This window comes from Sitophilus oryzae, unplaced genomic scaffold (genome assembly GCF_002938485.1).
Source record: "Sitophilus oryzae breed Bouriz unplaced genomic scaffold, Soryzae_2.0 scaffold_1067_pilon_pilon, whole genome shotgun sequence".
NCBI classification, from domain to species: Eukaryota; Metazoa; Arthropoda; class Insecta; order Coleoptera; family Curculionidae; genus Sitophilus; species Sitophilus oryzae.
In genome coordinates, this window is record NW_022145690.1 from 730272 (window position 1) to 802360 (window position 72089).

Sequence of the window (72089 nt, forward strand, 5' to 3'; positions counted from 1 at the left end):
TCGCCATGCTCTTGATATATGCCAAATGCATGGTTCAATAATTGTATTGTAATTGCATGGTATTGGTAATTTCAAGAAGCATTTGGGATAAACGCTTTAGAATCGCTGGTTGCAAAGACTACAGCCTTATCTTGAAAGTATTGCGATTTGCATGACTTCATACCAAAATCTTCAAAGATCATTATCAAAACTCTGCGAATTTACGGCAGAAGCACTTCAACTTTTTTATGAAGTACTGCGAATTTGCGATAAAAGCACTTCGAATTTGTTATAAAACATTGCGAATTTGTGACAAAAGCACTTCGAATTTGTAAGAACATAGTGGAAATTTGCGACAAAATCATTGCGAATTTGTAACAAAGGCACTGTGGTTTTTGTAACTAAAGCCCTGGGAATTTGTAACAAAAATTCACCTTAACCCGAATCATACACGGTCGATTTTTCTTTCAAATATATTTGCAAATAAGTGTTATTTGAGTGTATGTGGCGATATTTATACCTAATTAAGTATACAACAATATCAGTTATTTGCAGCAAATATATTTGAATTAAAAATTTACCTTGTGTGGTTTGGGTTAGGGTAAATTTGAAAATAATACAAAATTTTGAAAATATTTTTATTGCTTATTTGGATGTATCTTTGTTTAACAAAAATAAAACTTTTTTTAAAGATAACTTATGCTAAAAATAAAAGAACATTTTAAGTTTGATATTTGAAATAAACTTCTTCTTCCTTCTTCATACTAGACGAATCGCCTGTTTGGTTTCGTCGTCTCTACCTGTTAGACTGAAAAGTTGTCGCTCCATCGTTTTCGTGCTAAGCTTCTGCGACCTAGCGGTGATTTGTCGCGTGCAACTCTCACTATCCTTCTGTTGTCCATTCTGCTGATATGCTCGTTCCATTCTTCCTTTCTGCTGAGTACCCACTCATTTACACTTTCCACCTTGCACGCTCTTCTTATGCTTTCATTTCTCTCCCTGTCCAGAAGCGTCTTTCCAGCTATTCTGCGTAGTACTCTCATTTCGGTTGTTTCTAGTAGTTGTTTAGTTTTCGCTGTATCAGGTCGAGTTTCGGCAGTGTATGTCATTATTGGTCGTACCGTTGCCTTGTAAATTCTCGCTTTAGTCTCCACCTCAATGTTTTTATTTCGCCATATTGTATCATTCAGGCATCCTGCTATTCTGGTTGCCTTCGTTGTCCGTTCTCGCAGCTCCGCTTCTACATCACCATATCCTGAGATGTCTATGCCTAAAATTAAACTTCATCTCTTGCTGAATAACATTGCCCTCGACTTCCAGTTTGCATCTTAGTGGTACTTTTGATGTCGTCATGCATTTAGTTTTCTGGGTCGATATTATCATATTAAGTGATTTGGCAGTGCAATTAAATCGATGTAATAAGCGCTGTAGATCGTTCTCATTTTCAGCTACCAATACGGCATCATCGGCATAGCATAGAATAGTAATTTCCCTTCAGTAAACGTACATTTCCTATTATTTCGTCCATAATGATGTTGAAAAGAAGAGGGCTCAGGGAGTCACCTTGTCGGATACCACAGCCTACATTTATTGGTTCGGTCAGGACCGCGTTAATTTTAGCTTGAATTTGGTTCGCTTCATATATGTTTTGTATGGTTTTAACGAGGTTGTGTGGGATTTGCCTATTGTAAAGAAGGCGTACAACGTCTCTTAGCTGCACACGGTCGAACGCTTTTTCTAAATCAATAAAACACATATACGCTGGTTTGTTATATTCGATTGATTTTTCTGTTATCTGTCTTATGACAAAAACCGCGTCTGTGCATGATCTGCCCGATCTGAAACCTTGCTGTTCATCTGCTAAGCATGTTAAGTCGTTTATTTTGGTTGTTATCACTTTTGTCGTAAGTTTTAGTGTGGTGCTTAGAAGATTTATGCCTCTATAGTTTGAGGGCAGCTTCTTATCTCCTCTTTTAAACATCAAGATAGTGGTGCTGGTTCGCCATTCATCGGGTATCCTGTGTTGGTAAAGAATTTTTTGAATCAGGGATGTTAGCTGCTGTATAGACTTTGGCCGCCATATTTAAGTAATTCGTTTGGGATATCATCTTGCCCTGGGCTCTTCCTATTCTTTAGCTTTCGAAGGGATGTAATTATATCGGCTGCCTCAATCTGTACGTTATCGTTGGTCATTATTTCGGGTGTATTTAGTTCAACCTCTATATCTTCTGATATGTATAGTTCTGACAAGTAATCAATCCAGGATTCCCTTGCTATGTGATTTGTTTCAACTAACTCGTTAATCTCTTTTCTTTGCGTTCCTATAAAGCGCCAAATTTGTTTTTGAAGTCCGTAGAAGTCACTCTCCATTCATTTAGAGAAAATTTCCCAATGTTGGTTGCGCCAAATTTGTTTGTCTTACTAGTGCTGTTGTCTCGTTTCGGATTCGTCTATATGTTTCGAATGATTCTCGTGTGCGTAATGTTCTGTAGTTGAGGTATGCTATTTTTTTCTCTCTACATTTTTCTTTAATTTCTGGACGGAACCACGGAGTTTTATTTATTTTGGTGCTATTATTTCTTTTTATAGACCGGGTGCCTAAAGCTTCACATGCGGCCTCTTTGATGTTGTTCTTTAGTTTCTCCCAGGAGGTATTTATGCTATCCTCTGCTTTTATTGAGTTTACTTGGATTTTGTCTGTCAGTCTTCCAGTTAGACTTCCAATAGCTTTGATTAATTCGATTTTGTCCCCTAGAACATTATTTATTAGAATGCTCACTTATACTTGTGAAAGGCACTTTGTTACATCAATTCCGTCAAAATTTTGCTCTGCAAGAAAACAAAGCATATTTTACCAACAAGACAATACATAATATGAACAAGAGCTGATAAAAAAAATTTGGCTCAATTGTAATGAAATATTTAGCATTTGCTACAAATGCCCGCGCATTTAACTTAAAAAGGACACGAAGGATTTCAGGTGAAAAAAGATGGACGTCCATCATCAACTTATTATCTGTCGTTCTTTCTGATGAAATCACGAATTTTCCAAGATGCTTTTATTATTTCGTTAAACAAATAAACTATAACCAACACAGTGCTATAATAATATTATTATACTGTGCTACCAAGGTGAATTTATGTAAAAATCATCTATAACCCAATCGTAGATCGCGGCTTTATATTGCATCATATTTTATTAACATTCTATGCTGTAATTGAATAGTCAAAAGTACCTACAACCAACAATGGGTGAAATATGAAAAAAGTAAATAGTAAATGCTTCTTTGTACTCTCTTTGTTTGTTGTTTATAAACTGTGTATGTGTTTATTTCCAGAAATTTAAGAAAAACCTTTTACCACGTTATCTTTGTTCATTCCACCCATTGTTTATTTGTTTTTAAATCCTCTTAGGAAATCATGCATAAACAACATCAAACAACGCCTTATTGTTTCTACGTACTTTGAAATGTTGATAGCAAATGTTTCAGGCGCCACTTGGCCAAAAATTCTTCCACGCTGCTCATATTCTCGACAAAACACGCACCACTTGCTGGTTGTTCAAAAGGACTGATGCCGATGATACTAATACTAACACGCACGTAGAATTTAGAATTTTTACTTACTCCAAAAAAAAAAAACACGCACGTAACAGGTTGATCGCGTCACGACGCAAATATAGGCAACAATGGCTACTTATGCCAAGAGCGCCGACTTGCTACTAAAAGCATTGCTTTCAGCTGAAAAGTTTGACATTGGAGATAAAAGCATATCATTCCAATAAATGGAGTAAGTTGAATCCACGCAAAATTTGGCCCAAATGCAATAATTTTCTGCTAAAATCCGATTTGCCAAAAAAGCATGGATTTTAATTTGAAACTCTTAAATTTGACGTGAAAGTAATTCATTTGCCTGAATGGCATAACAAGGCAAATGCATGATGAATTTACCCCAATTGCAGTGGTTTTGTATAGTACAAAAGCAGTGCTATTGAATTTAAGGAGTCTCCCTTGGCAAAAAAGCGAAAACGGCAAATGCGCGGAATCATTTGCCATTAAAGCATTAGTTTTTTCACTGAACTCGCATTTTCATTGGAGGACATCGTCATATTTATTTCAAACCAATAGTCAACGAAAATATTCATATAATTTAACAAAATTACTGGAAACCACCATAAATACGAATTATGGGTTAGGTTCAAAATGTTTTCTCTTCTTAAATAATTATTTGAACGTTAACATTATTAGGCATCTGCATAAAAGTGTGTATTTTGAAACAAAATTACTTACTTAATAAATTAAAAAAAAAATTATATTAAAACAGCATATCCTTCAAATCCTCCAATTTAATAGCTGTTAGTAAGAAGTCACTAGGTTCAGTTCACTAGGTTCTAACCAGTTTACTAGGAAATAGTCATCTTCAAAAAGAGTTATTTTTGGGCATAGTATAGAGATGTGTAGTTCGTGAACGAACTAGCTCCAATAAACTATTCCGACCCCGGAATGAAAGGAACTAGTTCCCGCTTTCTCAAAGAACTAGTTCCTCAGAACCTATTCCGGGATCGAGACTGTGACCGATATATAATAATATGCGATGGCGACGGATCGGCCAGCACGATCGTAGCCCGATGCTAGACAGGAGTGAGGAGTGCCAGCCGTATGTTATCGGATCAGGACCTACAGGAAGTAGAGGAACTAAGTTAAAGACTAGTTTAACGTACGAATCGGCCAGCCCGATCATAGCCCGATGCTAGGCAGGAGTGAGGAGTGCCAGCCATATGTTATCGGATCCGGACCTAAAGGAACTAAATAAAAGACTAGTTGACGTATGGGTCGGTCAGTGCGATTGTAGCCCGATGCTAGGCGGGAGTGGAGAGTGCTAGCCGTATGTTACCTGTCCCGGACCGGGAGGACTCAGAGGAACTAGAGGAACTAAATAAAAGACTAGTTCACGGGAATCTATTCAGTCGGCAGATCCGAGATATAAACAAGGCGACGACGATAGATTCGGCCTTGTCTATTGCCACAGCCGGCTTAATTACTACAGAAAATTGTCGTAGATACTGTTTTTGATTTTTAGTTTGTTCTTTGAATATTTTTATGGGAATGTTTTAGTTTAGATCCCTAAAATTAAGAAATAGTATCTTATAAAACATAGTAGATATTCTGAATTTTTAGACAAAAACAAAAAGCTTAAAGTGAGGAAAAATACAATTTTTCTTAAAGTTTTTGTATTATTTGCTCCGATTGATTTGTGATATAGTTTTTTAAACTCTGATTTGAGTTTCCTTTTTAATTTTTTTTATCTGCAATAAAACTTACCTATATGTTTTTAGCTACGCAATTACACGTCTCGTTATGTTTCGTACATTATAAAAATTATACAGATCATACTGTGAATAGTTCTGACTGACAACGAAACCCATTAGCAAGCAACGGGGATGTCAATGTTAGTCGGGAAAGTCGGGAACTATTGTGAACTAAAGGCCTAGTTCGAGGAACTATTCCTCTGAAGGAACTAGAACTAAGGAACTAGTTCCTCCCAAGGAACTAGAATTCCCACCTCTAGCGTAATATAGCCGCGCGCCTCCACTGCTTATTTCTCACTTTTTTAATCAAAAATATTCCAATTTTATAATTAACCTTTTTTGTTTTAACTCATTATATTATTATTTATTTCCTGCGAAAATAAGGTACAAGGGAAATTTTGACAGAATCGCCCTTGAATATTAAACAATGAGCAGCAACTAATAATAAGAACATTAGAGGTATAAATAGACTTTTAAACGAAACCTAATATGTTCTAAACCTGGATCTGAGCGTAAACACGCACGCTAATAGCTCAAACGAAAATAGCTTGACATAAAATACAGTAGGCCGGTTTTCGATAAACAACAACGATGCAAAAAGCGGGGCCGCCTCCCGATTTTCGAGCTTTTTGCGAAAAAGCCATCGCCAATCTCACCATCGAGGACGTAGACTCCTTCAAATCGGCCAAGGATGACATTTCCAGGATCAGGATCATGCAGGACATTGCCAAACTGGTGTCCATTGGCATTCCAGAGGATGCTGGAAAGGATTATATGGTTGCCGAGTCGAAAAAATCTGAAGGAAATCAATTGTTTGGCAGGAAAGATTATAAAAACGCGTTAAAGTGCTACAATGAAGGGATTATTAAGTGTCCTCAAGAAACTGGTAAGTGTTTTAAAGTGGTGTTTATCAAATTATAGCTAGGGACATAATTACATGTACTAAAAAATACAAGGTGTCTTGTTCAAAAATAGATCCGTTCAGATTTCTTGTTTTTGATCCATTAGGGAAATCCAAATAATATAGAGCATATTTTACATATTTTTCATATTAAACGTATTTTCAGATTTATTTTAAGATATTTGCATAATTCAAAAATATACCTATACAGGGCGAGTGTTAAATAAGTGCAAATATTTTCAGGGCTGGTAAATCTCGATAAAAAGAAACATATTTTCTCTTTACCGTTTTTCAAATAAGTCCAAAATAACCGAGTTATTTTACTTCAAAAATTTCAAAAAGAAAAATGATTTTTACTTAAATTTTGAGGACCACCGGATCTTTTCTGGGGTTTCTTTCTTGTAAATTTAATCTAATACCTATATTGCTATATTATCAAGAAATTATGTTTTTTAACTAAAAGAATTTTACACAGAATAAAAATAAAAATAAAAAATAGGGTGTTGCTTTAAAAAAAACATATGTTATACCCGCCACACTTCTTGGAAGAGCTCTGTAGACTCTATAATAATTTTAAAATGTGTATCAACCTTCCCTATAACTTTTATATTTAACATTTTTTGTAAACCTCGAAACAAATGAGGTAATAGACTTTATTCTATCGTTGACTCACCCTATACATATTTTGGGTAAAACATTTCCTCATGTATGTGCATATTTTACAAAAAAATTGGAAATGTTTGGGTTTCCCTATTTATAAATATAATTATTATGTTTTAGTTAAAGATAGAGAACTCCTGACCATTTTAGTATCAAACAGGAGCGCTACAAATTTCGAACTACAAAAATACCGACGTGTCCTGGATGACATCGACTACATAACGGAAATAGGGGATTACCCCAATCATCTTCACTACAAACTATGGCTGAGAAAAGCCCGATGCTATGACGAGCTCCAGAACAAGAAACTAGCCAATGAGGCTTACGACGAAGCTGAGAACAGCCTGAAAAACAGCAAGCTAGATGAAAAATCAGTCGAAGACAAAATGAAAGAAATAGAAAAGTTTAGGAAGCAAGGAAGTAGGTGTGTGAATCCCAAACAGAAGAAACAGTTGGAATTGGAACCTGTATTTTTCGAAGAAAGGTTCAGGGGTGGGGATGAATTTGTAGCTGCTATTCCGAAAATAGCTATACAACAGGACAGTTATCAGGGTCGGTATGCTATGGCGATTGAAGACATCCCAGCAGGTAATTTTCTTTTCAGCAGAGTTGTTCAGTTAAAGCAAAAAACATTGTTCAATAGTATTCTTTTTTATTCAACAAGAATGTTCTGTGAGTTAAGACACTTTCCTGATTTAAAAACAGTTTTAATATTAACTGTTTAACTATACGTCTAATCTTTTGAAATTAACTACCTCGACCTTATAGACCTATTGTGCTAGGGTTTGCGGAAACGGAGCTGTTTTTCGGGACCGGGAATTTCGGTACCGCGCCTCTTAGGTACTGGGATTTCCCGGTTTTTTCGGTACTTTCGGTGCTAATTTTTGTTCAATGTGGTGCAGTTAATCAATCAGAAAGCAAGGGATGGGTTTTTAAAGCAAAATGGATAAAAAGTTGAGATTTTTAATGATATCAAATTATTAAGTAATTAGTCATGAAAAAATTAACATGAATACAAGTAAAGAAAAATGTATAGGTAACTTAAATTTCACATCAAACAACATAAACCAACTTAACTGAGAGAACCAACTAATTTGAGACAAAAGCCCTAAAATATTGAATTAATAATGCCAATATCTATTAAAACATAACATAATAAATATTATAGGAACTTCAAAAGAGAAAAGAAGCAAGAACAATAAAAAATAGCATCATTACTTATTTAGAAGAGTTTGATTTCGACCCCTAGAAAATATCAAAAGTCCTTCGCACGTAACAAAAAATATGTTTTTAATTATTATTACAGAGTCCCGAAAGTACCGAAAGAACCGAGAATTAATAAATTTGAGTCCCGGTTCTTTGATGTCTCAAAAGACAAGTCCTCTTTCGGTACCGGGATTTCCCGGTTCTGAACCATTTATTTATTTATCGTATGGCTCACATACATGGAAGAAAATCAGACTCTTAAACATAGACATAAAATAAACTCAATATAAATGAAAACATTACAATGTAAATATAAAAAAACAAGTATATGATAAAAAGACAACATAAAACGAAAAAATATACGAACACTATATATTAACATCTAGATGGCCTATCCATTCTAAAGCTGCTGGAGAAGCCTCCAGAAAGTCCCTCCAATCTCCACCATAAACGCGTAGGTTTCACTCTCTAGTTATGTGATGGATGGTTTGGTGAGGGGATCCGCAATCACATTCTGGGGAAGGTATTTTACCCCATTTATAACGGAAATCCGCACATCTTCCATGACCAGAGCGTATCCTATTCAAAGTTGACCATTTTTCCGGTTTAGATCCGTACCGGGTGTCTGGCAATAGTTACTTTCGAACCAGGAGTATAGGTGCGCATCGGCCATTACCTGAAGCCACTGATGCTCGAGAATTATAGTTAGTAATGCTTTTTAGTTGTTCAGCTGTTCGCAAAGATGGGTTTCTCGACTTCAGTCTATTCGTAAAGCAGGAAGTGTTTCATGAACAGGGAGCGTTGGGGTAGCTATAATTTTATCAAATTCTCTAAGAGCCTCGTTTCTCCGTATATAGATTTGGAGGTAGGATGTTACTCAGAACTGGAAGCCAGTAATTAGGTGTGGATCTGATTGTCCCTGTAATCAGCCGCATGGTGTTGTTCAGCTACCTGTCTACGAGATTTATGTGGTGGCTGTTCAACTACACGGGTGCACAATACTCTGCCACGCTGAATACCAGGCCAAGGGCGGAGATCCGAAGTGTTGTTACTTTTGCAGCCCAAGAAGTATCACAAGGTTTTTGTATAATGTTGTTTCGTGTTCTGATTTTACCAGTGCACGGTCTAGAGTAATCCCCAGATATTTTGGATCTTTGTTATTACGCAGAGTGGTGTTTTATTTGCACCTGGTTGAAGTCTCCATTTTATGAAATAGGCATTCAAGGATTCGAGATCCTTTGTCAGCGTTTCTTGGTTTGGTTTGGTTTGGTTTGATATAGCGATTCATGCTCAGTTGCTATGGCTATATCGTCTGCGTAACAAAAATTTCTAGATTGCGTATCTGGTAGATCAGAGATGTATAAATCGAATAAGAGAGGTGCGAGAACGGAGCCTTGGGGTAACCCGTTGTTAAGTTTTTTAGATTTACTTGTGCCCTCTCCCAGAAATACTTGAATATGTCGGTTACTTAGCATGTTGTTGAGAACTCGAGCTATATCTAACCCTATATCTGAACCCTAATGTGGCTTTTCCCTATAACTTCTTATAACTCATCATACAGTCTCGGGATTTTAAGAAAAGCCAGACACGGTTTTAGAGAGGTTAGTTCTCCAATCTTCAATATCAGTCGTACCAAAGTTTATGGCACGAGTGGTTATCGTCTCGGTGCACTCAGTGATGAGGCTTTCTGATGCTTCCCCATTTTCCCCACAGAATCCGCATTCGTCGTTGTTTCTTATCTTCAGTCTACTGAGGTATTCATTGAGGAGATAGGGTCCTGTTAAAAGCCCCGTGCATGGTGTTGTTCAGCTGTCAGTAGATTGTTTTCACTCAAATCAAGGAATATCTTTGATTTTTCTCGGTCGTAAGTCCTGAAAAATTTCTTCGAGCGTCTTAGGCCGTTGGAGGATTCTCATTCGAATACTAGCAATAGTAGCACTCACTGTAGCTGGATGTTCTTGAGTTCCTCTTTAAGTTGATTTCCACTTGGGAAGCAGAACGTTTCTGGTCATTTCAGTTAGTTCCTTTTCTAGCTAGATCGTTCGCTTTTTCATTGACTTCTATCCTTTGGTGGAATGCAGTGGCGTAGCTAGGTAACCAAGGACCCTGGGGCAAATTATAAGATGGGGCCCCACTGCTATGTAAACTGATTAGGTTTTATCTAATAAAAATATGAAATATACAAATACTTTAAAAATGCTAAGCTACTTAAGCTCTTTTTCCACTGCAGGGCAGGTAATAAAAATATTAAACAGTAACAACATAAATTACAATTAATACTTGGTGCAGGTTTGGCTAATAAAACGAAATAGAGAAGATTCAAGGGTTTATTATATAAAGTTCGGGCCTACCAACTGACTAAATAACAATTACATTTACAATCTTTTCCTAGCTTTAATTTTCGCAAAAGTATCAATGACTCCGTTTATATCCAGGCTTGATGCGGTTTTGTTTTCAATTGCTATTAGCGATAAATGTCGGAGTCGAGTTTGGCCCATATTATTTCTTAAATATTTTTTGATTATTTTTAATTTGCTAAATGACCTTTCAGCTGCTGCAAAAGTGACAGGAATTAGTTAAGTTAGGCCGCATTCTAGGACTCCATATTTGCTCACTATTTCCTTACATAATTGGTGAACAGTCCATGCTTGAGTTAGTTGAGGTAAAGCTAGGTGGTAAATATTAGTAAATTGAAGTGAAAAACTCGGGCCTATTATATCTGAATATTTTCTTTGGAATTCGTCACACTTTTGTAATAAAGTTGCTTCATCAACATGTAATAAAAATGTTGGTGTAAGAAAATTTAATATATGACACACTGCACACATACCAATAAAACGTGTATCTAATTGAGATAGTACTGTATCTAGTATATTATTGAAAATCTCAATTTTAAATATTTTTTCTCGGTTTGGAAATCGGCGAACAGCAGCTAATCCATCAAAATGTTTTTTAACTTTTCTTTGCCTTTTTTCTTGAAAATGGGTATTAATACCATATTTTCTTGTAGTTTCACTGGCTTTGCACTTGAATAATTCGAAATCATTTCTATAAATTTACAACTTTGCTTTGGTCTCTGCTAAAACTTTACTCGCCTCGGCCTCGCCCAAATTGATGTCGCATTTTTGTAATGTTTTGGATGCATAATTGATGTCGTTCACATAAAACGCACATACCACTATCCGTCAAATTGACAACACTGCCAACCTACAGAAAAAATTTAGGGGAATTCCCTAGGCATAACTTTTGAATTTCTCTCAACTGAAATGTCATGATTAAAGTGGGGTTGCAACCTGTTATATTTATTTTGAAAATGGGAGAAATTTCCAAAAGTTCAGTTCGATCGAGATTTCTGGTAAGGATTCGAGGGCCCTCTGAGCTTGAGGGCCCCGGGGCACTACCCCGCCTAGCCCCTAGGTAGCTACGCCACTGGTGGAATGGCACCCAGAGTAGGAGGACTTAATTTTCTTTGCCTAATTTTTTCAGCTTCTGCAGATATTCTTTGACCAACTTCAAATTGATGGTTACTGAGTTGATAGCTTTTAATGCTGCTTTACTATTAACATGACCAAAATGTAGTATGAAATTTACTTTTACTTTAATTTTTATTTTTTTAATTTTTTTTTTAATTTGCTACTACAACCCAACCCAAAATTAAAGACAATTTCAGTTCAAAATGATAATTTATTTCATGATTCATCATTATCTACAACTTTCAAACTTTTCCACAACCATAAAAACCACGCTTAATAATAAAACTTTTTAATCATACTTTCACGCTATTATCTCATTTTAGGAACAACCCTGGTAGAAGAAACACCCTACTGCTCGGTAGTAGATTCAAATCACGCCTTAACCAATTGCCAGAACTGTTTAGCTTCCGTAGAATTGGCCATAGCCTGTCCCAATTGCTCAGATATCATTTTCTGTAGCACTCACTGTAGCCGGATGGCTACCAAGACTTTCCACGGTATCGAGTGTGGCTACCAAAAGGTTCTATTCAAAAACGGAGCATCGGTGAATTGTTTGATGGCCCTCAGGATTATTACTCAGAAACCTTTGAAGTTTTTCCTGGACAAAAGAAATAAGTTGAAGGATTACATGAAAGATTCCTGCAAAAAGAATGTTGTTAGGAAGAAAGTGTACAGGTAGGTTTATACAGGGTGCTTCAAGAAACATGTGCCATCTCTCGTGGAGAGTGTCTCCTCATGTAAAAATAAGATCTATTTTTCATATATCAACATAGTTCGATTATGCTTGGTTTCGTAGCTTAAATCAAGTTCTTAATTTTTTTTCGATTTATTATAATTTTTTTCCAAGTGCTTTTAGCGATTTGAATGATATTTTGATGGTAAAAGTGTTACATAGTTTAGTACTAAAAAAGTGTCAACACGTTCACCAAGGACGTGCATATGGTTTATCACGAGAATATTTTTCTAAAAAAAAACATTTGCGCCATTGACTTTTTTCTTTTGTTAGCAAAATAGTTAAGGCCGATTAAAACTTGTGTCTTGGCATTTTGTGGATTTCGATCTCCTTACTGAGATAAACACAATTTTATTAATCACAATTAATAAATTGAAATAAAATTAAAATTAATAAATTATTTATTTAATCTATTTTATTACTAAATTTTATTAAAACCTAAAAAGTCCTTTTTATTTACATATTTTCCCTGAAAAAAACTTTCCCAAACCAAACCAAACCATACCTAACCCAAGAACGGTAAGCTAATAGGATTGCTCATCCTCATAAGACGTACGTTCGCCTCTTCCCGCGCTTCAGCTGACAGTTGTGACGTCATTGTAGTCCTTGTCATGATAATGTGTATTATTAGTTGCCTATGGTAAACTTATAAAAATAACAGCTGAGAAATTTTGAGTTAATTATTTTGTCAATTTTAAAAGTGAAAAAGGTGTCTTCAAAGTTTTTAGAGCTATATAGTGTATAAATACGTCCATTTTGTGTTGTGGATTGTGACAAAGTGCTTACTAAGTGCCTACGATTTTTTTTATTAATTATTTTAAAGCAAAATATGCAAGTACTCTAAAAAGAATGCTTGCAAAAGGTGATGCTGGGAACTGCTGTTCTTAAAAATGCTTTATCCGAGTATTTAATACGATTTATACAGTTAATTTTCTATACTGCATACATATAAGGTGTTTAAATAAATAAACTAAATAATGAACGTTTTGCAACCGGCAACCAATAATGCACGTGTGTGTATTATTGGTTGCCGGATAAGAACTAATAACCATGACAAGGACTACAATGACGTCACAAAGCGACTAGTTTTCGCGTGCAGCTGGCGGACACTTTTGGCTGAATGAGCAGTCATATTAGGTTAACTGTTCTTGGGCCTAACCTAACTAAAATGTCCCGCCCCCATATAACCTTAATATCGCATTAAAGAATAGACACCGTAATGATTCATTCGAACGTTCGAGAACAATCAAGTTCCACTGGAATGGAGGAGTACGTACGAGAACATTCTAAACCTTCTCTATGCACCTAATGATCTAATGGATTATTCGAGAATTGTTTAGCTGTGGGTATATAATCCGACGCCTGGGGCCTGAGGAGGACAGAAGCAAACAGACGCGTACAGTTGCCGCGCTAAATTCAAAATAAATTCCTTCTAGATAAATAGTTATAAATAGTTTGTAAATAGTTCTTTAAGTCTTTTATCGTTATTGTTTTGTTACTTAGTGTAAAATAAATTGTGTTTAAATAAATTAGACTTTCTATCCACACGAAACCGACGAAAAACGTAACAATATTATTAAACTGACATAAAGTGTGATTTATTATAATTTTCGCCCAAGTGTTTTTAGCGATTCGAATGATATTTTGGGGGTAAACGTTACTACAAGTGTTACATAATATTTTAGTACTAAAAAAGTGTCAACAAGTTCACCAAGGACGTGCATATGGTTTATCACGAGAATATTTTTCTAAAAAAACATGTGCACCACTGACTTTTTTTCTTTTGTTAGCAAAATTATTAATGCCGATTAAAACTTGTGTCTTGACATTTTGTGAATTTCGATCTCCTTACTGAGATAAACGCAATTTTATTAATCACAATTAATAAATTGAGATAAAAATAAAATTAATAAGTTATTTATTGAATCTATTTTATTACTAAATTTTATTAACATTTATAACAGCGATGTTCAGTGCTACCTACAGCAAATTCAAGAAAAAAAATAATGGTATTTAAGATAATTACAAAAAACCTATTTTAGTTTATATTTTTTTATATATTTTATATATTTAGTTATTATTAAGTTTTAACAATCCTGTAACTTTAAAACTATGAAATTTCCGCATCCATGTTTATATAGTAAACTTATATGTGTCAAATGAATCGTCAAACAGAACTGTCACTTTAAATCCCCAATTTAGAGTCCTTGTTTATATAGTACCACGCATGAATGTTTGGATAGTGATTATCTCTTGATTCCTTAGTCTTCTTATTCAAAGCATTTATACAACAAAAACGTAAATTTTTACCGCAGACGTAGGTTTTTAAAGGCCCAGTCTAATCATCTGCCTGCGCTCCTCCTACTTATTCTAAAATGTTAGCGTGATTGACAAAGACGACACTATATCGCGTTTCTTTGATTGATTCGTTTTTGTGCGTCTGTCCATTGGTGTGCTTGCAGTGCGACCAATGGGGCATTCCATTTTATATTTATAACCAAATATATGTTTTGACAAAACTTTGACAGTTAAAACAACATATTACAACAGATTATATATTGATTATTATATGACTTGAAACACCACGGCACTGGAATTAAATTTTATGAATTTTTATGAATCACTCCCAAACATTCGTGGCGTTTACTATAGGAACTTTTTTTCATATTTTTTGATGAGGTAATCTTATTTAACACTTTGACCAGTTAATGACATTAATTTTTTTTATTAATTATTTTGTCTTGGATTAAGGCAAATTAATAAAATTATGTTTATTTCATCAAGGAGACAAAATATCGACAAAATATCAGACAAATTTTAACTGGCATTAAATCGCTTAGACAACTGTGCTAACAAGAATAACAAGACAGTGACGAACAGTTCTCTTTAGAAAAAATATTCCAGTGATAACCCATGCATATGCACGTCCCTGGTAAATTTGTCGATACTTTTAAACAATAAAAATATAAAAAATATGTCGCACTTATAGTAACGTTTTCCACAGTTTAAGGAATATTAAGTTGAAGGAATATAATTTCTTAAACTGTGCTTTTACCCTAAAAATTTCACTCGAATCGCTAAAAGCACTTTGAAGAAAATTATAATAAATCGAAAAAAAATGAAGACTTTAACTCCCTTGAGCTCAGCAGAATCAGACCTATATTTATATAAGGAATATATGTATGTATGTATGTATGTAATTGTCTTTATTTCCCACAAAAATAAATACAAGAGCAAGTAATTATATAATAAACACAATGATATGAACATAACAGAATAATACAAATTCAGTGGAAAATGGAGCCAAATTCAGAACATAAATTATTATGTTCTGCTCTTCCATTTAACTCCACATATATACTCTATATATATATATATATATATATATATATATATATATATATATATATATATATATATATATATATATATATATATATATATATATATATATATATATATATATATATATATATATATATATACCGTATATATCGAAAAAACGGCGTATACAGTTGGCTGGGAAATGAACATGTTGACATGTTTTTTGAAATACCCTGTAAATAAAAACTCAACAGAACGAAATTCATTCCATAGCTATCGCTGACGACGTTTTTCTCGATCATACGGTATATATATATATATATATATATATATATATATATATATATATATATATATATATATATATATATATATATATATATATATACATATATATAGCATATATACATATACATATATATATATATATATATATATATATATATATATATATATATATATATATATATATATATATATATATATATATATATATATATATATATATATATATATATATATATATATATATATATATATATATATATATATATATATATATATATATATATACAGATTATATATATATATATATACATATATATATATAGATATATATATATATATATATATATATATATATATATATATATATACAGATATATATAGATATATATATATATATATATATATATATATATATATATATATATATATATATATATATATATATATATATATATATATACTCTATATCTTATTTTTACGTGAGTAATCTCACATGTTGTCACATGTTTTTTGAAACACCCTGTAAAATAAAAAACTCAAAAAGAACAAAATTGTTTTCTTTCTAGGTCTGACGACTACGACAATCTATTCTTCCTCTGTCGTAATGAAACTTTACGAATAAAAGAAGAGTTAGTCCATTACGCGAGCATTGCAATTTCTTTAGTAAACATACTAAAACTAAGTGGTTATTTTGGTGACAAAAAACAGGATGTTCTCAGCGAGGACGAAATATTTATAGGGGCCCTGATTCTAAGACACCTGCAGATACTTCAGTTTAACGCGCACGAACTGTCAGAACTGCAAAACTGTAACGATGATGTCAATAATAATGACATATTTGTAACAGGTTACGAGAACGCAGCCATTGGAGCAGGAGTCTATCCTACTTTGGCCATGTTCAATCACTCTTGTGACCCTAGTGTTATCAGGTAAATAACTAAAGAAAAGCGGCTTTATAGTTAATAGTTAAGAGTCCATTTCAGTAGTCCGAAAAAGTAGCAAAATAAACGTTCGGCATTTAACGTTTTTTGTAAAACTGGCTCGGTATTTTTACATAAAGGAAGAAGGAAATTAAAGATAAATGATTATACTATATCCATATTGTAGCACACACACAACTTCTTTATTTTTAAGATTTTGATGGAGAGAGATTTCAAACATCAACAAAATATTCCTTAAAATTCCGTTACAATACGGAAATAGATTGAAGTATTGTGATTACAGTGATATATATTTTATATGGTTTTGTAACAAATTGCTCCCTATTTTATGACAAATGCTGAAGCTCTGCAAACCTCAATCAAGCCTTAATCAAAGCACGTGTGTTTGGAATTTTGGGTGTGGCTTAACAGGACAGGATCGGGCTAAGCCTTAGGCAGATTTCTGAAATATACTACTAATATATTTCCTTTGGCCACACACCCGTTTTACCCGCCCCTGAGAGCGACCCGAAAGTACTGCATAATAGACTCTTAAGATTTGTTAGCAAGAGCACAGATAACATAGTATATACAAGGTTTCAAAAAATAGTGTACCTAACTTTGGTCGATGATGGATTTGGAGTTCTTAAAAGTAACTAATATACAGGGTGGTCCGAACTGTATTCCGGAAACATTGTCAGCATATTCTGCAGATAAAAATAAGTAAAAAAGTTCGTATAAATGTATGTCCTAAAATGCTTAGTTTCGGAGATACAGGGTGTAGAAATTTTATTTTTATTTCGATTTTTTCCAAATAGTTTCTGAAGTAACGTCAATATTTGGATGAAAATTGGTGTCTGGAGGTTTGTTTTGGTTAGGTTAGGTTAGGTTAGGTTGTTGCTATTTTATCAATGAGACAAAAATCGACAAAAAATCAAGACGTAACTTTTAATTGGCATTAAATGACATACACATATGCTAACAAGAAAGAAAAGTACAGCTTTTTTTAGAATAATGTTCCAGAGGTAACCCATATGCAGAGCATACCTGCTTTCAAAAGGAGTAGGCACTAAAACTCGCAAAAGAAAAATTTTTATTTGACATAATTTACCTCTATACAAAAGTGCTTTATTGTTTGTCCGTTAGGCGGCATCAAACTTTAAGAAAATAAACACATTTTTTCAAATATTTTAAGAACCGTTATTCCGAATTAAATGAGATTTTGGGTGTCTATGCTAATGTACGTTTTGCTAAGTAGTTTAACATTTGACTTTTACCAAAATCAAGAAAAAGTACAGGGAGGATGAAAACTACCCCCACCCCCTACATAAATTTTAGTATAAATATTTTCCAACTCAACCGACTATAGATTTTTTTTGTAAAATGGTTCTTCTAGTATTTACTACATTTTTTGTCTCATTAAAATGCCACCGCGCATACTTTTTGAGGAAAATAAATATTTCCAAAGCTAACTTTTTTTTGTCACGTCAAGGTATAGAGGCCCATAAAATATGTTATGCCTTAATAATCCAGTTGGTAAAAATATATGTTAGTATCACAAATAATAGTTGACAGTAAGTTTCATAAAAAGCTTAAAAATATTAATACATTTTAAATTAATAAACGTTCGTGTTTATGTTTGATTGATGCCCTCTAACGGACGAAAGAAGCACTTTCGTATAAAGATATAATATATGCAATTGTGTCCACAGACTATTGGAACTCCCTGTATATTTTGTACGTCTGCTTTGGAAAATTAAATCTCAAAAATTATGCGTGGCGTTTTTTTACAAGAGACACAAAAAATGTGGTAAATACCATTTTACATAAGTACCATTTGTTAGAGAGACCATTTTACGAAAAGAAAATATGTCGTCGGTAGAGCTGGAAAATATTTTTACTAAAATATATGCAGGTCGCGGGTGCGTGGTTGCGGATAGTTTTCACCCTTCCTGTACATTTTCTTGATTTTTTTGAAAGCCGGATGTTAAAGCACTTAGCAAAACATAGAGACCGAAAAGTTTGATACCCTCTAGCGGACAAACGAAGCATTTTTGTATAAATGTAAATTATGCCCAATAAACATATTTTGATCCCAAAAATACGTAGTAGTTCTATGTCCACGGTATATTGAAACACCTTGAGTACTTACCACAGATACTATGTTATCTGGGGCGGTTCTCAAACTGTACCTATATACAGGGTTGTTCACCACATACGATACGAAGTATTGTAGCTAAACGATTAGATTTTTACAAATTGTAAGTTTTGGGTTCGTTGAAGGACTATTAGAGCTACAATTTAAAAATATTTTTACAAGATACAAAGTGTCCCGAATAAATAAAAAATATCGAAGTTGTATTTTTTTAAATGGAACACCCTGTATATTATTACATTTTTAGTTTTTACGATTAAAATAAAGGAAAAATTTGATTAAGGTTTATTACACTTAAACCTTACCGTTTTTGAAATATTTTCAATTTTGTGAAATTGCAGTAAAAATTTTAAGGCTTCATTTCTCCAAGGGTATCAAAGTTTTTAATACTAAATATTTTCTGAAGTATATTTATTGATCAGTAATTGTGTTGCAATAATAAAAATAATACTACCTCATACAGAGTGTCTAAAAATTTATTTTAAATAATTTCTAGCTTTAAACGGTAATAACTTGTTTAATTTAACTAGAACGCCCTATATATTTTAGGAGAATCAGATGTATAATTTAATTGTCTATCAAATTGTATCATACCACTTTTTACCTATCCCTTCAAGTTTTCACAGAAAATGCATTTTCTTATAATTTAGACCTCATTTATCGATATACCCATGGAATATTGACATTTTAGATTGTTTTTAAAACAACAAATGTACAAAATGTACAGGCTAGTAATATTATCGTTTTTAGCAAAACGATAATATTACTAGCCCATTTGTATAAAGAAAACTATTTAAATCTTTATAAAAGAGTATACCATTAATTAAATATACCACCATTATTTCCGCCCAAATAATAATTAATTACATACTTAATTGTGTTCGTTAATAAGTTATTCTAAATACATGTGGATTTGAATCAGAAATCAATATAATAATAAGTTATAAAAATGAACGTCTCTGTTATAAATAAGCATTTTTCAAAAAATGAAATATCATTTTTAAGGTGTTACTTTATACCACACTGTCTAATACATATCACATACAAAATTCAGTTTTATAGTATTTAGAGCAATTATTATTAATCAACGCAAACAGTAAATTAATGTAGTTTGAATACTGGAATCATATTAATTGGTCCTCTTTAACAAATATTTAAACAGTTTTTTTTTACTTTTTAATGAAATAAACGAACTATATTGACAATATTAGTATCTGCACTCTTTAAAAATTTGGTACATCTTTAAAAATAATCTAAAATGTCAGTATTCCATGGGTATATTGATAAATGAGTTCTAAATTACAAGAAAATACAGTTTCCACGGAAACTTGAAGAGATAGGTAAAACATGGTATAATACAATTTGATAGACAATTAAATTATGCATCTGATTCTCATAAAATATACAGAGGGTTCCATTTAAATTAAACAAGTTATTGCCGTTTAAAGCTAGTAATTATTTAAAATAAATTTTTAGACACTCTGTATAAGGTAGTATAATTTTTATTATTGCAACACAATAACTGATCAATAAATAAACTTCAGTAAATATTTAGTTTTAAAAACTTTGATACCCTTGTAGAAATGAAGCCTTAAAATTTTTAATGCTATTTCACAAAATTGAAAATATTTTAAAAACGGTAACGTTTAAGTGTAATAAACCTTAATCAGATTTACCTTTATTTTAATCGTAGAAACTAAAAATGTAATAATATACAGGGTGTGCCATTTAAAAAAATACAACTTTGATATTTTTTTATTTATTTGGGACACTATATATCTTGTAAAAATATTTTTAAATCTAATAGTCCTTCAACGAACCCAAAACTTACAATTTCTAAATATCTAATCGTTTAGCTACAATACTCCGTGTCGTATGTGGTGAACAACCCAGTATAAACATTATTTTTTTAATTTTCAAAGTTAAATAACTCGATTATTCTTAATTTATTTTAAAAATAATAAAATACAAAATATATTTCTTTTCCTGAAATCTACCATCCCTTAAAAGACTTACACTTATTTACTAAACACTCTGTATAACAGATGATATATTATGAAGATAATTATAATTCATAGTTTTCTTTCAGATATAATATAAGAAACAAAATGATTGTCAAGGCCATTAAACCCATCAAAGCTGACGACATCATCTACGAAAATTATGGCCCGCTGTACATGTCCGAACCACTGGAAAGTCGTCAGGCCAAACTCAAGGAAAACTACTACTTCGAGTGCCTTTGTCAACCCTGCATGGAAATGTGGCCTCTGTTCAAGGAAATGAACGAAGCTGTGCTTAGGATTCCGTGCATAACTGACGGTTGTCCGTTTACCTTTACTGTGGATCCTGCTGACGATCCTTTTCTGAACTGTCCCTACTGTCATAATACCACCGGTATATTTCCTAATTTGAAGGGTTTAATGGTAAGTAGAAAAATAAAATATTTTTGGCTGCTTTTAAGAGGATATCAGATCACTGTTATGGATGAAGTGTGCTACTCACTTTATGAGAATTTTTAACCACTGCACTGTGATTTATTCATACAGTGGCTCAAAACAAATAAAAATGCTTTGTGAAATACAATTTTTGCAGTACACATAATGTACCATTGCGATCAAAAAAAAGTAGTACAAGAATTAGTAGTCCCAGATAGAACTCCTGCTCTATAAGGATATCGAGAAGTGGATATCGTCGTCACTATGAAAACAATACAATTATGCCACCTAACTTTTTAGGCGTTACCATGAATTTGGGAATAATTGGTAGGTATACGTGGCGAAATAAAAGTATAAAAAATTTACCTACCTTCTAAAAATGGGCAATTTTTCAAGTTTTAAAAATATTTTATTATAGACCAGCAGATTAAATCATATTTTGCTGTATTCCTTTTTTATCGCAATGGTACCTAAATTCAACAATTTCCAAATTATGAAGTTTTGATTTTGAAATGTTAAACAAAAATTTTGTAATCTAACCTGGATTCTGCTTTGTTTCATAGCTACACGGTGTTAAAGTGTTAATAATCTTTCGATTTATTATAATTTTTTTTCAAGTACTTTAGTGATTCGAATGAAATTTTGAGGGTAAAAGTTACTATAAGTGCTACATATTTTAATTCTAAAAAAGTGTCAATAAATTCATCAGGGACGTGGATATTAGTGATGGGCAAAACTGTTATTTTTAGATAACAGTTGAAACTGTTATAGTTATTTATAAAAAAACAGCTTAAAATAACAGCTTAAAAATAACAGGTTTCTTTATTTTACTGCTAAATATCTGAAAGAGTATGAGACGGTCACCGCCAGGCTTATTAACGCAGTTGCAACTTGCAACAATGACGTGCTCGGTGGTAGTATTTCCAGGGTGTCAAAACATTTCTAAATATCGATTGTTATCTAAAATACCTCTCTAAAAACTGTGGTTGTTTACAAATAAGCGCTGTTTACAAATTGCGATATAAAAAAAGCCAAAATTCCGCCACTCGTCTATACCTACACATTGCGATCTACCTACGCCCTGCCCCTCGATCCGCGTAGATCCTGAATTGCGTAGCAGTGTACAGGGTGCATCTCACTCGACGGGCGAGAAGCTCTTAGTTATGATTTTACCATTTGCGGTCAAAAAATAGCAATATAAGAAAATGTGTAGTATATTCTTCATAAGTAAACCAACTACACACTAGAGTTCGAACTAATTTTACACGTAAACTAGCGTGTACCCGCGACTTCGTTCGCGTCGAATTAATAATTTCTAATTGTGATGATAAAGCAAAACAAGAATTTTCATTAACATACAAACTGGATAAAATTTTCTCACATTTGCCAAAAATAAGCTTTCTAACGTCGAGCAGTTTAAGCAGAATCGTGGTTAATCAATTACTCAACTTTTGGAACACCCTGTATGATTTTTTAAAAAATTCAAAATATGTAAAAAAATCAAAATAAATTATGCGTGTCCAGGCGTTTTCCCGAAATACTAACCGTTTTTAAATAACAAATATTGTAATATTTGAGGGGCGTTTTCACCCTGTTGGAATTTGAGATTCGAGAAACCCCTCCTTATCGAACCTCAACCCCACAGTCAATCCGTTTGCAAAAATCAGCTTTAAACGTCCAGCAGTTTAAGCAGAATAGTGATTACCAATGGTCATATTTTATGAAACACCCTGTATATATTTTTAAAAATCTTAAAATATGTAAAACAACATAATAAAATATACGTGTTTTAAGAGTTTTTCCGAAAAACTCACCGGTTTTTAAATAAAAAATATTCTAATATTTGAGAGTAGTTTCACCCCCTTAGAACTCGAGTTTTGAAAAATTCCTTCTTATCGAACCTCTACACACTAAAGTCAATCCGTTTTCCAAAAATCAGCTTTTTACGTCAAGGGCTTTAAGCAGGATCGTGATTAATCAATGACCAGACTTTTCAAAACACCCTGTATACATTTTTAAAAAATCTTAAAATATTATTCTGAAGATTTTTCAGAATAAATAAATACCTAAATATTGAAACTTAATAAGTAAGTACTGAACATACAGCGCCATAATATCTCGACCTCCGTCCGTTATGCTCGTAACAGGTTGAAACAGAATGTATCTAAAACAACTGATGCGTTATTCCCCAACCTGTTTCGAACCTCCATCGACAATCGACCGATGCAGCAGCGTTCCTTTCCCACACCTATTATCTCGTCCGCCGCCCTGTTATACTTGTAACAGGTTGAAAAACAACATATCTAAAATGACTGCTTCTCCAACCCGTTGCGAGCCTCCATCGACAATCGACCGATGCAGCAGCGTTCCTTTCCCACTCCTGTTATCTCCACCGCCAGGCGTTATGCCCTCAACTGTTTCAAAAAACCTGCTTCTTTTATATCCTATTATTTTTAAGCTGTTGTAAATACGACCATTGACGGTATCGACCGAAGCAGCTACGTTCGCCGTAGCGCTTTCCCCACTCCGTTGTCCGTTGTCTCGCCGCCTGTATCGATGGTTGACGAAATAACATGTTTTCAATCCATACTAGTTGTTTTTTGGAATTGCTTCGAGCAGCATAGAATTTCGTGGTGATGCAGAGCGCCGACTTCGTTTTTCGTTTCACGAGCGGCCGATCTCTACGTGTCGTTATTTTATATCTGTTATTTTTTAGAAGTAGTAACGGTTGCGTTATGTTATTTAAAAATAATAGTTATAAAATAACAGATAGTCAAATAACAACCCATCACTAGTGGATATGGGTTATCGCTGGAATATTTTTCAAAAAAAACATGTGCGTCACTGACTTTTTTTTTCTTTTGTTCGTGCACGTCCCTGGTGAATATGTCGACGCAATTTTAATTATACTTTTAATGATGATTTTAGAAACTAGAAGAAATCTTACCTGAAGCTGAACACTTGCTCAGTCTCCATCAATTCGACAACGCTTCAAAGAAATTCTTCGAAGCCCTGGAATTGCTCTACAAGTACTCCAGAGCACCCCATCCAGATTTCGTCAAAGTCCAGCAAAGGATACGCGTTTGCCTTCTCCATTTTGGAAATAAAGCTTACGATTATGAACCCAAATTATAATTTGTTATGAATTTATTGTTAAAACATTTGTTATACTGATAAAATAAAGAATATTATTAGAATTCTAACTTAGACTCTTGATGTTTTTTCACACATTACATATTATATACAGAGTGTTTCTTTCATCATATAAATGTTTATGACTATATTAGGTATATTAAAAAGTTGTCATAGTTTCTTCTACACCTGTTATTTTAACTTTTGTATTTGTCAGGACAGTCGTGTTTCTTAACCGGTGGTCGGCGGACCCCTGCGTGGGCCCGCGAGTAGGTGTATGGAGGTCCGCCGTCTTATCTAAGAACATTTGATTTTTTAAAATTTATTTGGAACTACTCAAAAATCATATTTTACCTGCTTTGCATGATGCCGCTAGGGAAAATCAGGAAGTTTGGTACCAAATGGATGGCTGCCCGGCACATAGTACCCTGGCTGTTCGGGAATATTTAGACAATAGTTTTAACGGAAACGTTATTGGCATAAATCATACAGTAAATTGGCCAGCAAGGTCTCCTGATATTTCGCCAAATGATTTCTTTCTCTGGGGCCATTTAAAAAACAGGATATACAAGGAAAAAAATATCCAAATCTAGACGAGTTAAAAAATGCTATTTCTGCCGAATGCAATAGAATTTCAGTTTACCAACTAGCGAATGTAAGAAGAGAATTTTATGATCGCCTGGGTTATTGTCTAGCAGTCGATGGAGGAATATTTGAACATCTTCTTAAATCCTAAAGTTCTAACAATTTAATAGTACCTAAATTAATAAGTTATTGAATATTGTAATAATACTATAATTAACCTTGTAATTGATTACTTTATTTTACTTTAACTCGTATTAATTTGTATTTATAAATACATCTTTAAGACTTCCGATGTAGGAATGAGTTTTCAATAATAATAAAGCACTAAATAGGTAAATTTCTGAAATGACAACTTCATTTGACAGTTATCTTTTACCTTGACTGGTGCTCATAAGTAAATACAGGGCCATAAGAAAGAAGAAATATTTAAAAAGAAATCGGCGATAACTCGTAAACGAGCTAATCAAAAATATCTAAATTTATTCTTTTGTATGGAGTATACAAATAGAATTATTCTCTAAAAAATAGAATTATTCTCTAAAAAATAGAATTATTCTCTAAAAAATAGAATTATTCTCTAAAAAATAGAATTATTCTCTAAAATAATTATAGGGAAGCTAATAATTGACCCCATTAAAATTTACATGGGATTTCCTATGCCCCGTCCGACGATGCAACACCCTGTATGTATCCGATGAACGGAGGCATGAAGTGAAAATGCAATAAATTTAAAAACTGCATAATTTTCTAACCAATCGAAACCTTTAAATTCAACCAATAAAATTAATATTGTATCATTGTTTCGTCGGACAACGGATGCATGAAAATCAAGCTTTAAAAATGACTAATTGTAATTTATAAGTAGATTTTTGTTTATTTTTTATGACAGCTGAGTTATTTTCTTTAAACCTCAACCAAAGACATCGACATTTTATACTTTATACCATGTTTATACTTACTATCAAAATCAGGTATATTACAGATACGGATTCCCAAAAAGAGTTAGGCTATCCAAATCAATCATTAATTGACAGTATTATTATACTTGACAGCTTATTTTACTTATTCGAGTGAAAAAAATCGTAATCTTTTACAACACTTATACAAAATGCCTCCAAAACAAAACCTGACACCAGAGGAGCGCAAAGAATTGAAACTGGCCAAAAAAGCGGAGAAAAAACTGAAGCAAATCGAGAAAAAGAAGCAACTGAAACGCGACCAGCTGGAAAGAGAACTGCAGTACGGATGGGTGACTTTGAGGAAACACGACCAGAATTGGAGGAGGATGCTGATGGACATCAAAGTGGTCGAAATGAGGAAGGACCTGGAATTTGCCTGGCACAATTTCGAGAGGGTGATAGACTGCAAGGACTTCACCATTTCTTTGTTGATGGATGAGCTGGACAAGGCGAATTGGCAGTATTTTTTTAACTTGAAAACGCACTCTGAACAAATCGATAATTTGATTCGGATGTTTGAGGATATGGTTCATGAACTGGACACTGATTTTAACAATCAGGTAAACTCATAAATTATTTCGAATTGTATATATATAGTTGGGGAGCACAACGTATAAAAATAGCTTCCCGTGGGAAACTTCATGAAGGGAAGATGCCAGTGGACTTGTTTTATCAGAAAAATTATGTATTCCATTAATTTTTATGGTGACACCGTCACAGATGTTGCGTTTGTTTGGAGTGCGTTAAACAAAATGGCCGCCATAGCAATATAGACAATGTGCGCTATCGTCGCCGCTATTTAACCGATTTCAATTTTTTTTAGCTTGTTAGAAAGGTAATGTAAAGAGGAAAACAATTAATTCTTGAAAGTATTGCAAAAAATAATATTCTGGTTGCTGGTTGGATTTAAAGTGAAAAAATTGAAAAATATTGTGTTATATTATTTTTACCAAAATAAAATATGATCTACGTTATATGAGTTCATGTATTTAAAAAAAATTAAGAGATACATTTGCACATATATATTAATAAAATTACAAATCGGCATCATCACTATCAACTTCATCACTACCTTCGTCGGCAAAATCAGGCGGATGCAAATTATCACAAGCTGATTGGTCCGCATTACAACTACACATTTCTGTGCAAGGCATATTGTTTGCTAAACATTTACATGGTGGTGAACATCGATTTTTGAGACACGAACATCTAATCAGTTGAAGAAGAGACTCTGGAGCACATGGTTCTTCACACATAACAGGGGTAAGCAATCCCTCTTCCAAATACCAGCCGTGTCCAACTGGATTAAGGATGACTGCATTTGGTTCATCATCTTTTGACCACATAAACGCTTGCTAACCTTCAAGCCTTTGTGTGGTCAAAAGATGTATTTAACTCTCTTAATTGCAGGTACAAGGGAACCTCTAGTGGGGGTAACTTATATCCAAGGGCTTGTTTGGCAGTAAATATTGACCATCGTAATTCTGCAAGTGATTTTGTTAGAGTGCTTGCTTTATAAACTCGAGAAATATATATTTCTAGCTCATGCAAAACATCAGGTACTATCGCTGAAAGAAATGCCTTCCACTATGACAACTTTCCTTTTCCAAACAAACTTCCGGTGGTGTCACAACCAGATATTGCATGGAACCCGGGCAGTGCTGAAGATTTTAATGGTCCGAGTGAAGTATATATGTTTTTAACTGATATTGCCTCGCCTGACGATGGTACAAAAAAGGTGTTTTGGGGAAGCCTTGCATAGCGCCTCACTAGCAAAACTAAAATATCTGTATCATTAACAAATACCAGTATCTAGTGTAACTAACTTTCGCATTAATAGCATAAAGTATAATTTTTGTGTCGGCTTCTTCTTAAGTACTCTTTAAACAATCCAAAGAGCAGTGCGTCGCAGAAACTTCAGTGCGCCATGAAACAACATATTTTTTTGCTGATATCTTGGCATGACTTGGCTGAATTGTATGTGCAAGATAGGTGGTTAATTCATCCTTGGTACGAGTATGTGACAACAACTTTTTCAAATTTATATTTGATATGTCAGTTGTGTCACATATTTTGTACTGTGTTGTGACACCGTCATGAAGCCTCTTATCCCTAGTAAGGTTTTTATTGACTCGTCCAAGTACGTGTCGAAAATAACATGAAGTTCATCATATTGCCGGTATTTCCTTTGGATCTTTTGGGCGAACAAATCTGCAAGATCTTTACAAGTTTTCACTGCGCTAGTCTTACATACTCAAAATATATTCCAAAAAATGACACTGATGGCATAAAATAATCTGTTTTTAGCTTAAGATGAAATATCGACGAATCTATAATTTTCTCGCAATGCATGTTAGAAATATTTTTTTCAGCTAGTACAAATACCTTTCGATCAAAATAAGATAAATTGGAATCGGTTCAGCAGGGACCGAGATATGCCACTTGGTTCATAATGAAGCGACGGTCATCTTGGATGAAGTCATCATAGCCACACGCAACATCTGTGAAAGTGTCACCATCGACATTATTCGACTACATATTTTTATCTATCGATTAGTACCACTAATACCTTCCATTCATTAACTTTCCCACGGGACACACAATGTTTCCGTACTAATAATTATATCACTAGCAGTGACGGTTCCTCTATAAGTTGACATGTGCACGTAAGCCCCCAAATGTATTACTCTTCTTAGGATCAAGAACTAATTTAAATTTTATCATTCTTTCATTAATTCTATGTACAGGGTGGGCCAAATTGGCCACTTTTAAAGAAAAACACCCTCTTCTATAAAGGAAATAGACGATAATTAATATCAGTGTTTGGAACTCAATATTTATAAAAAACATGAGTTACAATGTGTTTTTCAAAAATGTGCATTTTTATCAAATCGCTTTAAATTTTTTGCCGTGGAAAATTTTGTATTTTTCTGAAAACATTTCCAAAGCACCTTTTTGCGTATAATTTAATGGTTTAAGTATAATTCTTTTAAAATTAATAATTTAAAAGTTATCAACAAAAAAAATAATTTTTTATTTGGGCCACCATGTATATTTTTAATTATCTTAAAAGAACTTAAAATTATCTTTCCAAAAATACAGCATACTTGCTATTTTGTTACAGTTCCTTGTTACTCCTTCGAAATACAGAATTTTTAAAAGTTTTTCACGTTTAACTGCTAGGTTTTGGACCCCTTATTAATGATCTGCAGCTAATGGAACTCAAAAACATATTTTTCCAAGTCGTCAGCAATTTTTTGCAGCCCATTTCGAGAATAATTGAATAGCTAACCAACAGGGCCTATTTTTCATTTGGTCGGGCCCTAAGGCCCAAGCAAAAATTCGGGCCCTCTTTTCCAATAAAATTCAAAAATTCTTTTGTTAGTTTGGGTTAAAAAAATAAAGACCCAAGGCCAAGGCCCCCCTTAAAATCTATAAATTGGGTTAAATATTAGGCTTTTGGGTTAAAAATGGCGCTCTAAAAAGCATTTTCTACATTACCTTTAATTTGGCCCCCCCTAAAATAAATTCCTCTATCCGCCCCTGAGTGGCCCCACATACAGCATAGCGTAGTGACGCGTATTTGCTCACACTTTACGCACTGAGTCCTCTCCGCCATACGCTACGCTATCAGCTTTATTTTGGACCACGGCCTTAATAATGATTTTTTTTAAATTAGGACAAATTTACCATATTTTGTTCATATTGACGTTCTAGGTTGACGAATTACACAAAGAACATCAGAAAAACGTCGAAGAAATGAAACTGTCAACCACCGAAGAAGAAAACTACCTGAAAACGATGATCCACATTCTGAATGCGGAAATGAAAGAAGTGAAACGCACCAGACGCGCCGAGTACTTCTCCAAATTGGAGGAAGAAGACTCTAAACAAAATCAAATAGTCCATAGGGTCAGGGGTATTTTAGAACAACAACATCTTCAAGTCTGGCTGGAAACGGTAACATTCCTGGAAGAATACAAGGAACGCATTAAAGAGAGAAAAAAGGAGCATAATAGTTTGAAAATCCAAGATGATCAGTTACAGGACGTAATTAAAAAACAACTGGACAGTATCAGGAGAGCATTCAATACAATCAGGAGTCTAAAGGTTAAACAGGCCGAACAAGAGAAATTTCTCGGAAGAAAACTGGGAGATCTTCAATCAGAGTTCGATTTCTTCACGCTGGCCTTCAATACCCTAAAGAATAAACTTGCCAAAGATAGAAAACTGGATTTCCAAAAACTGAACTGCCTAACTTTGAACTATCACGACGTGATTTCCTATTTTGAAGACTTAGAAACCGAAGGAAAGCATCTTTTGCATGTTGGCGCAGTTTGTAGGAAACTTGAAACGCTGAGCGAGAAAATACTAGCTTTTCCTGTAAATTTCCTAACTGAAATGTCAAAGGTCAGTGCCGAAAATGTGGAAGAGTACATAAGTTCCTTAGACCTGTTTTGGCAACGCGTTGGTCAAGCAGATACCCTCAGGTATGCCGTCAACGAAGAACGGGAGTTTCTGATAACGGAAAATGAGATACTTAAAAGAAGATTGCACAAATATTGTCAGTGTTTGCAGTGTCCCGACTACCAACCTTTTAAAACAATGCAATCTGAAAAAAGTATGTATGTGACAGAAGGAACATTAGAACTGAAGAAGTACGCCAAGCAGCTTAATGTTAGAGAGTCCCTAGAGGAATCTGTGAACGAGTATTGTTTTGATTTACACAACTGGATTAAGTTTGATGTAAATGTCAAAAAAGAGGATGATGATAAACAAATAAATGGCAAAGAAATTTATTAGCATACATTTATTAATATATTTTACCTTATAAAAAATACATTACGAAATCATTATAGGGTGAATATGCCAGTAGTCGGATATACACGAGTGGTCGAACAAAACTTATTTATTGGGAAATAAGTTAAAAATATGGCTTAGTATTGCTGCAAATAATTAAAAACCCAATTCTGCCAATCCTTCCGCTTTTTCCTAAACATTTTCTTTACCTATAATTGGCACCCTGAAACCGTTAAAAATTCGAGAAAGTGGCCATAATATGTTTGTGCTTCCTAATTTTTGCCTGTTAAAGATGGAGTTGAGATAGTTTGTAAAATAAATTAAACATTTTGTATCTAATTTATGAAGTACTTATAACTTTACGTGTATACAGGGTGCTGCAAATTCGAGGTACGAGCACTGGTATCTCGGAATCCGTAATAGATACGAAGATAGTTAAATTGGGGCAAAGTTGCGCCTTGTGATGTTCACCAAGATGCCATTAAAAAAGTTTTAAAAATTTCCAGGGTTGCTGAGTTTTTTGGAAAAAACGGATTTTTTTCAAAATCAATTTTATTTTTTCCTGTCTTTACTTTTTAGAAAATCAAAAAACCAATTGCATATTCTCATAGCCACTTTATTAGGGCTATCTAATAGTGTTTTTAGATTTTCAAATTAGCTGATAATTTGTGAGATACAGAGGTCAACTTATTTTTTTTAAATGCAGGTCTGCATTTAAAAAAATTAAGTCGGCCTCTGTATCTCACAAATTATCAGCTATTTTGAAAATATAAAAATACATTTTGAAAACCTTTTTGATGGTATCTTAGTGAACATCCCAAAGCGCAACTTTGCCCCAATTTAACCATCTTCGTATCTATTACGGTTATCGAGATACCAATGCTCGTACCCCGAATGTGTAGCACCCTGTATAGAATAGTCTAAACTTTTATTTTAAATAACAAAATAGGATACTTTTTAATATTTAATGTTAATTTATGTGTCCGATAAACTCATATATAATTTTGTTGGAACTGGAAAAATAACTCTTTTGTTTTAGTCTTTTTTCTTGATAATTGATATGTAATATCTACTGTCTTTTTCGTTTGAAATCTAATGAAACGTGAGTTTTTGGTAGTGTTTAGTGGTCGGACAGCAAAAATTCAACACAAACGCAGATCAAAGGAAATAAAAGTTGTCCGACCACTGGTCAATGCTAAATTAAATATATTTTTTGAGAGGTCGGACAGTAGCCTCTTTTCGACGTCATATTGCAGGGTTCAGACTGATTTTTTATGAGATTTTGGAAAATACGGTATATAATGTTCAAGATAAATTTGCTTTAAAATTATACATATATTAAATATGGGACTGTGCAGAATCAGCCAATCATAAAGTGTCCGACTTCTGGTAACTACCCGGCCAGACACTGCCAAGCGCTGTCTGATTACTGACAAAACAGCACTTTTACCACTTAAAAATACAATTAAAATCATTGGTAGGTTTACAAAAAAAACTGTTATATTTAACATAAAGCCCAATAACCACACTATCTATTTCATAAAATTTCATTTCCATGCCATCAATAAAGAAAATTTAATCAACGATTTAAAGTCAACTTTTTTAAACGATCCGACCACCGGCTAATTCACCCCACATATATATTTATGTCTTAAAGAATAAATATTGAAATATACTTATATTAAAAAATAATCCTTATAATGCTTATAAACACAGTAAGATGCTTTTCATAAAAACCAATATTATATAGGTACCGTATAATCGAAAAAAAAAACGGCGTCAGCGATGGCTATGAAATGAAGATAACTGTCATTTTATAAGAGAAATGTCATCGATCATCATTTCCCAGCCAACTGGACGCCGTTTTTTTTCGAGCATATGGTATTTTATGAGTAATTAATATAAATAAAAATTAAACAGAAGCGTGAGGTGGATTGTATCCAATTCGGTTGTATACTTCCTGTTTACTTTTAGGACCAGTTTGGAAGGAAGGTAAGTCTGAGGCAAGACTTTTTTGTAACTTCTCTTGTCGTATCTAGAAATGTATGCTTTTATTTACTAAACTATAACAAAGTTTACATTTGTTTGTTTTTCTCCTTCAAACCGCTCAAACGTACAGCTTATATGAATTATGTATCAAACACATTGCAAGTCCCAGAAAAAAAAATGAAACAAGAAATAAATAGTTGTTTTTAGTCATACCTTTCTGATATGTTGTTCATATTCTGTAATATCATCTAATTTAGGTTCAATAGCTGTTGGAACCCTACGCAACATTTTGATTAAAATTGTGAATCGTTAATAAATAATTTGATACCAGTTCAATATCAACAAATAATTAACAACAAACCTATGCAACAAATTATTTAAAGTTGACATTAAAATAAAGGGTTAGAATCATGTGGGCCATAGATAAAGAAAATAAAAAAGATCATAGAGGCTAGAATTCGGGATGGGCGATAATCATCGATATTAAACAGATATCGATATTTATCACGATTTTAAGGGAACTAATATCCAGGGTTCGGAAAACTACATGATACTTTTAAAAACTACATAAACTACATTACATGTAGTTAATGTAGTTTACGTAGAGGGTGTAGTTTATGTAACCTATGTATGTAACTTTCAAATATCAAAGGTTTGAGGTGAGGTTATAATAAGTTGAAGCTTTAAAAACACATAATATATTTAAGAAAACAGAAGAAATATGGCTTTAAATATAATATTTACATCATATTATCTCTATTACACCTCATACAAATGAAAATTATTCATAATATCAATACATAGTTTATTAACGTAGTTTTCATGTAGTTAATGAACGGGAAAAGACGTAGTTTTTGAAGAAAAACGACACGTAGTTAATCAAGTAAATTACGTCTTAATTAACTACTTCCGAACCCTGCTAATATCGGTAATATCCAGAGTAATATCAGGCCAAATATTTGTTGTTTCCTCTATTTTTCGTTTTAGCAAGTGAAAAATTTGTGGTAATGGTGTGGATCCGGTGGCTGACCTTGAAACGAGTTTTTGCTGCATATAGTCACAGACACTACGCATGCGCACATCTTCGATGTTGCCAGATTGTGAATTATTTTGGAATTATTTTCAGTAGAAAACAAATATGTGCTTTTCAGTGTTTTTTTTGTCAATATATACCATATGGTCGAAAAAACGGCGTCCAGTTGTCTGGGAAATGACGATTGAGGACATTTCCATAAAATGACAGCGATCTTCATTTCATAGTCATTGCTGACGCTATTTTTTTTTCAATCATAGTACGCGGTATATTATTTTAATATTTCGCACAACACGTGAATGCTTATTATGTATTTTCAGTCAATAAAATTATATAGAAATAAAACTCTAGATTCCTATCTAGATTATTATGCTACGTTTAAAAAGTGCTTTATTAAAAATTCGGGAAATTAAAGGGATGTGTCCAAAATTTTTTTTTTTTTAATTTTTAAATGCTGTAGCTCCATGTTATGTTCATAATAGATTTTTTAACATTCCATCAAAACTACGGAGGCCTTAAAAGGCCTTTTAGCCTCCGTAATTAAAATTGTAGAATCAGCTTCAGCAACATTAACAGTTACCTTGTTTAATTCTGTCTATACATATATTGCATTAATTTTTCTGCTACATTAAGATTTCTCTATTCTTACACCTAATTTATGTGATTTTCTTAGCATATATGATTTATAAACCATATTTTTCCTAATGGAAGGATGAATAGGATATGCAAAATTAAGATATTTTAACATTTATTTTCCAGACCAAGCATAATATAGTATTAAGATGAAGACATAACAAATATTATAAGAAAGATCTTAATATAAATCACAAACTAAGTCTTAATTTAGTCTTGTATTTCTATTATTATTATTATTCTTATAAAACTAATAAGATCAAAACTCAACCTTCACCATATTGTCAAGATTTGGCATTATAGGAAACAAGAAATTACAGTAAATTAAGAAAAGAATAACAAAGTACACGATATTAAATACTGTAATGTATTTTACGATACAAACCATCTCCCTTCTAAAGAGAAAAAGATAAAACATAAAGCTTATTTTAGTCTTATCAACACACTCTTCGATAAAATCCACTAACTTGATATCTATGCTTGATATTTTTAAGAAATTATGATACAAACATTAATTATAATCAAAGTATATTATATTAGTAACATTATATAATAGGTAAAATGTTACCTCTATCTCCGATTGACGTTTATTGTTCTATAATAAGACCCGTCATGGTAGTACTTCAAAACATCAATACATGCATATAATCAAAAATATTGTTGCCTGTAAATAACTAGAAATTAAATAACTTGAAAGAAATAAAATAATTCTAATAAGTTTAAAACCATTAAGAAAAAATCCGTAAATGATAAATTTTAATTCTAATGTAAACATATAAATAAATGTTATTATTTTACAATTTTATATATTATAATACTTTCATTTCACAATCTTCATTATTCTTCTTACCTTAATTTTGGATATCAAGATAAATCTGAAATTATAGAATTTGTATTATTATTGATTAACACGCAAAAAAAAATTTCAACTGCAAATAATTCGAAAATAAACTGCAATTTGGCAACATCGACGATGTGCGCTTGCGTAGTATCGATGATCAAAAGCAGCAAATATGGGCTTCAAGGTCAGCCACCGGATCCACACCTTTACCAAATTTGTTTTTTTTTATAAATTTCGATGTAATGTTTAAATTATATATTTTTGACGATAAAATATATCTGGCTATTAGTGGCTATTGGCTATCTATATAAAATTTATGGTCTAAGGTCTAGCAGGACATGACTTTTGTTTTTGTTTTGGTAGTTTTAAAAATGGCCTCCGGTCAAGATTGGTTTAACGCGAAAGTATCGAGTTTATTACAAGAAGATCTACGAGTTTCCACTTTAACTGAACTAAAAGACCATCTCACATCTTTACCCCATAACGAAGCCTCCCATATATCCAATGTCCTTCAGCTAGCCCTAGTTTTCGATTGTTTAAACGACACAAACACGTAAGTTAACCTCAAAACTGCTGTGTTGTTACAGTTAAAATATGTAATATTTTAATAGTTCTTCTAAGAAAAAGGCCGACTTTTTACAGGGAACAAGTGGATTTGGCCTGTGACGTGCTCTCGTTATGTCTGAGCAATTTAACTCTAGGTGAAAGCACCATCCGTTATGGTAATGCTTTGGAAAGAGCCCTAATTCACCCATATTCTGGAGTAAAATTGATGGCATTAAAGGAAATCAAAAGGTCTTTATTAAACGAGGAAGTTATATACAACCTTTGTGATAAAACAGCTTTAGTAATAAACATAATAACTTGTTTAAAAGATGAGGACTTAGCAGTAGCAAAAGAAGCTTCTGATATTATATTTACATTGGGAATTACTATTCCAGGAGCTAATCGAATAACGGCTAATGAAATTTTAGTACCTTTAGAAGGTATTTTGAATACAAATGAAGTGGTACGGTTGAGAGTCTATGAGGTAAGCAAAAATCTTCTATGCTATACCTATATTTATTCTAAAAAAGCTCCATATTACTTTCCTAATTTACATTTTTATTCAATCTGTTTTCCAGAATATGAAATGATATGTAAAAAAAGTTAGTATTTTATTATAGCGATTTGATAAATACATTTTATATTGAGAATTCATCCTTATACAACAATTTTCTGGTTAAGAATATACATTCTCAGCGATTTGATAAATACTTTCTTATTAATTTGTCTCTATAAAACATAAACATTTTAAAAACATTGTATAAAACTAAAAAGTGCTTCTGTAAAATTTTTAAAACTGTTGGAGTCAAAAGTCTCAAATAGGAAACATGATATGGAACATTTTTTATTGGGCTACCCTGTATATTTTTTTAGGCTGTTGTTAGGATTTGTGTAGAAAGCGACTATAGTTTTCAAAAATTTATCAAAGTAGGATTTATTCATCGAATATTAGCAGAACTAAAAAGTAACGATGTACTACTTAAAATAAATATTATTGAAATTTTATCATACTTGGGACAATGTGATCATGGCTATGTATTCCTTGACCAAAATGGAACATTAAATAATATCGTTGGTTTCATGAATGAGGATGATTTAACCATGCAACTTTGTCAACCAGGTGCATACAAAGAAAATAATCTTAAGGAAATTTCTTTAAAAAAATCTATTTTTAAGGTATTTTACGATTTTTCGGACATGTTGCTCATAAAAAGCCTTTAGATTTTTTTAAAAAATATCCAGTGGTTATTGAGAGACTGTACTCAAATTTGAATATTGAAGATATGACGGTTCTTGGTGTGTCTTTGGATACAATTGGATATATTGGACAGACAAATGAAGGAAAACTAGCATTACAATCCACAGGTTCGTAGTTTGTTTGTGTATTATAAGCTACCACACTATCGAAAAAAATGGCGTCTAAGATGGCTTTGAACTGAAGATCACTCTCATTTTGTATATAAAATTATATGAGAAATGTTATTGATCGTCATTTGCACACCAACTAGACAATTTAATATTTTCAAAAAATGAAATATTTTCAAAAAATGAAATATTTTTTACAATATTCCATATTTTAGAAATGTTTAAACCAAATTTGGTTCGAACTATTGATATATCGTTAGGTACCAATATACAGGGTGTCCCAGAAATAAGCGCAGATATTTTAAGGGGTGGTAGATCTGGTCAAAAAAACATCTTTTCTCTTTATCTCGCATTGTTCGACGCCCAGTGTTGACACATGGACTAAAATATTTATAGACGACATGGAGAATTCAGATTAAAAGTAAAAAGCTTACCTAATATTAGAAAATGAGACTCGGATAGATAGCAGATCGATATAATTAGGTTGGAGCGATGTTTTATCGCTTTACCTAAAAACGCAACTCTACACTTAACAACACTTCATTTCGCTTAGATTCTTGACAGAACTACAAAATATCCACCTGTATTAGGCATAAAATACATTCATAGTATATCACTTGACATCACTCACACTCTTGTTTTTGTGAATAAACACCAAAATAATAATTGATATTTCTATTTCAATAATAAAAGGATTTTTTATCTTACGTTTGCCAATTTTTTTTAGTTTTGTCAGAGATTTACTGTTTTGAGTAAAATATCAAATGCATGGAGGAATAAGAGAGGGGAGATGCTACTACACGTATTTCTGTAGGATAAAAACAGTCTCACTTCATTGTTTGGGCGGGGCAAAAAGTGTACCCTTTGGGGTGATTAGGTAAAACTTCAAACAATAAAAGCAAACAATGATTAAAATTTGCCTTGAGCTAATGTAAAATCAGATAGTCATCATTGCACGGGTGAAACATGAAGGCACCCTGTGTGATATTATCCAAAGAGGACTCCGCATCGCTGAGAGATGGTGCAGGACTGTCGGACTGAGTATTAACTCAGATAAAACCGCAGTAGTGCCATTCACCAGAAAGCGAAGTTTGAAAAACTTGAAAAGAATCCATCTAGATGGAAAGGAAATACTGCCATCACAGGAAGTGAAATATCTGGAATAACCCTGGATAGTAAACTTCTCTGGAACAGGCATATTAAGAACATTACCAGCAAAGCCAGCAAGGCTCTTATGATATGCAGAAGACTGGCGGGAAATAGGTGGGGCTGCGCCCCTAACATTTTGCGCTGGATGTATACCATGATACTAAGACCCATGATTACTTATGGAGCAGTTACTTGGTATACAAAACTAGAGCAACGTACACCAAGGCAAAACCTGTGCAAAGTACTGGCATGTATTTGCATCACAGGTGCCATGAGAACATGTCCAACAGCAGCAATGGAGGTCATTCTAGACCTAACACAACTGCACATTGTCGTCGGTAGTTATGCCAATGCGACAATGATTAGAATGGTCATTGACGGAAACAGTACTGGGAGAATTTTCAGGTCAGGGGCTTGGAACACCCTCAAAAAGAAAATTCCACTTCTCCAGCTCCCAGTGGATGACATACCAAGAATTTACAACTTCGAGAAACACCTCACTGTAGTATTGAGTAATAAAAAGGATTGGAAGAAAGAAACGCTTACTCAGCATATAAAAGACCATACCATCACGTGGATGCTTCCAAAACCAAAACAGGGACAGGGATAGGAGTATTTGGGCCGAAAACTAAATACTCCGAACCAATGGGCACCTACCCCAGTATCCTTCAGGCAGAAATTTACGCTATCGAAAGATGCGTACAATTTATCTTAGATAGGAACTATCGAAAACAGGAAATTGCCATCCTATCCGATAGTCAAGCAGCACTTAACGCGATCAACTCAGTAACCATCAATTCGAAGTTGGTCAAAGAATGCCTAGAGAAGCTCAACAAATTAAGCAAAGAAAATAAAGTCCTCCTACTCTGGGTGCCTGCTCATCAAGGGATAGAAGGCAATGAAAAAGCAAATGATCTAGATAGGAAAGGAGCGAACACTCCACTAACTGGACCAGAACCGTTCTGTTTTCCAAACGGGGACCAACTGAAAGCGGAACTGAAGAATCTGGAAGACTCCATCCATAACTTTGAATGGGTGTCCTCCAACGGTTTAAAACACTCGAAAAAGTTCCTCAGAACTTACGACCGAGAAAAATCAAAGGTTTTCCTTGATTTAATTAAAAACAATCTTCGGATTGTCACTGGGTTTCTAATAGGACACTGTCTCCTCAACGAACACCTCAGTAGGCTGAAGCTGAAAAACAAAAGATGTATAAAGATTCTGTGGGGAAAATAGGGAAACACCAGAACACCTTATCACTGAGTGCGCCGAGACGACGACCATTCGTGCCATGAACTTTGGTACGGCTGATGTCGAGGATGGAGAGCTGGCCTCGGTGGAGCCGTCTCAGATACTGGCTTTTGTTAAAGCCCTGAGACTGTATGATGAGTTATAACTCGTTATAACTCAAGAAAGGGAAACACACAATAGATCTATAAGGTCGCGGTGATTAACTCCCCTCCTAAACATTCTACATTCTAATGTAAAATCATGATTTAATATTAATCGATTGTATCGCAATGAACAAATTACTTGGCACTACTACACCAAACTTAAAATAGGCATAAAATACTAATTAATGTTCATTCGTTAAATCGGTCGTTACGGACCTGCACGCTGTTTATGTTACCTGTGAAATGTTACGCCGGCCGGTGAGTTTCTGCGAGTCGATACCTTTCCTGCTCCTATAACTGCGTACAGCACACGACACCATGATTTTTAATGTTTTTGTAATAGAAAACATTCAAATTATCGATGAAAAACATTAAATTTTGAGAAAAATGCACAAATTACAAAAAGTACCACAATCAAATATGGCTGGCGGCTAGGTGAACCTCTTTTCACAACAGCTGTAGCGCCTCCCCTCTCTTACTCCTCCATGATCAAATGTATTGGATAACCTATAATTCATCAGCTGATCTATTCAAATGTAGGTCAAACGTTGACCCGAAACGTTATCTAATAGAGGGCGCTGATTGGAATAATTCGACAAGAAGCCAAAGAAAAGTGAAAAAATATTTGATTTATTTTATTCAGATGATGTTCAGTATCATTGGACTCATCGGTGGGGGACTATGCGTCTTGAGGTCTGTTCCCAGAAGAATTCCTGACTAGTCAGCACGTTTCTCATTGGTTAAAATGCATAGAAACCTGATTGTTAGTCTGGTTTCTACACATTTCAACCAATAAGAAACGCGCTGACTAGTCAGGGATTCTTCTGGGAACAGGGCCTTGGTGTAATTTTAATCTAGGAATATTTATATCATAAATTAATACGGTTCAAAGTTGTGTAAAGAAAGTTTTTAATGTATTTATGTAGAATTGTTTGATGTGTAAAAGTTAAAATAATATTCTGCTAAAAGTTATAATCTGTGATGTTCAGTTTAATAGATACATATTATGTGGATGGGCACGTGTTTGCGTAAGATATGTTGGATATAAAATACTGTTAAGAGTAAGCACAGTATTTCGTAATATAGCGAAAAAAAACTTCTATAATTATTCAATATTTAGAGTTTCATTATTTCAGTTTACTTAACTGTAGAAGAGGTATTCAAAATATTAGACGTTGCACCATACCTAATATTAATCTACAGTGATTAAAAATTTACAATGAATAAAATTAATTTAAGTATTGTTTTTTGTTGAAATTTAAAAATGTCTAACTTATAACTTACAGAATGTGGATAACGTAGGAGGTGGTAACATTGCATTCACCCGAAGCACTATAAACAAATTTTCCGAAACTGAACAAGCGGCAATCAAGTTTTTCAATATTTTCCGGAAAATTTTAAGAAACCTAAAATGTTTCATATTTTTTTTCGCAAAAAAACTCATAGGCGTGTGTCTGGGGTCGAATTATACTACCAGTTAAAATATTATTTGCACTTATTTCTGGGACACCGTGCATAGTGTGATCCACCAAGTATGCAACATACGGGAATTTTTTTTATTAAAAGCCCTATCCAAATGGGAATACTGTCAAATGTTAATGCATGTCCGATAATCATATCAGCAGTACTTATGTAGATTTATAAACTCACAGTTGGATTTGGCTTTGGCGCCGCGGCCCAATTCTTAAAACTGTATATTACCATAAGAGCATTTATAAACACGGTTGGCTTTGGCTTTGGCGACCGGTTGCCGTCGGACTTGAATTATGTTTAAATGACTGCAAGCAAAGTCAAACAACCTACAGGGTAGGCCAAAAATACGAAAATCATTCAAGAGTAAAGTACCTTGTATAACTATTTCTAACATATTGAGCTTCAATTAGCGATGTATCTAGCATAATATGAAGAAATTATTTGGGAAATACACTAAACATAAATTATGTACTCTTACAACAGTAATTACTTAGGTAATTATAAAAAAAGTAAAAGCCTCTGTCTCTGTAGATTATAAGGGCCTACCTCAGTCAGTTAAAGAATAATTAAATCTTGTCTGATTTTAGATAATTTCAACACGAGTATACGCGGAACATTCACTATACGACGCTTCAAAATTTTCTGATAAATTTTCATATTCCGCATAAGAGGCTGTGACTTTGTATTTAGGCTTATCTTTTAATCCCAAACAACTTTTCTAAATTAATTTAAATAAAGATACTTTACTCTTTTTTTATTAATCTTTTTTGAAAGATATTTGTATTTTTCTCCTACCCTGACGGTTTGTCGATAGGTATGGTTATATTTTTTTTTCAATGTCGAAAAATATGTCGATAATTTTGAAGTAACATATTGTTATGCGATATATTCATAACTATCGATAGTTATCCCTAGTACTGATTTCAAACAAAACCCATCCCTAGTATTGATTTCACATATTTTTTCCTATTTCTTAAGAACGTTCTGACAAAAAGATTATTTTACTATTATTATCCAACTTGATGTTTTTTTTTCGTTAAAATATTCTAGGAAATAGGATAGAAGTGGCTATAAAAAATATTTCATCAAAACTGAGTTCACTTCCAACTGAGACAAGAATAAGGGCTCTCAACTGCCTTGAAAACCTGTTAAGAGTCGTTGATAATAATAATGAGATAGTTTCTCTATCGAGAGAATGGTATGGTATTATAGATACAGATCCTATGGATATCATTTTGCGATACGCAAAGAACCCATTTTCAGAATTAAAAGTGGCCGGGCTGGGAATACTTAATTCTATTGCTGGTCAAGAATGGGGACAGGAATGCATCAAAAATACTCCAGGTATATACAGGGTGTGCCATATAAAGTGTAACCAATGGGAAACATTTTTTACTGAGTTATTGATAGATAAAAAATCGCCATTAGCAACAAGTCCCGATTTGTTGCTAACTTTTTTATACACCCTATACAGGGTGGTCCAATTGTATTCAGGAAACTGCGGCAGCATATTCTGCAGATAAAAATAAGTAAAAAAGTTCATATAAAATGTATGTCCTAAAATGCTTTATTTCTATAACTAATGTCGATATTTGGATGAACATTATATACTGGCTTTGTATCGAGTATCTCACATTAAAATCGTATTTCAATTTGTTTCATTCTATGATCGCTTGCGTTCGTCGCTCGTAAATCGTCACTTGCATCGCTCGTTCATAATCGAGCGATGTCGGTTATTTCAATAATCCAGTACTCGAGCGAATTTTCCCATCACTGATATTTACATATATATTTTTAATACCTCCACACCTACCAGATCGCACAGAAATGAATTATCCCAGACAAATTCAAATGAAGCCGAAACAGAGTACCGTATAGCGCGCAGTACCTTTAAGAAGAAGATTCTGAAATCAAAAGAGCAGTTATGGAGAGACATGTTAGACAATTTGGAAGAGGACATTTGGGGACAGGCATACAAGATCGTAACCAAGAAAATAAAGGTCAGACGTGCGATTCATAAAAAGACGCAGCTGCAAGAAGCGCAGAGGTTGTTTCCCAAGGGTGAGAGTATTAAATGGACCAAGGTACATTATGATCACTTCCCCCTAATTACTGATGAAGACATACAAAACTCAGCACGAAATCTTAAACGAGGAAAGGCACCGGGGCCGGATGGCATACCGGTCGAGGTTGTCCAAATCTTGGCCGAGGAACAACCCAAAATTATCTCCAACCTCTTTAATGACCTCATCAAGGCTGCTAACTTCCCACAAACATGGAAATGTGCACAATTAGTACTTGTCGAAAAGCCAAAAAAGGAAGCTGATAAACCTTTATACCGACCTATATGCTTATTGGATTCTATGGGTAAACTTCTGGAAATGACCCTAAAGACGAAATTGGAAGAAGAAATAGAACAAAAAGGAGGTTTGAATAAGAGACAATTTGGTTTTAGAAAAGGAATGAGTACAGTAGATCCACTTAGTAAGGTTACAAAAATGATTAAAAATCTGAAGGACATTAGCTTCACAAACAGGGACGTGATGCTGCTTATAACATTAGATGTTAAAAATGCTTTCAACACAGCATCCTGGAAAGTAATAATAAATGAACTCACGTCATACTGGAATGTTAGCCAGTATTTAATTGAAGGCATCAAGAGTTATTTAAGTGATCGATCGATTCTGGTGGCCGACTGCGCCATGGAAATGACAAAAGGCGTGCCCCAGGGATCCATACTAGGTCCGCTTCTCTGGAATATTCTCTATGACGGACTTCTCAGGCTTCAATTCCCCTATGGAACTGAAGTACTGGCCTACGCTGATGACATTGCTTTAATTATTAGGGCTAGAAGCGCGGAGGAAATAATTGCGATAGCAGAACAGGCAACGTCCCAGGTATGTTCCTGGATGGAGGAGGTGGGATTGGAAATTGCCCCTCAAAAAACAGAATGTGTTGCACTCGTAGGAGGCCGCAAATTGTCAGGCCGAGGCATTTTAGTAAAGGACAAAGTCATTGTGCTTAAAAGCACAGTAAAATACCTGGGAGTAAGGCTGGAGGCTGGAGGTAACTTTACTAGACACATACGCACGGTTGCAGCGAAGGCAGAGAGGCAATGTATACTGCTATCAAAACTTATGCCGCACTGGTCCATTATGGGGGAAACCAAGCGCAGAATGTTGGCCGCCGTTCAGACGTCGACCATTCTGTATGCTTCCGTGGTCTGGGGAAGGGCCGTTGAAGTGAAGAAAAATAGGGAAAGGTTAAGGGCAGTTCAAATGCGATTGGCGCTGCGAATATGTCGAAGGTACCGTACTATATCAGCAGATGCGGCAAAAGTAATTAGTTGCATGATACCGATAGATCTTCTAATACAAGAGAGGATGCAGAGAAAGGCGTGTCCGGATAGATCGCGAGAGCATAACCGGGAAAAAATACTGAACACATGGAGCGACAGATAGAAACACAATATAGACGGGAAAGCGCAGTGGACAAGACAACTTATACCACATATAAGAAACTGGATAGATCGGAGCCATGGAGAAGTTACCTACGCTATGACACAATGTTTATCAGGACACGGATGCTTCAAGAATTATTTATATAAAATGAAACTTACCGATAGTCCAAAATGCAACTACGGTGACCACGATAACGACACAGCAGAGCACACAATCCTGGAGTGCAAAAGGTGGACCTATGAAAGAAATAAATTAATGGAGAGTCTAAATATAGAGAAACTAACTTACACTAACTTGGTTCCAACCATAGACTTAGAATAAAATATAGACTGAGCATCTCATTCATAAATAGCTGGAAGATGCGGACAGACAACGTCTTGTTATTGTTGTGTTATTGTTTTTGGCTCTAACGAGTGCGACACGAGCGATAGATAGGCTGTCTCCGTCGTAACGGTCGTTTCCTGACGGCTCTGCCGCCCAAGTATTATAGTTGCGTCTCGAGACGCCAAGACGGTCTTGGGCTCTTGAGAGCGGAATCCACAGAATACACGAGCAAACGTCATTTTGGAGATTGCGATTTTCATTTTGGAGATTGTCATGTTGGATAGTTTATGTGATCTGTGGATAGTTTCTTAACCTAACTTTTTTAGTAAACAAAATAAATCTTTTGTAAATCCGTTTTGTCTGATTAAACAGTTTTAAATATGTTAGATGAGTTTGAGAATATTTTGGACCATGTGGAAGAAGAAAATCGTCTTCGAGTTCCAAAACGATATATAAGGGATGCAGGAAATCCAATAGAAATGTTGCGAGGGGGAATTTAAATACCGATATAGGTTTAGCAAGGCTACAATTGCAGAGAATATTTTACCTCTTGTAATTGAGGACTTGCAAAAACCTACCAATCGTGGTTTACCTATTCCCCCCGTTATTCAATTATTAATTTGTTTACGGTTTTATGCGACTTCTAATTTTCAGATAGTAAGTGGAGACTTGCATGCTGTTAGCCAACCTATAATAAGCCAGATTATCAAGAGGGTGGCCATTTTAATAGCAGAGCATTTGAGTGAATTTGTGTGATACCTACAACCATAAATGGTTGAACAGCATTATTATTCCAATAGTGATGGGTTGTTATTTAACTATCTGTTATTTTATAACAATTATTTAGAAATAACATAACGCAACCGTTACTGCTTTTAAAAAATAACAGATATAAAATAACGACACGCAGAAATCGAGTGTTCGTGAAACGAAGTCGGCGCTCTGCACCGCCACGAAATTCGATGCTGCTCGAAGCAATTCCAAAAAACAACTAGTATGGATGGAAAACCTATTATTTCGACAACCATCGATACAGGCGGCGAGATACAACGGACAACGGAGTGGGGTATGCGCTACGGCGCGGCGCGTCGTGTTGGGCTGACAACAGCTTAAAAATAATAGGATATAAAAGAAGCAGCTTTTTTGAAACAGTTGCGGGCATAACGCCTGGCTGTCGAGATAACAGGAGTGGGAAAGGAGCGCTGCTGCATCGGTCGATTGTCGATGGAGGCTCGCAACGGGTTGGAGAATAACGCATCAGTTGTTTTAGCTATGTTGTTTTTTTACCTGTTACGAGCATAACAGAACGGCGTTCGAGATAATCGGAGGTTTGAAACAGGTTGGAGAATAACGCATCAGTTGTTTTAGATACATATTGTTTTTCAACCTGTTACGAGCATAACGGGCGGAGGTCGAGATATTATGGCGCTGTATGTTTCAATACTTTGTTATTAAGTTTCAATATTTAAGTATTTATTTATTCTGAAAAATTTTCAGAATAATATTTTAAGATTTTTTAAAAATGTATACAGGGTGTTTTGAAAAATCTGGTCATTGATTAATCACGATCCTGCTTAAAGCCCTTGACGTAAAAAGCTGATTTTTGGAAAACGGATTGACTTTAGGGTGTAGAGGTGCGATAAGAAGGGATTTTTCGAAACTCAAATTCTAAGGGGGTGAAACCACCCTCAAATATTAGAATATTTTTTATTTAAAAACTGGTGAGTTTTTCGAAAAAACTCTTAAACACGTATATTTTATTTTGTTGTTTTACATATTTTGAGATTTTTACAAAATATATACAGGGTGTTTCATAAAATATGACCACTGAGTAATCACTATTCTGCTTAAACTGCTTGACGTTTAAAGCTGATTTTTGGTAAACGGATTGACTGTGGGGTGTAGAGGTGCGATAAGGAGGGGTTTCTCGAATCTCAAATTCCAAGAGGGTGAAAACGCCCCTCAAATATTACAATATTTATTATTTAAAAAACGGTTAGTCTTTCGGGAAAACGATTGGACACGCATAATTTATTTTGTTTTTTTACATATTTTGAAATTTTTTAAAAAATAATACAGGGTGTTCCAAAAAGTTGAGTAATTGATTAACCACGATTCTGCTTAAACTGCTCGACGTTTAAAGCATATTTTTGGCAAATGTGAGAAAATTTTATCCAGTTTGTATGTTAATGGAAATTCTTGCTTTGCTTTATCATCACCATTACAAATTAATAATTCGATGCGAACGAAGTCGCGGGTACAACTTAACAAGTATAGCTAGAGACGTGAGAAATATAAAATAAGAGACGCCCCCCGATGCGCAGTGGACATCCCACAAATTTGCTTCAATCAGATTTTTCGTAGCGTAACTGCATCTCTCTTCCGCCGAATGCGTTCTCTCTCTATCGTGTGCGCGACCGGTGCTATCCCCAAGTCTCTTCCTATATTTGTCAAACTGTACATGCTAGTTTAAGTGTAAAATTAATTCGAACTCTAGTGTGTAGTTGGTTTACTTATGAAGAATATACTACACATTTTCTTATATTGCTATTTTTTGACCGCAAATGGTAAAATCATAACGAAGAGCTTCTCGCCCGTCGAGTGAGATGCACCCTGTACACTGCTACGCAATTCAGAATCTACGCGGATCGAGGGGTAGGGCGTAGGTAGATCGGAATTTATAGATATAGACGAGTGGCGGCATTTTGGCTTTTTTATATCGCAATTTGTAAACAGCGCTTATTTGTAAACAACCCCCGTTTTTAGAGAGGTATTTTAGATAACAATCGATATTTAGAAATGTTATGACACCCTGGAAATACTACCACCGAGCACGTCATTGTTGCAACTGCGTTAATACGCCTGGCGGTGACCGCCTCATATTCTTTCAGATATTTAGCAATAAAATAAAGAAACCTGTTATTTTTAAGCTGTTATTTTAAGCTGTTTTTTATAAATAACTATAACAGTTTCAACTGTTATCTAAAAATAACAGTTTTGCCCATCACTATATTCCAATGATACTGGCTTCGGCTTGTGCAGATGATGACAACAAATGTGATACATATATTAAGAATATAGAAAGAGCTATAAATACATCTGTGAATAAATTCACTGGCGAAAAAAACACCTGAATTATTATATGGATATATTCCGAGGATTGAAGATTTATTTGAAGATGGACAAGTGAGGTTATTGACAGTAGAGAATGAAAAGTACTTGATTACCTGAAAAATTGAGAGAAGAGGTCAAAGAACATATAGAAATGGAACAAAGGAAGTATAAAAATTTATAGGCTAGCAGACTAGCTAAAAAGAGAAGAGAAAATGTCATCTAGACGACAAGAAATAAGGAAGCAGTAAAAACGCAATAATCATAGAATGTGTATTGTGAAATATTATTTGAAATAAAACTATAAAACATGGAGTATCGACTTTATATAGATCAGGTCAACTCAATAAGAATACAGAATTTACACCAAGCAATAAAATCTTGAAAATTATAGGTATACAGTGTATACATCCAATATTGTATTATATGATATGATATTTATGTAAATATTCATGATAAAAATAAAAAGACAATTTTTTTAGTTTTAATGTATTAGTGCGAAAATTCTGTGTGACCAGTTAAAACAAGCACTTAGCTGTCTGGTCATAGTGAGAGTAAAACTACTAAGAAATCATATATTATTTAAGTATAGGAAAACAGTATTTTTAAGATAACTAATAAAAGAATATAAGGAATTACTTACAATTATGTTACATGTAAATATATAAATACTAACTTAACACTAATAGAAAAGTAAATAAAATTATTATATAGGTACTAGTTACCTTGGAACATTACTTAACATATTACATAATTACTAGATATACATATATTAATACAATAAATACCTTAATTTGCAAAATGTTGAATAAGATTTCTTCAAAAATCTAACCCTCTTCCTTTTTATTTATAATTGGAATGTGTAAACTAGCATCTTCAAAATTATCTAAATTTTCCCTTAAACCAATATTATGAAGAACAGCTGTTGCACAAATAATAGCAACAGTTGTTTTGTAAACCTCGGAGACATGGAAGACGTTTTTTCCAAGTCCAAAGAGCCTTTCAACATTTTGCGTTCTTCTATGGGCAAAGTTATACCTGGTTTCTTGTTGATCCTACCTAGCTGTAGAACAGGAGTCAATAGAAATGGCCTACATCTATATGCATTGTCTCCAAGAAGTAAACCAGGAATATCACTCCTTTCCATTAGCATTCTTAAATTACTTGGATCGAATACAACACTATCATGACTTGACCCTGGATATCCAACTATAATATTCATAATTTCCCTTTTGGGACCTGAATATTTAGACTAAAAACTTTTGCAATTTTGAAATACTTCCACATTATTGTATTATTCTTGATTATCTGGCTTATTGTACGTTGGCTAACACTACGCAAGTCTCCATTTACCATCTGAAAATTACAAGTCGCATAAAACTGTAAACAAATTAGTAATTGAATAACGGGGAGAATCGGTAAACCACGATTGGTAGGTTTTTGCAAGTCTTCAATTTATAAGAGGTAAAATAGTTTCTGTAATTGTAGCCTTGTTAAACCTATATCGGCATAAATCCCCCCTCGCTAAACATTTCTATTGGATTTCCTGCATCCTGTATATATCTTTTTGGAACTCGAAGACGATTTTCTTCTTCCATATGGTCCAAAATATCCTCAAACTCTTCTAACATATTCAAAACTGTTTAATCAGACAAAACGGATTTACAAGGGATTTCCTTTGTTTACAAAAAAATTTCATCATATTATCTCTATTGCACCTCATACAAAGGAAAATTATTCATAATATCAATACATAGTTTATTAACGTAGTTTTCATGTAGTTAATGAACTGGAAAAGACGTAGTTTTGAAGAAAAACTACACGTAGTTAATCAGGTAAATTACGTCTTAATTAACTACTTCCGAACCCTGGTCTCGAGACGCAACTATAAATACGGGCCCTAGTACTGCTTTGTACTTACCACACACGCTAGTGTCCAACTTTGACTGAAGTGCTCAATTACCTGCAACATCACAATAAAACTGCCTCCCCCAGAAGTAATGCCGAAAGGTAGTTCCTTGGGGAGATACTCAAAGCGGTTTGTGGAGGTTTTTTAGTCGGTAAGGTACCTCAACCACCCCGACAGTACCATTTACGGTCTCTGGTTTGCAGATTTTTCCCCCACGAAAAAAAAAATACCTCCACACCACCTACCAAATCTACCTACATATTTTTTAACTAGTTTGAAAAGTAATAACTTCCTCCGTATCAGTAAAACTACAGAAAATAGACACATTTTCGTCGTTTTTTACGTAAAAAAGTATCTTGCTAATAATCGCTAGGAGTAATGGTTCTTGAGATATTTTGAAGGTATTTAAAAAAATATAGGTATTAGGCTTAAATCATAAATTTGAATAATATTGTGCCAAAGATTCAACTGAAATTGTTCCACGGTATTTTTTTCTAGAAAAAAATTGATTAATTTAAAACAAATAAAAAGTTCCTAAATTTATCATTTCAGTCAAATGTCTATCTAGTTATTTTTTTTTAAATTTACATTCCAAATATCTTGAGAACGGTTACTCGTTACAATTTTTATCATGATGCCTTTTTGAAGTAAAGAACTGCGAAAGTGTATATTTTTTTACTCAGTAGTTTTATACTCATATATTTTATACAGGGAGGGACGAAAAGTGATTTCTCTTCAAACAGTTAAAAAAATATGTAGGTGGCGCCTTCTACAAGTAGGAGTCATATTGACATCGAAAGCAAGTGTGAAAAAACACCAAGATAATCTAAAATGTCCAAATATCGACGTTAGTTCAGAAATTATTTTGAAAATATCGAAATAAAAATGAAAATTCTACACGTTTTAAGGATACAAATTTATACGAATTTTTTACTTATCTTTATCTGCAAAATATGCTGCCCAAGTTTCCCGAATCCAATTCGCACCACTCTGTATATCATATTACTATTGAAAGTTATGTATTCATATTATTTTGTCTGATTTTAGGTCTGATAGAATTCTTATTAGACAGAAGTATTGAATCAGTAAAAGAATGTAAAGAAGCCAAATATGACATAGTAAAATTATTGTCACAGAGTACAGTGTTTGATCATATCACCTCAGAAAGGCTACAAACGTTTGTCAAAGAAGGTGCATTCTATGTTTATGCCACTACAGAAGTTGCTATAGAAGGAAATTAATTATTTTATAAACTGTTTAGTATTAAGGTATTATTATTATTTTGGATGTTAACATGTGATATTAAAAACCGATTTTTTGTGTGTGTTATTATTTTTTTAATTATTATTACAGAGTACCGAAAGAACCGCGAATTAATAATTTTGAGTACCGGTTCTTTGATGTCTCAAAAGAACCGGTATTTTCGGTACCGGGATTTCCTGGTTTTGAACTCCAGCTGTGACAACACTGCCGTTACCACTTTTCTCTCCCTAGCTCGTGCGTCACGGCCGTTATTCAAGGCCGTATATGTCACGAGGGAAAGTCCCTTACTCAGCCGCTGATCATCCCTGAACGCGGACATTAGCTCAAGTAGGCAAATTTTAATCATTGTTTGCTTTAGTTTTGCAATTAGTTTTTTGATTTCCTAAAAAGTAACGACAGGAAAAAATAAAGTTGGTTTTCAAAAAAATCCGCTTTTCCCAAAAAACTCAGCAATCCTTGAAATTTTTAAAACTTTTTTGATGGCATCTTGGTGAACACCCCAAGCGCAACTTTGCCCCAATTTAACCATCTTCGTATCTATTAAGCCCCGTTCTCAGAACTGCGTCGTGTCGACAGCGACACTGATTGACACTTCAAACGACCAATGGGAGCTGTACTAAATTTAAAATTGACAGCTGTTTGAATTTTGTACAAATCTCATTGGTCCTCTTGACGTGTCGCTGGCGACAGTCGCTGTTCTGAGAACGGGGCTTTAAGCCCCGTTCTCAGAACTGCGTCGTGTCGACAGCGACACTGATTGACACTTCAAACGACCAATGGGAGCTGTACTAAATTTAAAATTGACAGCTGTTTGAATTTTGTACAAATCTCATTGGTCCTCTTGACGTGTCGCTGGCGACAGTCGCTGTTCTGAGAACGGGGCTTTACGGTTTCCGAGATACCAATGCTCGTACCTCAAATTTGTAGCACCCTGTATATGTTCTTTTAAAAAAACAGAAAATAATTTCAACATTGAATTTTTCTTTATTTCAGCCCTATAAAGTAATAATTTCACTATATTATAGTTTATCTAAAAGCCACACTTAATTGATGATAGGAAAATGTCCAAAATTTTACTGAAAAACATTTTTCTTAACAAAATTTTAACAAAATAACTAATAGAAAGTAAGGGTAATAACGTTCTTTTTTTAACAAAAATAACTGAAGGAAGTTTAACAACATTTCCTTTATCCTTCTTTTTCTCTCCTATGGAATGAAGCCCCGTTCTCAGAACTGCGTCGTGTCGACAGCGACACTGATTGACATTTCAAACGACCAATGGGAGCTGTACTAAATTTAAAATTGACAGTTGTTTGAATTTTGTACAAATCTCATTGGTCCTTTTGAAGTGTCGCTGGCGACAGTCGCAGTTCTGAGAACGGGACTTGAGTCGCACTAGAGACTGGCAAATTAAATGGCAAAGAGAGGGACAACGTTCCCGTAGCGCAACTCAGAACGCATAATTTCGTTCTATTTATGTTTATCTACGCATTGCGTCTATTGGGCCGACTATCTCGTTCTAATATAACAAGAGAGAAAGAAGCAGCCATATAAAACGTAATTTCTAAATAGAAATTAGAACAATCGCCTTTCGTTTTCGTCATCATGACAACCAAGATGACAACATCATGACAATTCGTCACATATTCGTCATGTTTGTTAATTTTTCTTTTGGTAATTTACCTTTTTTTCTAAACTCTCCATTTTATTGACTTATGAATATGGATAGCGAACAATTTCCTTTGTTCCATATAGGTATTTATATTTTGTTACTTATAATTTTGCTTACCGACAATACGACGTGAGCTACGACTGACCAGGACCAATCAGAATGATCAGTCGTTCTTGGACATTTGCCGCGGAAGTGTGTGTTAATTTCTGTTGTGATAAGTGTGGTTGTGTTTGCAGTTTGATTTTTCGGTTTTTGATATTATGTTAAAATTAATTTTTGAAGTATTGTATCACCTGTTTTTATGTAATAGTACTTTTTTTAGTTCTATGATTGTTTCTATGTTATGATTTGTTAATGTTTGTTTAACAATGTTATACCAAAGAGGTTATACTTAATATACTTATCAATTTGCATAGCCTAACTTTTTTATCAATAAACTTTGTAGATTTTCAGATTATTTAATTCCTTTTGTTTCCGTTTGTAATTTTAGTTTTTAAGACATATTATGTGATTGTTTCACATAATATGTTTTCAAAAAATAAAATTGCAAATAGCGAAATAAAAATAATTAAAATAAAAAGTGTATTTTACAATTCCCCCCGGCCCCGCACCCCTTTGGCTAACCTATAATGTCAGCTATGTCGAGAGATGGCGTTACGAAAATGGAACCGATTTATTACAAAGGAACTTGGGCTTCTTTTCGTTAGTATATTCTGTGGACAACATCATGACAATTCGTCACATATTCGTCATGTTTGTTAATTTTTCTTTTGGTAATTTACCTTTTTTTCTAAACTCTCCATTTTATTGACTTATGAATATGGATAGCGAACAATTTCCTTTGTTCCATATAGGTATTTATATTTTGTTACTTATAATTTTAGGTTATACTATTTGTTATTTTATTTGCTGCAGGAGCCAGTATCATCTATTTTTTATATGTATTGGTGCCCCTTTCTCTGATAGATATATTAAAGACACCCGGTAAAATAAAAGTAAGAGTTATATTTATCATCTCTGGTAGGTGGGTGGAATAAACACTGTTGTTTTTTGTTATTATATTATAAAAAAATTATTTATTTTTATGTATAAATAAATATGATTATAAAACAGTACAATTTTTACTTTTTTTTATAATTTCCCTTCTAATAGTAGTATTCTTTTTTGAAAGAAACTGCAAATTTACACTTAAACTGATTTATTCCCTACACCATGTTCCCTTTACATCTATTATAGGTATAGGGAATAAATCAGTTTAAGTGAAAATTTTCAGTTTCAGAATGAAAGAATACTACTAATAATGGCTAATTTAAATTTCCCGCCAGCCAGAATGTGCGATAATGTCTTACGATACGTTTTATACCTATCTCTTTCTTTTTCATATAAAGCATACATAATAAAGAAAGATAGCAATAAAGAAGTATGTCCTGCTAATTGGTTTCAAAATTGTTATTCTGAGTTGCGCTACGGGAACGCGGTCCCACTCTTTACCATGGAATTTGTCAGTCTTTTTTTATTTGTTTGTCTATGGTCGCACTAGCAAGAATTTACTTTGGAACTTTCGTAATCCCAGAGGGAGCGAAAAAAACCGGCTAAATTTAGGTTTAGCATGGCAACGTTGCTTTAAATGTCAGAAACACTCGTGAGGTGTAATAGAGATAATATGATGTAAATATTATATTTAAAGCCATATTTCTCCTGTTTTCTTAAATACATTATGTGTTTTTAAAGCTTCAACTTATTATAACCTCACCTCAAACCTTTGACATTTGAAAGTTACATACATAGGTTACATAAACTACACCCTCTACATAAACTACATTAACTACATGTTATGTAGTTTATGTAGTTTTTAAAAGTAACATGTAGTTTTCCGAACCCTGCTTATAGATTACCACCTATATACAAAATGACAGGAAGACCTGGAATATGGCGCCCAACTTGATTAGACCTTCCGCGCATGTTGAAGCTCATTCTCTATCCCTTCTATTTCTCTGGTATATTCTGTGAAAGTAGGAATGTGTGATTCTGTAAAAGAATCGATTTTTTGGATCGATCTAGATCGAATACTCGCGAATCCATACAAGAAAAATCTCAAGCTAAAAAATCGATCTTGGTGAGTATCGATCTTTTTTTTAATTCAATTTTAAGACTCTAATTTTCCATTTTTGCAATAAATTATAAATATAGATTTCTATTTTTATGACTGTTTTTACACACAAAGACACAAAACATAAAACAAAATAAAGTATAATTCTGAATAATACAACAGCAAGCAAAATTACTTTTGGTAACAGTGTAACGTAAAAATGGCCGCGGTTGAGTGCAAAATAATTTCTCTTTTTATTACGTAATTAATGATATCTTCTGAAATTGAGGATAAAATTCGGGTTGTATGGCGATTCGATCTCAATCTAAAAGAATCGATTCCATAAATAATCGGTTTTACATTAATCGATTCAAAAAATCGGGAATCGCATGTCAAAAGATCCATTTTATGAAGAATCGATTTAAATCGAACATCCCTAGTTCTGTGAGAAACATAAACACATAACCCGACATTTTCAGATTGTTTACAAATTAATTTTAACTTTTAGCAAATTTTCCTCTATTATGCATAGAATTGGTTGATAACGTAACAGAAAATAGCAAAAACCTGATTGTTAATTCAATGTTGAAATAATTATTCGTTTTTCTGAAAAACGGTAAGAGACCGTCAGAAAAATAGTTCAGATTCGTAATCTAGGACTTCAAAATAGGGTGTCTACCAATATTGGTGCAAATGGGAACTATTTTTAGTTTTTCCAATAATTACCTCAAGTAATTTTGATTTTTATGTACAGATTATAAATATGTCCGCTACACAACCCAAAGAAAAATCGGCTGTTCGAACTCTCCAGCTGTTGTTTGATGTGAGATTATGTCCATTTTGTCATTTAAGAATTAATAAAACATATTATAGACATCACATGAGAACCCATGTACGTCATCGTGTAAGGAATCTGCTTCCATCATCAAAGAGAAGTAGTTTACCGAAAATAGAATTCAAATGTGAAATTTGCGATTTTCATTCCTTTCATCGTTATATAATATGTTATCACTATGAACAAGAGCATGAGTTGATCTGCAGATTTGAAGAGGATCCAGACTATGAGCAATTCTTGAACGGTACTCCATATACTTTAGAGAACCCAAATTGGAAACCAGATGGTATTGAAGATAAAAGTGAAAAACCCTTAGAGAAACAGATAGATATAGAGGAACCCTACGACTTTTAATTAACATTAGTTAGGTTAGAAATGAGCTAAATGTGTGATTCGTAAGAAAAATAGGAGTATCTATGTTAGTAGCATATTTGTTATTTTATATGCAACACCCAGTTAATATTACATTACTGTAAATATTTTTAATTTTCACAATTTTTTTATTATACTTTTCTATATCTATTCTTTTGCCTAATCACATTAATTATGAAAGAATTACTATACTATATTCTTAAGAATATTCAAAGTACCATATGATCGAAAAAAAAACGGCGCCCAGTTGGCTTGGAAATGACAATCGATGACATTTCCCATATAATCTATATTAATATATAAAATCCTTAAGTAACTGACTCACTGATTAATCATGATCCTGCTCAAACCACTCAATTGCTGTCCTCCATTCGCGAACTTTGAGTTCTGGGCTTTACGCCCTGGGGCTACTCGAGAACGATTCTGAAAGGAGCGGTGCGCGATAGCCTGGTGCCTCCATATGGCGCGGAACAGTTCTGGAGCTTTATGACTCAATTGAATGGAGTGAGAGTATCGCGTTCTTGAACAATTCAGAGCTGCTCAACTGCGTGAAAGGAGGACAGCAAATGTAAGAAGCTCAATTTTGGCATACAGGTTGATTCTAGGATGTAGAGGTTCGATAAAAAGGGATTTTTCTAAATTCCAGTTCCAAGGGGGTGAAACCACCCCTCAAAATATTACAATATTTTTTATTTAAAAAACGGTCAAGTTTCCAAAAAACGCTTAAACACGTATATTTTATTTTGTTTTTTACATATTTTAAGATTTTTTAAAAATGTATACATGGTGTTTCGAAAAATCTAGTCATTGATTAATCACGATCCTGCTTAAAGCGCTTGACGTAAAAAGTTGATTTTTGGAAAACGGATTGACTTTAGGGTATAGAGGTTCTATAAGAAGGGATTTTTCGAAACTCGAATTCTAAGGTGGTGAAACCACCCCTCACATATTAGAATATTTTTTATTTAAAAACCGGTGAGTTTTTCGGAAAAAACACGCAGGGACGCGCCGTCCATATGGTCAAAGTCGTGCGGCGCACGACGGCGCCAAAGCCCCAAAGGCGCCTGCGGTCACTGAATTTAAAAAATAATAAAACCATTTTTTAGAATTTATCAACAAATTAACATAAAATTTAAATAATACATATCTATGAACACCAGTGGTGAAAATATATATATCGGGGTCCGCGACCAGTGGTGAAATTCTACGACTCCCCGGGTTCATTCGGCGCGCCTGTCGCGGCGTTCCAGGAGAAAAATTATTTTTCTTGTTTGTTGCTATGTGTCTGTTTTTGTTTTGTTTTATTATGTTATGTTTTGTTATAATAGAATACTTTCGTATTCTACTAATAAGTTAAATGTTTTGTTTACTTCTTGTTTGTCACAAGTAGGTAAATAATATAATTTAATACTAAAAAGTATAGTTTTCTTCAAAAATTTCAACGATCAACTATGAGAGAAGAGTGCAAAATTTGGCTTAATATTATAATATTGGAGAAAGGCGCCTACCCTTATTTCGCACGACGGAGCCGAAAATACTTGGCGCGTCCCTGTAAACACGTATATTTTATTTTGTTGTTTTACATATTTAAGATTTTTTAAAAATTTATACAGGGTGTTTCATAAAACATGACCATTGAGTAATCACGATTCTGCTTAAGCTTGATTTTCATGCATCCGTTATATGTATGTTGATACGTTGGTCCGACGGTGCTCTGATTGGTCATAGCGTTTTCGCGCCACTTTTCATCCGTAAATATTTTACTTCAACCCGTTAACGGACCCGTTCATACGATAACGGACGTTTTGACACTTTTTGACAAATTTAATCTAACCTTAATAAAAATATAAGTAAAATAGCAAAATCGTTATGGAAACGAAAATATAAAATAACACCAACGTATATCCGATAAACGGAGGCATGAAAATGCAGTAAATTTAAAAACTGCGTTATTTTCTAACCAATCAAAGGCTTTAAATTCTACCAATAAAATTAATATCTTATCAACGTATATCGTCGGACAACGGATGCATGAAAATCAAGCTTTAAACTGCTTGACGTTTAAAGCTGATTTTTGGCAAACGGATTGACTGTAGGGTGTAGAGGTTCGATAAGGGGTTTTCGATCTCGATTGTTTTTTCTCATGCTGACATTAATGTGAGAACATTTTATTCAGTTTGTATGTTAATGGAAATTCTTGCTTTGCTTTATTATTACCATTACAAATGATTAATTCGACGCGAACGAAGTCGCGAGTACCCGCTAGTTTTACGTATAAAATGACAGCGATCTTCATTTCATAGCCATCGCTGACGCCGGTTTTATTCGATTATACGGTATTTAAATATGGTAGTAAATAATTTGTCTGAGAAAGTCTACTTTGTAATAAATCATTAGTTACTTTAAATTCTTAAATTATTTAAAAGTTAGTAATAAAGAACAAGAATTAAGTCAATTATATAATTCTTTAATAAACTTCTATATTTTATATTCAACAATAATCATTTTAAATGTACCTTTTCTCTGATTTTAATTTTTAATTTATGGATACTGTCACCAGGGCACATAAAACAATCGGCACGCCAACTCTACTCAGATTCCATTGTTTAAAATTTCTATAAAATTTGACCTTGTCGGCGCCATTATGGTTTCCTAGTCAGGGCCGGATTAAAACGTATTAAAAAATTTCTCAGAAAATACGATAGGGTCGTATTAAAAAAATACTGTAATTGACTGAAACTAAATTTTATTTACAATACTTTTTGTCCAAACAAATGAATCGTTAACCGCGCATACTTCTCGAAAATTAAAAATGAAAAGATCAATTAAATATTTCACTGTAGAGAATAGACAATTAAAATTAAAAAACATGCAACTAACAAAAACATGCCAGGAGTTACAAACAAGAATTAAAAAAATACCAATAAAATATTTATTGAACAATATAAAGAGGCTACGTACAAATTATGCCCATCAAGGGGCGTAGCAAATTTTATTAATATTCAAATTTCACAAATTAATAAATCCACAATTTTTTTGAGAAACTTCTATTTTTTTCATGGCAGGAAACAAAGTAGGTACCGCATTGTATTTTATACGGTTACAAAGTGAATTGGTAAACATTTTAAATTCAAAGTGAACAGAACACAACCTGTACCTTTTCTGGGCCTTATTTATATTTTCAACCAAGTCTTCTCTATTAGATGCAATTGCCCATGTTCTTGCCCTAAAAATGTATTGTTAACTTGTTACTAATCTATTGTTATTTTCGATATACTCATTTTATTTATTTTTATAATTTTATTTAATAATTATTAATATAATTATTTTTGAATTTAATGTTGAATGTCTAGATACAACATTAAATTTTACTAAATATTTAACATTTTAATTTTGCTAATATTTTATATACATATAGGGTGAGTCTTGAATAAGTGCAAATATTTTCAGAGGTGGTATATTTCGACCCCAGGAACACGTTTATGAGTTTTTTTTCGCTAAAAAAAGATATTGAAAATCGTGCATTTTCTTTTAACTTCCCTGTATATTTTTCGAAAACTTTTTAGAACTGCCTGTTCACCGCAAATTTTTCCACGGTATAATTTCTTAATCTCTGATATTACCATAGTTCCGGCTTTACTCTATGGTTGCGGCACTAAAAGGGATGCAAATACAGAAAAAAATCCGGTGGCTCTCAACAGTCTCAACTCAACATTTAAAAAAAACATTTTTTTTTAAACTTAAATAACTCGGTTATTTTGGATTTATCTGAAAAAGTAAGGAGAAAATATGTTTCTTTTATCGAGATCTGCCAGCCCTGAAAATATTTGCACTTATGTAAGACTCACCCTGTATGTAAGTTTGTTAACATTTAATATAGATGCTGAACTTGTATATTTTTAATTAGATCTTTCTATTTAGCTGAATGTCCTAATATGTATACTACTGTTTTTTTAACTAAAATATGTTAGAAATAATTAATCACATAATAACATGGTTCACATACCTAATCGGATCTCACAGAAACAGAAAAAAAAAACTTTTATTGGTTTGATCCTCTACCTCGGGCAGTTTTGCTGCACAACTTCACTTAGGCATTTTAAAACACGTAAAGTAACGATTTAAAAGTATTCCAGAAAAACAAAAATAAATTATATAACACAAGAAGCGAAATAAACTAGAAAAACCAAAGTAACATAACACAATAAACAAAAATAAAACAACAACTATAAAATATAACTCAAAAAATAAAACAAAATAGGTGAAATCGTACGCTACTGGCTCGAATCGGCCCGAAAGTGTGCGCAGTCGATGAAAAGCTACGACACTGAAGTTACTTTCTGATGATGGAAACCAGAAAATAGAAGGGATAGAGAGAATGAGCGTCAACATGCGCAGAAGGTCTAATCAAGGATTGGGCGCCATATTCAGGTCTTCATGCATTTTGTATATAGGTGGTAATCTATAGAAATGATAAAATATCAATTTGCTGTTTTCCGGCCATACAGGGGGGCAATTTAAATTTAGTGAAATTCTATCATTCATTATGGTTAGTTAACATTAATATGATTTATTTAATTATCAGTTTCAAAACTGCGTACAATATTGGTATATAATACACTAAATATACGAATATTCTGACAAAAGACGCTACGGACAGATGACCTTTTCGTCGTAAAACACTCGAAATGATATTAAATAAGTATTTACAATATTTCATGTTTACTTGTACTGAATTACGCGTTTCAATTTAAAATTTTTGCAAATTTGGTAAAAATTGTTCTAAACAACTTTTTGTTCAAGTTGTATATTCATAAAAAACATTTGGTTCATAATTATTTTTGATGATTACCTACCTTGTATTTTTAATATAAACCTAGAAAAAATATGTTTTTGTTTTATTTTTTTTATTCGTCCCTTCAAATTATGTTTCAAAAACTGTTACATAACATGTCCTCTAACAAATATTTTCATAATACATAAACATCATTGATTTTATTAAGGGTATTATTATTAGTATTTATCCTGGTTTTTGTCGACAATAAAAACTCAATCTTGTAATAGAACATCAATTTTATATTTCGTAAAATTATTTTGATACAAATTCGATTTGTCAAAATTCAAGTCATTAATATATTGATAAACAACCCAAATTATTCCTAAATATTTTATTATAAACAAAAACTGTTACCGGTAAGTTTGTAAAACACATTATGGTTTGTCGTAATACTAGAAAAAATCATTTATTTTTTGCACAAAAGAAGCTTGTCGATCCTTATTTGTCCATAACAAAATTCTGTATGTACAACATACATATACCTAATTTATTATTAAGAAAATTAGATTATATGATCTCAGAATTTTAAGAAAAATTTTTTTAAGATAAAATAGTTTCTTCTCAACTGTAATATTGTCAACTTTGGCCTGTATTTTATCTATTTAAAAACATGGGATTGACAATTCCCTTACTAAAATACATACTGGAAGGTACCGATTAAGTTTCACTGCATCAAATACCTTTGCTAAAAATCCTGGCTCACAATTTAAGGCCATTGCAAAATGCTTTTGAACTTCATCATAGATTTTACAAGAATAAAAGTGTAATATTGAAACAAAGTAACATTGTAAGCTTCATGACTAATAGTCTCGTTTTTAACACTCTTCAAATATCATCTCGTTAACAATTATGAATATTATATGATTTTTCTCAGTGATTTGTGGCACAGATACAAATTAATACCGTATGATCGAAAAAAAACGGCGTCCAGTGGCTGGGAAATGACAATCGATGACATATCCCATATAAATTTACATATAAAATGACAGCGATCTTCATTTCATAGCCATCGCTGACGCCGTTTTTTCTCGATCATACGGTATATGCCCCATAACAGTTTTTAAATAAGAAATTTCTGCCTACAGATTTAATTTTCTTATTGGCATAATACCCTTTCTTCCTATATAAATCTTGCCATTTTTTCAGTCCAATGTTCCTTGTTTTTACAGTTGTAGGAATACTAAAAATGTTGACTATAGAACTCGATACTATGTTTGAAAAAGCCTTCATACCTGTAACTGTGCATAAATCTAATTAACTGAATTCTCCTCCTCTTGACACTCTGAACACGGCTGCTGCTAATGTTAGAAATATTTAGCACAAAACTACAACTACCTACAACAAACTTTACAATAAAAGTGTTAAATTTTCGCTGTTCGATTAAAATACCCTATCTTATGTTTTCTTTTCCTCCAAATAATCTTCTTGTCAAGTAAGGACCAATCTTATTTGATATATTTCTGGTACACTTGAACTTGTGCTTTCATGGACACTATAAGAGTGCACTGTTTTACAGAAGCACGAACACTGATTCCAAGTATCTTCTTCCTCCACACGTAATAAAAACATCCTCTTTAAATGGCCACATCATACACTTATTTTTGACCATTCCCAATTACAATCACGATTTTTACAAATCGCCTTTAGGAAAACTAAAAATAAACAGTTTTGAATCATCTGTAAACACAATTATGTTGTATAAACTTACACATGAAAACTAATCATTATTCCCGGCGTATTAGCTTTCTTAGAATGACTATGAATATACAACAATCCTTTTTGAATTAGTGTTTAGAATAATTGAGATAATAATAAATTTTAACTAGATAACAACACAAACGAAAAAAAAACAAAACAAACAGATGTCAATTAAAGAGGGGAAGTGACAGCGAGACCTGGAAGATGTCTGCCATCTTGCCGTCGACAAAAATTTGGATGCGCACTCGTCGAAGCTCATTCTCCCACTTCCATATCTCTGATGGAAACCCTAATGGCGGCGTGCGCGACGGTATGCGCGTAGCGTTCCCGCCAAAGAGAGTTAGCCTGCCGTGTGATTTATATACCGTGCTGTTACTTTATCTATATCCGAACTATAATAATTATTGTTGATTGATGATAATCAAGTCGAGGGCTATTAATATAATAATAGAAAAAATGTCCAAAGATCTGATTGTAGCAGCTTCGATCTTTATAATAATTTATAAAATGCGTAAACAAAAACAATGTAGAAAGAAGAAAATGCGTAGATGGTGGTTGACACAAACCACTGCCGTTCTTTAAAAGATCAGCCTGGGGCAGACTTTTGTTTACTTCATCAGCTGTACATACTTAGATATTGGGTTAGATTCCGTTTCATATTTTGTCGGTTGATTTTTGGTTTTAACTCTATGATTTTTGGTATTATTTATTATTGTAATGATGCAAAAAAACTAGTATTTTGGTGTTTAAGAGTAGTATAAACTACTACCAGATATATGGTCACTGGTCACTCTCGGTTTCGCATAAAAAAATAGAAAAATTACACGCTGTGTAAGTGATTTAACCTAAAAGTGCCCATACATTTTTTACTTATCGTGATTTTTGTGTGTGTTTTTTAAGACTCTAACAATTCATCAATAAAGCTTAAGTAGAGTGTGTTTTTGGTGCTATGCCTCATCTTTGTTGTGTTCCTGGTGGAAAGGATAGTTATACTAGGCAGCCTAAAGTGTCCAGAAGAGCAAGAAAAGTGGGTACGAGTTATAAATCAAGAGAATTCTATTGAAAATATATTTAATAAATTTAAAAATAATATTCTCCCATGATGGTATTAATGAAAACTGGACAATTATGTTTATTTTATTCATATTGTGGAATCTCCACTCCAAGTGTTGTTGGTTCAGCTTCGATAGATTCAAACACGTAAGTTGGTATTATGATCTAGGGAAAAATAAAGAATATATGTATTAGAGATCATGAAAAAGATTATTATTTTGAGTTCAAATTTTAAAAAAGATTATTGTAAAGTATATATATATAATGTATGTCAAGCATAACATATATTTGTTCAGTAATTTTTAATGAATAGTGTTGATTATTTATAATCAGCATGTCAAGTTGTCAAGCATAACATATATTTGTTCCGGTAATTTTTTTAATGAATAGTGTTGATTATTTATAATAACATTGCGAGGCCGGTGTGGTCCACGGAAATGGTTAAGTTCGGAAGCGGGTTCGGAAGTAGTTGAGTAAGACGTAGTTTACCTGATTAACGCTACGTGTAGTTTTTCTTCAAAAACTACGTCTTTTTCCGTTCATTAACTACATGAAAACTACGTTAATAAACTATGTATTGATATTATGAACAATTTTCCTTTGTATGAGATGAAATAGAGATAATATGATGTAAATATTATATTTAAAGTCATATTACTTCTGTTTTCTTAAATACAGTATGAGTTTTTAAAGCTTCAACTTATTATAACCTCACCTCAAACCTATGATATTTGAAAGTTACATACATAGGTTACATAAACTACACCCTCTACATAAACTACATTAACTACATGTAATGTGTTTATGTAGTTTTTAAAAAATAACATGTAGTTTTCGAACCTGGGTGTGGACTCGACCTAACCTCACAATATGAGCGCCACTCGGATGACCTTAACATCACATAGACACCGCAATGATTCATTCGTTCGAGAAGAATCGAGACCCACTAGAATGGACTAGTAGTACATACGAGAACATTCGAAAACCTTCTCTATGCGCCTAACGATCTTTGGACTATTCTAGATTTCTTTTACCTGTCGGTATAAAAGCCGGCGGCAGTGGCCTAGAGAGGGCAGTTAAAAATATACAGTTGACGCGCTAAAATTCAAAATAAATTCTTAGTTATAAATCGTTTGTAAATAGTTCTATAAGTCTTTTATCGTTATTGTTTTTGTTAATTAGTGTTAAATAAATAGTGTTTAAATAAATTGTGACTTTCTATCCACACGGAACCGACGAAAAAACGTAACAATTGGTGTCAAGTGTGGCGTTGTGATAGACAAGAAAAATAAAAAGCATAGAAGACTGACCATGGCTCTGAAAAAATTGTTGAAAGACTTGAAAGTGTCTGAACTGAAATGCATATTGGAAGAGAGAGAGTGCGAGACAGATGGAAAGAAACGCATTTTGCAAGCCAGACTGAGAGACATTTTGGTGGAGGAAGGTGAGGATCCTGAAACATTTTGCTTTGAGTTGGAAGGTGACCTTGACTCGTCCTTACAAAAATTAGAAGATAAAATTACGAAATATTCCCGGGAATTGCAAGACAATTTAAACGGCAATTTGAATAATTTAGAAGATAAAATCAGCGATAAAATTATGAAAAATTCACAGGATTTAATTAATATTTTAGAAGATAAAATCGCAGAAAATTCTAAAGACATGCAGGCCAGCTTTAATAATAAAATACTTAATTTAGAAGAAAAGATAACAGAAAATTCCAGGGAATTAGAAGAGAAGATAACAGATACACAAGACAAAATAACAGAGATTGAGGAAGATGTAAATAGAAAAATCGAAATTTTAAGAGAAGAAATAGCAAAGGCAAATCCACCAAAATGTCAAGAAACATCGGAGGGACCGAAATTAGTCGAAAATAGGTATGCCTCAAAATCAGTTATGAAACCTCCACAGTTTGACGGAAAAACCGCTTGGGCCAATTATTTTTGCCAATTTGAAGCCGCTGCGAGAGCGAACGGCTGGACAATCGCTGAAAAAGCTACCGCTTTGAATATCGCACTGCGAGGAGATGCGACTGATATTCTGCAGACACTGTCACAAGGCTGTCACCATCGGAACAGGGACATTATCAGCAATTGGTACGACATTTAGAAATGAGGTACGGCCAAGCTCATTTGGAACATGTCTCTCATTCCCAGCTAAAAAATCGCATTCAAAAGGCAAATGAGTCTCTGTAGGAGTTTGAAGCCGACGTAGCCCGCCTCGTTCGCCTTGCGTATCCTGCTACGCCCGAGAATGTTATGGAGCGGTTGGCAGTACAGGCATTCTCCGATGGCTTACTCTCGTGACAGCGAGACAAGGCAAGCGCTTCTTCTAGTCCACCCAACGCGCTTGGTGGATGCTTTAGCACGTGCCCTAGAATTTGAGGCCGCGAAACAAAGTTCTCGGTCTCTAGTGAGAGTACGGGCGGTCAACCAATGTTCCGACGAATCCGTGGAAAGCATTGTACGAAAGTCATGGAGGAGTACATGGGCAAGAAAGGACCGACTTGTTGCTGGAATTGTGGCCAGGCAGGACACGTAAGAAGCCACTGTAAAGAAAAGGACGTGGACCCGGTTTCGCCAAGTGTCGAATAAGGGACACATATCACGAGAGAGCAGTACTATAGACTTAAATAAAAATATAGACTGAGCATCTCATTCATAAATAGCTGGAACATGCGGTCAGACACTGTCTTGTTATTGTTGTGTTATTGTTTTAGGTTATAACGAGTGCGACACGAGCGATAGATAGGTTGTGTCTGTCGTAACGGTCGTTCCCTGACGACTCTGCCGAGAAACACAACACTGTCTTTCGTTTCTCAAGTACACCTGAACTCTCCGTATCATAGCCGGGTAATTTTTTTATTTTAATGAAGCTATAATTAAATTAAAAATATATCGTATTTAAACTTTTTTATATTTTATTAAGATTTTTTAAATAAAAGTTTAGAAAAAACAATTTAGAGTCCAAAAAGGATAAAAATAATAAAATACACGTTATAGAAGAAATTTTATAATCGAAATTACGTAATTTTTGAAATTAATAATAAATTATTAATTTTAGTCAAACATTTACAACCCCTAATATTAATCAAAACAGGATCTATTCCACAGATATAATAGAATCGGCGACAGGGAGAGAAAAAAAATATATGATTGTTGTAATTTTTTTTCTGGTTAGGTGATGTCTTATTATGTAAATTAGAGAAAACATAAATCTGTTCCATTAAAGCAAAGAAGGTGATACGAAGTGGATAAAATGAAAACTACATTTATTTAACTCGGTACTGTCTTTATTATACCCGGTGCGTCCCAAAAGTGGCTCATCCACATAATTTTTTTATATTTTCAAAAAAAAACCAGATTTAGTATGTTAGTTTATGAGATTAATTAGGATTGATTGACGCATTCAATTGTTTTTGGTCACTTCCTCTTTCACCGGAAATGACTATAACTTTTAATTTTTAAACGGCACCCTCGGTATATTTCTACTTTATTCGATAGAAAATGACACTCGGAATGGAATGACATATCATATGTCAACTTTTGACATTTTTGCATATGGTTTAATTGTAATTGTAACACGCAGTTCATAACTACAATTTGACTCGAAATGTGTGTGGTATTAATATATTCATAAAAAATGCTTTTTCCAAATATGCTAATGACTCACTCTTGTTCCATTTGAAAAAATTGACATATGTATGATTAAAAATACGATTTGTACATCTTTTAACCGGCCTAGACAAGACACGAAACCCATTAGACGATCAAAACTATTTTTCCAAGGCTCCTTGATTAAAACTTAGTGTTTTTAACAACACCATGGCACCCTGAATTGAAATTTAAAATACGATTTGTTTTTAAGCGACAATGTCAAAAGTTGACATATGATATGTCATTCTATTCAGAGTGTCATTTTTTATCGAATAAAGTAGCAATATACCGAGGGCGCCTTTAAAATCAAAAGATGTAATCATTTCCGTGAAACAGGAAGATACCAAAAACAATTGAATACGTCAATAAATCCTAATTTATGTCATATACCTACTAACATACAAATCTGTTTTTTTTATCTGAAAAAATAAAAAAGTTATAGGGGCGAGCCACTTTTGAGACGACCCGGTATATTAAAAAATATTGCTTCATAATGTAATATCATTTTAAAATTCTTGTATGTTATTTTAGATTCTCAAGATAATTTTAGAATAAACCGGAATATATTTTTAATAAAAGCATTATTAATTATTAACAGGGTTATAATTATGATTTTGTTACAATGTAAGTAAGTAAATAATGTAATGTAAGAGAAAAAATTCAGATTTTACATTTTACTAAAATATTATCTAAATAAGCGCCTTTCTACAACAACGCCACTTACTCCTAATGGGTATATTGAGAGTTGCCTACCGGTCGAAAGTTGTTTCAAGACTTAAATGGATTATTTAAGTCAAATTTCTTGCAAATTTGGCACTGACGAACCATATTTTATAGTTCTTGAACAGAAAAAGTCAATAAAATAAACAATTAAAGACTACAAGCTAAGAAAATGCGTTAATACAGCCGGGGATATAGCGGCAACAAAGCTTTACCGCACACGTGCGACGCGTACTACAAGGTAATAAATGAATGAATAGGCTCCCTCGCTTCTAATCGGTGTTGTCATATTGTAAAGAACTTATCCTTTTTAAACAGTTCCGACTTATAATTTAGTAGTATAAGGACTATTTAATACATCTCTGGAATATTAAAACCTACTTTATTAAACTGTAGTATTAATATCTCAATATATGTGTATAACAAGAAAAAAAATATTGATAATATTAAAGACGTGACAACATAGGCTGGATGAGGAAGGCTCGGTCGACTGTACCCAGAAGTAAACATGTGTACAAAAAATATTGTCTGTCCGCGTTGAGATGTAAATAATAGTGTAGTCAGGGGGCTCAGTCACTCTTATGGAGCATTAAATTTACAAATTGACGATTCGGCCCACTATAGATGGTGCTTGGTACGTCGATATCCTCTATATGGTTGCAAGAACAGTTCTTCGTGTATGTATATGGATTTGCTTCAAACGTTACGATTGGTTCGATGCTAAATTCCATTTATAGATTTTGCAGGAATTGATTTCCTTTCCGTCCACACAGTACTTCAATATACCTTTATTTATGCTTCAAACTATATTTAAGCTGCCTTTTATTTTGTTTTAATACAAAATGTATTTCTCCTTTTTATTGTATTCAAACTCCAACTTTTTCTGTGCCGTATTCAAAGGTAAGTCATATTTCTTAGTGCTTCTTGAATTATACAACTGTGATGAACTGCAACGAGATGAATTTTCAAAGTATAAGCAGCCTCTAGGATAAATTTACATATCCGTTTTGGCAGGCTGAATTCATAATTTATTACCATAAAGATATAATTCTCGTCAAGATATCTGGTGGTGTAGGGGATAAGGCTCTCGTCTAGCAACACGAAGGTAGCCGGTTCGAATCGTGCCGCCGACACGACTTTTGTTCGCTTTTTTATTACATTGACTGATCGTTCTGTAGTTATTCTGTGAGTGTAGTCTATATTTTATTTTAAGTCTATGAGCAGTACCCAACAGGTTCCAAGGATACATTAAAATACGCAACCAACCGTCCTCCGGGCTGTCAATCAGATCAAAGTAATCGTCGTAGATCGGGAGAACCATAAACTCTCGAAAGCCCAAGTTATCGAAAACCCGAACGCAAGCGAACGGTAGACCGAATGGTCCCGATTGGAAGTTATCGAATCTCGGCTCCTCCCCTCGCTATTTGTATTTTAAATTGTAAATAAAAGTCAACGCAATTTGTTTTTGGTGGAAATATACACTTAAAATATTTTAAAATGTAAAGTTATCTTGCAAAATCAGAACCTGAAAGCCTAGAAATGCGGAATCGGTACAAACCAAAAATTTAACTCGTGAATAACATAGAAAATAGAAGCCCTTAGTTTTGATATTTATTTTAAATGCTAGCCCAGACTGCCCAGTGGAGTTTTCAAAGATATAAGAAACACGGAAATTATTAGTAGTGTTCACCATGAATTGTTACAAATTTCCAGAAATTAAAAGGAAATAGGAGGCGTGTGTTCAAATATTTTAAAGCAAGATTTTGTCAGTGATTATGGAAGCCTAAAGTTGCAGGCCATATCCTTATCAAAACAAAAAGTAAGGCTTATGATAAACACTTTTCCCCATAGTTTTTCTATATTTAGTGATTCTTTTAGGTCAAAAATCTACAGCGTATGAATAGTATGTAAACCTGAAGCCTGAAGCTGTGAGATTGTGTTAGAAAGGAATTCAACATCAAACTATACTGAACTCTAACCCTGAAAATGTTAATACAAATCCAAAGCAATTACCAGCATGGCAGGAAAATTAAAAGCAAAAGTTTCATTCAAATAATATTGTTTATAAATCAGGATCAAAATTACATTACTTCACTTTGAAAATAGGACCGGGTGAAGAATATTCATAATGCGGAGCTTAACCAGTTGATATAGTTAGTGTAGTTATTGTGATAGTCAATGTGTTGAATTGAAATACTTATTTCTGCAGAAAAACGTGAGCCTAGCTTAAAGGATACTGTATAAATTTCTAATGTTTTTTTTATAACTGATGTTTACCTACTTTTTGTGTTACATCATGTGGCGTTAAATATTTTTTTTGGAATACTTATATTAAATTCTTTTAAAAATCGGTTTTGCCTTTTATTTTTTCCCTCTAAGGTTTTGTTTTAATATTTTAAATACTTCTTAGCTGATTTCGTTGAAGGTGATACAATTCCTGCAATTCTATCATAAATCGACCAAATCAGATTATAAAATGGTCAGCGTGTGTTCGGCTAAAATTTAGATGTCTTTGTTATTACACTGGTGTAGGACCAGTATTTTGTTATTGAAATAAAACAGAAATGTAGAAAACAACGTTTATTTTAATAAATTCAGTACCACTTAAAGTAGACAACAAACACCAAGTCAAGATATTCACATGTTTATTCTGATGCCCAATGCCCAATTAAGTTATAACTTCTAACATAAAAAAATATCTACCTTTTTGGTAAAAAGAAAACGGTTACTAAGGTTCGAATTTTTTACTAAAGCCCTCCGCTGAAAACTAATTCATAAATATAAATTTCATTTAACGGAAAACATTATGAAAACATCATAAATCAACCAGCACTAAATCAAAAATCAATGTTACATTCAAAATCATTCATTGTTAAAAAATATTTACATAAAAGGGTAATTACCCATAAAAGATATTAACTATTACATAATGCTATTAAAAATTAATTTAATATTTGAATAAAATCTGCTCGTCACATGATAAATCTCTAGATCATATATAATTTATATACAAATATCTTAAAAATGTATTTCTATATATATGATCTAGGGATAAACGTCAAATTTTTGTCTATTTGCCCAAAAATTTGAAAGAAGAACACGTTTTTATTCTGTTTCGGCCTAGACATATCCTAAACGAAGAAGGAGGGAGCTTAGGCGGTTTACAATCGGCTCCGCGACCGCCCCCGATACTACACGAGAAGTTTCGAGTTTTGTGAACTTTCGTCAGGATAAACCACCTCCGTAGATCGTGCGGTATCGATGATGTTCGGTACCTGGAGAAAATTGACAATTGACAAGAGAATTGAGGATTGTTTATTATTTTTCGTCATACTATATTGTTATATTATTATAACATAAGCAAAATCAGAATGGAAAAGATGCATATAACGTCCGCCGGACGTTATCATAACGGCCGGCGGCCGTTAAGTTTCTAAGGTAATCGTAACGTCTGTCACCTGCAACAATGACTATTTATTGTCAGTTGGACTTTTCAAAAATTGGGAAAATAGACCATAGCGAGATGTCGCGAGAAATTCCGTTGGAAATACAGGAGGAAGCGGCTGCGGCTACTCAAAATTATACTTCCGACTATAACCAGAGAGAGATATCAGCAGGAATATGACAATTTTTTGAAGTGGCGGCAGGATAGAAGTATAAACAGCGTAAATGAAGCGGTATTGCTGGCTTATGCTAAAAGAATGTCTGAAATGTATTCTCCTAATCACTGTGGACAAAAGATATCATGCTGAAGCTTGCGTTGAGTATATGAAAACATCGACATATCAAGGTAAAAGCCATTATA

The 72089-nt window shown here is 33.4% G+C and overlaps 4 protein-coding genes and 1 long non-coding RNA gene across 6 annotated transcripts; 4 read left to right on the forward strand and 1 right to left on the reverse strand.

Moving 5' to 3' along the window:
- The first annotated feature begins 5699 nt into the window (after positions 1-5699).
- Positions 5700-24585, forward strand: LOC115879402 (SET and MYND domain-containing protein DDB_G0284059-like). 2 transcript variants are annotated; one of them, XM_030896230.1, is made up of 6 exons: positions 5700-6173; positions 6969-7436; positions 11851-12202; positions 16439-16801; positions 21037-21370; positions 24311-24585. In XM_030896230.1, exons 1-6 carry the CDS (start codon positions 5879-5881, stop codon positions 24515-24517), a joined length of 2019 nt encoding a protein of 672 aa, XP_030752090.1. In that variant the 5' UTR covers positions 5700-5878; the 3' UTR covers positions 24518-24585. The 2 variants fall into 2 exon arrangements, with proteins under 2 accessions (XP_030752090.1, XP_030752096.1); XM_030896236.1 differs by lacking the exon at positions 16439-16801.
- A 1480-nt stretch (positions 24586-26065) lies between these two features.
- On the forward strand, positions 26066-31168 carry LOC115879418 (dynein regulatory complex subunit 2-like). The gene is made up of 2 exons (XM_030896248.1): positions 26066-26618; positions 29776-31168. The coding sequence occupies exons 1-2, from the start codon at positions 26208-26210 to the stop codon at positions 30859-30861; spliced, it is 1497 nt and encodes a 498-aa protein (XP_030752108.1). The 5' UTR covers positions 26066-26207; the 3' UTR covers positions 30862-31168.
- A 545-nt stretch (positions 31169-31713) lies between these two features.
- LOC115879160 (anaphase-promoting complex subunit CDC26-like) lies at positions 31714-33278 on the reverse strand. Its single transcript, XM_030895849.1, has 2 exons — positions 33061-33278; positions 31714-32893 (listed from the first exon to the last, which is right to left on the reverse strand). The coding sequence occupies exons 1-2, from the start codon at positions 33133-33135 to the stop codon at positions 32771-32773; spliced, it is 198 nt and encodes a 65-aa protein (XP_030751709.1). The 5' UTR covers positions 33136-33278; the 3' UTR covers positions 31714-32770.
- A 2278-nt stretch (positions 33279-35556) lies between these two features.
- LOC115879426 (26S proteasome non-ATPase regulatory subunit 5-like) lies at positions 35557-51413 on the forward strand. Its single transcript, XM_030896260.1, has 6 exons — positions 35557-35907; positions 35997-36384; positions 36774-37020; positions 37077-37265; positions 42332-42625; positions 51134-51413. The coding sequence occupies exons 1-6, from the start codon at positions 35693-35695 to the stop codon at positions 51325-51327; spliced, it is 1527 nt and encodes a 508-aa protein (XP_030752120.1). The 5' UTR covers positions 35557-35692; the 3' UTR covers positions 51328-51413.
- A 4255-nt stretch (positions 51414-55668) lies between these two features.
- Positions 55669-56631, forward strand: LOC115879114. The gene is made up of 2 exons (XR_004049666.1): positions 55669-55933; positions 55984-56631. It is a non-coding gene; the product is annotated as an uncharacterized LOC115879114 (long non-coding RNA).
- Positions 56632-72089: the final 15458 nt, after the last annotated feature.

What these genes read in the sequence shown, in the direction of transcription:
- LOC115879402 (XM_030896230.1), top strand. Translation starts at nt 5,879, where the DNA reads ATGCAAAAAGCGGGGCCGCCTCCCGATTTTCGAGCTTTTTGCGAAAAA. An exon ending in TGTGACCCTAGTGTTATCAG is followed by an intron (nt 16,802 to 21,036) that starts GTAAATAACTAA and finishes GTTTTCTTTCAG; the next exon opens with ATATAATATAAGAAACAAAA. An exon ending in CTAATTTGAAGGGTTTAATG is followed by an intron (nt 21,371 to 24,310) that starts GTAAGTAGAAAA and finishes TGATGATTTTAG; the next exon opens with AAACTAGAAGAAATCTTACC.
- LOC115879418 (XM_030896248.1), top strand. Translation starts at nt 26,208, where the DNA reads ATGCCTCCAAAACAAAACCTGACACCAGAGGAGCGCAAAGAATTGAAA. An exon ending in ACACTGATTTTAACAATCAG is followed by an intron (nt 26,619 to 29,775) that starts GTAAACTCATAA and finishes TTGACGTTCTAG; the next exon opens with GTTGACGAATTACACAAAGA.
- LOC115879160 (XM_030895849.1), bottom strand. Translation starts at nt 33,135, where the DNA reads ATGTTGCGTAGGGTTCCAACAGCTATTGAACCTAAATTAGATGATATT. An exon ending in ATGAACAACATATCAGAAAG is followed by an intron (nt 32,894 to 33,060) that starts GTATGACTAAAA and finishes ATACATTTCTAG; the next exon opens with ATACGACAAGAGAAGTTACA.
- LOC115879426 (XM_030896260.1), top strand. Translation starts at nt 35,693, where the DNA reads ATGACTTTTGTTTTTGTTTTGGTAGTTTTAAAAATGGCCTCCGGTCAA. An exon ending in CATGCAACTTTGTCAACCAG is followed by an intron (nt 37,021 to 37,076) that starts GTGCATACAAAG and finishes TCTATTTTTAAG; the next exon opens with GTATTTTACGATTTTTCGGA. An exon ending in ACTAGCATTACAATCCACAG is followed by an intron (nt 37,266 to 42,331) that starts GTTCGTAGTTTG and finishes AAAATATTCTAG; the next exon opens with GAAATAGGATAGAAGTGGCT.